Source organism: Lactuca sativa, chromosome 5, assembly GCF_002870075.4.
Source record: "Lactuca sativa cultivar Salinas chromosome 5, Lsat_Salinas_v11, whole genome shotgun sequence".
NCBI classification, from domain to species: domain Eukaryota; kingdom Viridiplantae; phylum Streptophyta; class Magnoliopsida; order Asterales; family Asteraceae; genus Lactuca; species Lactuca sativa.
This window is the reverse complement of record NC_056627.2, coordinates 41,664,302-41,730,691: the sequence shown is the minus strand read 5'-3', so window position 1 is coordinate 41,730,691 and position 66,390 is coordinate 41,664,302. Positions and strand designations below refer to the sequence as shown.

At 37.2% G+C, this 66,390-nt stretch overlaps 3 protein-coding genes and 1 long non-coding RNA gene across 18 annotated transcripts; 2 read left to right on the top strand and 2 right to left on the bottom strand.

The window, feature by feature from the left end:
* The first annotated feature begins 8,023 nt into the window (after positions 1-8,023).
* Positions 8,024-17,495, top strand: LOC111894352 (uncharacterized). 14 transcript variants are annotated; one of them, XR_006192178.2, is made up of 23 exons: positions 8,024-8,482; positions 9,155-9,231; positions 9,327-9,365; positions 9,540-9,767; positions 9,856-9,941; positions 10,026-10,235; positions 10,308-10,364; positions 10,447-11,101; positions 11,217-11,265; positions 11,363-11,408; positions 11,978-12,037; positions 12,131-12,220; positions 12,815-12,877; positions 13,174-13,368; positions 13,479-13,902; positions 13,983-14,152; positions 14,300-14,369; positions 14,457-14,598; positions 14,691-14,759; positions 16,499-16,643; positions 16,750-16,956; positions 17,130-17,210; positions 17,312-17,495. It is a non-coding gene; the product is annotated as an uncharacterized LOC111894352 (long non-coding RNA). The 14 variants fall into 14 exon arrangements; XR_008224237.1 differs by having other exon boundaries at positions 10,447-10,527; positions 10,718-11,265; positions 11,363-12,037; XR_008224230.1 differs by having other exon boundaries at positions 10,447-10,603; positions 10,718-11,265; positions 11,363-12,037.
* A 7,795-nt stretch (positions 17,496-25,290) lies between these two features.
* Positions 25,291-30,768, top strand: LOC111894350 (DDT domain-containing protein DDR4). The gene is made up of 11 exons (XM_023890425.3): positions 25,291-26,184; positions 26,299-26,409; positions 28,193-28,279; positions 28,369-28,406; positions 28,490-28,571; positions 28,667-28,924; positions 28,999-29,091; positions 29,176-29,296; positions 29,382-29,424; positions 29,521-29,718; positions 29,787-30,768. The coding sequence occupies exons 1-11, from the start codon at positions 25,804-25,806 to the stop codon at positions 30,592-30,594; spliced, it is 2,220 nt and encodes a 739-aa protein (XP_023746193.1). The 5' UTR covers positions 25,291-25,803; the 3' UTR covers positions 30,595-30,768.
* A 67-nt stretch (positions 30,769-30,835) lies between these two features.
* Positions 30,836-34,914, bottom strand: LOC111894351 (hydroxyproline O-galactosyltransferase GALT6). Of its 2 annotated transcripts, XM_023890427.3 has the most exons (8): positions 34,484-34,914; positions 33,565-34,370; positions 32,300-32,529; positions 31,766-32,056; positions 31,564-31,692; positions 31,317-31,490; positions 31,135-31,242; positions 30,836-31,045 (listed from the first exon to the last, which is right to left on the bottom strand). In XM_023890427.3, exons 2-8 carry the CDS (start codon positions 34,313-34,315, stop codon positions 30,836-30,838), a joined length of 1,893 nt encoding a protein of 630 aa, XP_023746195.1. In that variant the 5' UTR covers positions 34,316-34,370; positions 34,484-34,914. The 2 variants fall into 2 exon arrangements, with proteins under 2 accessions (XP_023746195.1, XP_023746194.1); XM_023890426.3 differs by having other exon boundaries at positions 33,565-34,914.
* Positions 34,915-35,331: 417 nt separating this feature from the next.
* LOC111894348 (uncharacterized) lies at positions 35,332-36,728 on the bottom strand. The gene is made up of 3 exons (XM_023890423.1): positions 36,042-36,728; positions 35,666-35,936; positions 35,332-35,579 (listed from the first exon to the last, which is right to left on the bottom strand). Exons 1-3 carry the CDS (start codon positions 36,726-36,728, stop codon positions 35,332-35,334), a joined length of 1,206 nt encoding a protein of 401 aa, XP_023746191.1.
* Between the last annotated feature and the right edge of the window lie 29,662 nt (positions 36,729-66,390).

Genomic DNA, 66,390 nt, shown 5'->3' with positions numbered 1-66,390 from the left:
ATGTCACACCCCCAAACCAAGTGTCACACCCCAAAACCGGAACGGCGGAAATGTTCTGGGGTGGATGACGTCATGTCAAGTATCACAACATATGCAGTATAGTAAACAAAGTACAACAACCATTGCATTAATAGTAATAATTTTTACATAGGTTACATTTCATAGTAATATCGAAGTAATTACAGAATATAACATAGATGCAGCTCGGTACTAGGCTGTCTCCGCAAACGCTCCCGGGATGTACCTGTCTATCGATGACCTGAGAATACAAGTTATTTTGAAAGCGAGTATCAACATTTTTATAATGCTGGTGAGTTCATAAGTATTTAGTGTCATTTGTATAAATACACATTTTTATTCAAAATAACTTTATAAAAGATAGTAGTTTAGAATATACGGTGTATTAGCGTCCTTTCCAGAAAATCCTATATTTTCTAAATAAAAGCAGTCTTCTACTAAGACCCGACAGATTTATGTTTTAAGGAGTAGTTTTCCCCAAATCACTATCATTACCAAAATATAGAATTGATTTTAAAAGAATAATGAGAAAATCACAAGTGAAAATACTAGGGGAAAATAATATATACCTCAGCAGTAACATTGCTGACTAAAACAAAAGAAAACATAGACTCCAGGAGAGTATCGAATAAATGATACGCATGGCTCAGTCTAACAAAAGGAAGCACAGACTCCAGACAGTATTGAATGAACGATACAACTAGCAAAGTCTAAAACAAGAAAACACAAACTCCATAAAGTATCGAGTGAACGATACTGCTAGCAAAGTCTAAAACAAAGGGTGAATGTGAACTCATATGTAACCATGCTGATCGACGATAGAGTATCCGATGACCCTCCAGGTCATGCGTAGAGGTAGTGGCATTATGTCACCAATGGGTTTTACCGGCGCGGACTGTAGCTAGTAGTCTGGGTGTGGGAGTGTCAGTTCCATATAGGTCTATCCACATGATGTTAGCTCTCCTTCCCGGAGACTCTGGTTACATGGCGTTGGCGCAATGAAGCGTCGTAGAGGGAAATAATGTGTCACATTCTAAAGTAAGAGAGAGAGAGAGAGAGAGAGAGAGGGAGAGATAGAGTAAGAGGTAGAGGGAGAGGGAGAGATAGAGGGAGAGATAGAGAGAGAGAGAGATAGAGTCTCCTAACTATTCCTATAATAGTTACTAGGGTTCCAGAAACATGAATAATAGAGGGATGCATGTACTACTCAAGGCGATGAATTGGCTGAGAGAGAGAGAGAGAGAGAGAGAGATTTGATGTCCATACATGTAGACATGATATATAATTAATGTTTAAACGACCTTCGAACGGATAACCGATACCCACCAGACCACATCCCAACGAGGAAAAGGAAATAAGGCGAACTAGCCTTCCTAAGTCCTTTTAAAATTATTTATGTAACTATACAAATATAGGCATGCATTTAACGAAATAAAAGCATAGAAGAGAACTTGGGTAAAACCTTTGGAAAAACCTTTACAAATAAGAATTTACGACTAGATGTCATTTTGTAAAACCAACTTTGAAAAAAAACCTTTGGAAACCTTTTGAAAAACCTTTCATAAACAGCTTTGAAAATGATTTTTATAAAACCGTTTAAGCGAAGAAAACCTTTGTTTAAAACACTGCTGTAATAGGTTTTGAAGGGAAACATATAGCACGAAGGATAGTTTGAGAAAGATCTAAATAAGTAATAACGTTTTGGAAAAACCATTTGAATTAATATACTTGGTAAAACAGCTGAAAGTATAATAAATCCTTTTACATGCGGGTTATTAATCACCTATGATTGATATGATAACTATCATGTTTCAACTTGTATCCCCCCCCCCCATAAAAGCATTTAAAAACATTTAAAAGGTTAATTCAGGGGTATGAACTCACCTGTTGCGAGTGGATCGAATGGAGGTGTCGGTTGAGTGCTCGGTGTCAAGTAAAGACTTGAACACACTTAATGACCTAATAACATATGAAGACATATGTTTACATATAATTAGTGATTATAACACTAATTAAACACATATAAGCATCCTAATGTGCGGAAAAACACTTTGGTCAAGTGCTAGGAGGCTATTGGGTTGCAATAAGGGGGTGTATGGCCTAGTTAGGGAGTTTACTCTTCAAGAGTAAACTCTTAGAGGAGATTTCGGCCCAATGACCATATCCCCATGAGTTTACGGCCGTAAACTCATGGGTGGTGTGTTCTTCGTTGCTCAAAGGTCTTATAACACTTGTGGAATTAGGCTAGGTTCAATTCTAGGGCATAGGAAGTGGTTAAGTCCTCAAATGGACCATTTATGGGAGTTTACGGCTATAAACATAGAGTTTATAGCCGTAAACTCTTACTTGTCCCCTTACTTCATGATTTAAGGTCTTAAATGAAAGAATACAAGGTTCTATGCATTATTCCAAGCCATATGGGGGAGTTAGGGCATCATTTGACCTCCTTAAGGGAGTTTACGGCCCAGGGACCAATTCTAGGGCATAGGAAGTGGTTAAGTCCTCAAATGGACCATTTATGGGAGTTTACGGCTATAAACATAGAGTTTATAGCCGTAAACTCTTACTTGTCCCCTTACTTCATGATTTAAGGTCTTAAATGAAAGAATACAAGGTTCTATGCATTATTCCAAGCCATATGGGGGGGGGGGGGGGTTAGGGCATCATTTGACCTCCTTAAGGGAGTTTACGGCCCAGGGACCAATCCTTGGGGGTTTTACGACCGTAATCTCCTAAGGTCATGGTTTCCTTGGTGTTTAAGGTTCCTACTTCGATGGTGGTTGATTCTAGACATTACCTCAAGCCATAGGAGGTGTTTAAGGGGCAATTTAACACCTTAAATGGTGTTCACGGCCTATGAAGAGGGGTTTATGGTCCAAGAATGCTCTTGGGTCGTAAACTCATGTTTACTCCTCAAATGACAAGATTTTGGTGTTCTAAGCTCATACATGCAAGTCCCTAAGTCATAGCTAAGCACTAGGAGTGATTTGGAAGGGTTTTGGGGCTTCAAAACCCCATTTATGGGTGTTTGCGGTCCAAGAGTGTTCTTGGGACGTAAACACAAGATTTTTCTACTTTTGGATGTTTTAAACACGAATTTTCATGTTAAACAAGCTAAACAACAAGTTAGGATAGATCACTTACTAGTTTGGAGCTACAAAGGGGCGTTTTGGATCAAAATCGGCTTTGTAGAGAGAGAGAGGGTAGAGAGAGAGTGGAAAGGGTGTAAATGAGGTTGACTCACCCTTATATAGGGGTTGAGTTTGCGGCCCGGAGGAAATCTACCCGATACCGACGTTAAACAGGGCTTATGGTCGTACCCGATTAAGTGGTCGTAACTCGGCATGGTCGTGAATTAGAAAGTTTTTAAAAAGAATATCGAGGGCTTTTCACGTGTTTCTAATTCGTTTGGACACTCATAAAGTTATAATAAAAGTCCCAATTTAATTAACCTAATCCAAAAGGTTAACGGAACAATTTAATAAAGCGAGTTTTATTAGCGGAAAAAGGGTTTACTGTGACGGGATAAATTTCAGGTTGTCACACCAAGGATGGTGGAAACGTCCGGGGTGGAGGACTTCATGTGTAGTATCATAACAACAATTACAATAGTGCTCAAAGTATAGACAACCAACATAAATATAATTGAAAAAGTTACATCATAGTATATGTTTACATGTTTCTGATGGGTTTTGAGCAATACATCATTCCTATGGTGTACATGCAAACCCTAATAGCTTTTGGATCTAGTTTGTCTAATGCACATGCAATTGAATATAGAAAGCTATGAACCCTAGATCTAGCATACTATTAATCATATTAACATAAAATAGGGTTATCTTACATTTGATTGTTATATAGCAATAACAATCAATCCTTGGCTTCAGAAAGCTTAGTGCCTCAAATGTTGCACCTCTAATGGAGTCATAAACACCAAAAGCAACTTGGATGAAGAGGAGAAGAGAGGAGGCAGCCAAAAACGTCTACAAACCCTAGAGGGAGTCTTAGGTGCTGTTTGTTTTTGGGAAAAAAACCTTTTCAAACCTCTTACTGCTGCGCGGCGCAGCACACGCACAACACTTTTCATCTCGCAGCTGTTTGTTTTTTTAGAAGTCTTCTGAGTCAAAAACCTCTGTGCGTGCTCTGTTTGGCGCATTACTTGTACTGCCTCTTCCAACCTCTTCTTCTTTTTTTATTGCTGAAATTTTGATTATACGTTGTTAAAATTTTATTTCACATTTTTTTCTTTTTTTCGTTTATTCTTGTTGATTTTTTTTTTGTATTCAATAATGATAATTTCTTGATGAAATATCATTATTTTTTACTAAAATATCTTTATTTTTTGTTGAAATATCATTATTTTTTACTGAAATATCATTAATTTTACCGAAATATTATACATTATTAAATTTTACGTATTAAAAAGCTATTTTCGGTTTATAAAATTAGTTTATTTTAATTTTTTAATATCTGCAGCAGTATGCAGATGTTAAAAAAACAAACACGCTTCTTATTACAATCTGCAGCCGGTTGGTCCACCTCTTCTACTGCAGAGGGTGGCAGAGGTGGTCTGCAGACTTCATGAATTTTTGCTTCAGAAAATGAAACAGCACCTTAGCCACGTTTTTGGGGAAATAGGGTTCCTTTATATAGGTAGGCTATTAGGGTTTTTTCAACTAGGAAACCCTAATCTGACTGCTTAAGCCCTAAGCAGCCCATGGATTCCTTTAACATATCCCTTGCACGATTTCTAATGGGCTTCCCCATAGAATTCATCCAACCTATATATTATTAAGTAATCCATAGCCCAATTGTAATTATCTCATAATTACAAATCCAGTGCCCTAAGTTTAATTAATCTCTTTTAGCCACAAAATTAATTCGTGACTAATATTAATTAAACAATATGATTTCTCATTTAATATATTATTCTTATAATATATTAATAAATCATAATTAAACATTTCTCTCCTTAATTCATCCTACATATTGCTATGGTGAAGGCAACCCAAAAGGACCATGCACCATCGGGTCAAGTACATACCAAAATAGCTATGGACTTAGACACTAATCCAACAGTCTCCCACTTGGATAAGTCTAATAACTATTCTGCATATGAATTCAGATCCTGATCTGCAATCGTAGCTTTCAAAAGCCGTTGTCAACTCTGATCTTATAAGAAGCATGTCCTTTAGATAAGGGATTATATATTCCTCCTTTCTAGATATCGTATAGACGTGAGACATGAATTTTAATCATTCTCTCTATACTATTTCCCGACTTCCGATTTATGACGACTGACAACAGACTACAATTGAACACATCAAATTAGTCTCGGCTTGGCCAAGCGCTTATGTGCCATCACTAAATCATCGAGGGGCCCAAAGATATCACTTTTATCCCACTTTGGGTAAAAGGAATGGATAAACTTCGACTCAATGCTTGGTTGCATTTACTCATCGAATCACACACAACAATAAGTTTTATGACACCAAGTTACTGGTGCGTTTACTTATTATCAATGTGCAACCGACCAGCAAATAACAACTCACACATCTTGGTTTTAAGAATATACAATATAATCAACTCACAATCACTCGTGATAAAATCCATGAAGTGATTCTTGTGAGTGTGGGTTTAATCCAATGCTCAAAGTCATATTCATAAGCACTCATGAACGTTGCAGCAAACCTTTGCTATGTCTAATACACTTTAGACAATCTACAAACCAATTCATGACAGTCTTCATTCATACCTACTTCCAACATATGAACGACTGTGGACCATTCGAATAATTTGATTATTCTGAAATAATTAATTATTCAGGAAGTCAAAACATGCAAAGTGAAACACAAGAATAATACTAATCCTATATGGTCGCAAACCTTTGAGTATAAATAAAACACCTTTTATTCATTACCATATCGATTAATTATTATTTGTTGTTTCTGTTAATTAACTTATTACTTGAATTATTACTACACTTGTCTCATGCTCTTAGCATGCACACAATGTTTACCTACGGTCCTTACTTTGTGAAATAGATCAAATGAACACATTTCTAATTATACTCATTTCACAACTCCCAATCCTTATCATAAGTGTAAGAACACAATGTTCTTGCCATTATTAGAATATGCTAGATTCTAACATTTTATGCAACGATCCTTTCGTAATGTCATAGCACAAAAGTCACAATGACTATTGCCAATGAAATTACAAAGCCCTCTATTGGAGATTGTTACAAGACAATTCCATAGACGTGATGTCTCTCACTCAAAGTACATTCCTTTGAACATCCTTCTTGCATAAAAGTTTCTAATTTAGACATAGACTCTCAATATCCAACTCCATATATGGAAACATTTCCATATTTTCCATATGACAACTCATTCTTAATAGAATATTATCTATTCATAATAATGTCGATATGGTCCATCCAATACCATACTTCCAACTACTCACAAGCGACCAATCCTCAACGAGTTTTGGATCGTCCTTAATTATCTTAGTCAAAACTGATTCTTGTCCTTTTTCCCTCTAAATGCGTTAGACATTTGGAAAATTTTAGAATGGTCAAATATAATAGCACTTGCAATCAATCCTATACCCGAAGCGTATGGGACACGATGCATGATGTCTTACATAAAGATACGATACTTTATTAATCTCTTGCCATAATATTTTATGTGTCACGTTCTTACAATTCGAACTATGAAAAGGGATACCGTAATCATAATCGAAATTTAAGAACACACTATGCATCCTTTGACTAAATTTATTAAAATTTCTCAATCTAAGCTTTATATTTTGAAACGTAGTACAATATTCTCTCCCTTAATTATAGCAAAACAACTTTTCAACCCTTTACGACTTTGCAAAGTATAACTCTTGTTTTCTTTAATTAATATTGCTAACTTGCAATACTTGCCATAATAATCATACAAGCATAACACTTATGCTCCCACTATCATGACGATTATTATCATATAAGCATAAAACTTATGCTCCCACTAGCTTTGACATGTATTCAGAAAACAACTTAACTTCCAGAAAACAATACATATTGAATTTCTTAAGTTCATATTTCTAATACCTAATGCTTTGATAATCCTTTATCAAAGCTTCTTAAATTTATACACCTTTGCTTTGGATAGCTCGTATGTGTGTCTTAAACAATTCAGACTAATTGCCAAATCTCACAATTCGAATTATGGAAAGGGATACCGTAACCATAATCGAATTCGAGAATACAATTTTCACAATCACTATCTTCTTAAGATCTCTCTTAGTGAAAGCATTTACTCACAATCGTTTTCATGAAGTAGGGAATCTTATGACACTTAGATTTTTATGGTGTATGTGTTCCTATCCATGCGAATTTTCCAAAACCAGAGTTTGCGACAAATCCAAACTCATGTGGACCGAACTTTCTCAATCTTGATCTCTTGCCTTATGGTAACACAGGTGCCCACCATGTCTTCCAAGTAGTTAAGCAGCTCACCCTTTCCTATCAATGTACTTTTCATTGATCAAGGTGCTTGCCTTTTATGCGTTCAAATGAGAACTCATAGAACTCACATGCATAATTAACTCAATTGGAATGGCACATAAACAAAATAACGTCAACACGATAAGTTATAAACCTCAAGTTGTGTGCTAGTGATGATCGATAAGGTTTATTCTTGATTTGTTTTGAAACCTTTCAAGACCATTAAGACTCCCACTGACTCCTTGCCATATAAGATCACTACTAGAAAACAGACCTTTAGTGACACACTTTTTACGACACGCACTGATTAATGATACGCAAAAGGGCGTGCCCTAAAAATAATGTCAGATGTTTAGAAATTTGAAGAATTTAGGACGCGCATTTTTGCGTGCCCTAAAATTAGTGTCTGACAAAACAAAAAAAAACACGGAGGGTGCTTATGTTAAACGCGTGTCATCTAGAAATGTCTCTTTATAATTTTACAAATGCGCGTTCCTATTAAGAAATGGGGACTAAAACTAGGGCTTTTTTTTTCAAGAACGTCTAACCTCTTATTCTTCTCCTCCGTCTCCCTCAAAAACCCTAGTTTCCATCTCCATTAATCTTCCCTCACCGGCGATCTCATCTAAAACCTCCTTCTTACGATCCTCATCTTATAATTCTTAAACCTCGCTTCAACGCCCCTTCTCACAAAATCAAAAAAATCGACAAAGAACTAGGGCTCTTTACCCCTGGAATCGGACCTCACAAAATCCTTCATAGATTCGACGATTGGGGCTCTGTGACTACTTATGCTCACAACAACAATGATTTTAAGGTTTTTGTCCCCGAAGGGAACAATGGTGAAGGTATTACATGAGATGGTTGACTTCTCGGGCGTCGTCACCTGTTTCGTGCGTAAGGAGGGTTAGCGGATGAAGAGGTGGAATATTTTTTAAACATGAGGCTGAAGAAAGAGAAGAAGATTAAACGGTACGTATTTATTTTTATATTCATCTTCTTCATTTTTTTACGTATTTGAGCTCGTTTTTCATCCATGTTTGATTCAAACTTCAATCTATCTTACCTGATTTGTTTGCTTATGTTTTATTCTTCAGCACACTTGTTATCCCCATTATTGATTTCATGGTTAGTTAACTGATGGGTTCAAACTTGTCACATTCTAACATTAAAGATTAACCTTTCGTGTAAGATTTGCATTCTTTATGAAATTGAGTATAATGTTGGTATTGAATTTCCAACCTCTATAATAAATCTTTTGGATCACTACTGCAAATAAATAAAAATTTCATTTTTTAACCAAACAATCCGATTCATCATATGGATCTAAAGCTACATCTGCATCATATTGGATTTATAATAAGATCAGGATAAGAAGTTAATTTCAATCTAAAAATCCTATGCTTTGACCAAAAACTAACAAGAACCAGTGATCAAAGGCTAGCTGTTGGTTACTCTTCTTTTACCAAATGAAATTGGGGCATGTTAAGCATACATAGAGGTATACATTCGATTAAACATATATACTTTGAAGGCTTTTTTTAAATGTTGTATAAACCATTTTGCATCATGAAATGTTTGTAGCTGTAAAATCATGTTTTTAGATAATCAGTGGATCTGATACTGATTGTTATGAACTTACAGATGACAACTATTAAAAGGGCACTTCAGGATGACAATGAACCAAATTCTGTTCAAATTATTTATAAGTTATTATCAAGGTTGATGTCAATATAATAGAATTTATTATTAGTCTAGTAATGGAGATATTATTTATGACTCAATAACTAAATAATAATATGTTTTAAAATTTTAGGAAGTGCAAAAAGAAGCTTGAAGAACTGTTACATCAATGGTCAGAATGGCATACTCTAGAATGCTCTTTATCTGAGGCAAAATTTCTTTTTCCAACAACAATTAAGTTTAAGAAATTCTAACAGTTATTTCAGAATTAATCAACTTGTTGAATCTTTTTAGGGTTCTAATGAAGATCCTTTTCGGTAATAATTGTTTTGTGTTTTGTGAGTAGTTAACAGATTTTGGGCTGTCAAAGGTTGGCCTAATTAACAGTACAAATGATGTATCTGGTCCAGCAGTGAGTGGCACATCACTATTGGGTGATAATGGGACTCAGTCATCTCTCTCATCTCCATTTATGTCTGCCACTGAGACTCAGCAAGAAAGACACAAAAACCGCTCTGCTGTTGGACAACTCCACACTATTTGGCACCCGAGATTCTTCTGGGAAATGGACATGGTTTGTTCACAACTAACTTGATATAATAATGACATGAATTGCTTATAAAATCTCATGCATTAAAATGTTTTATTCAAATATCTTTCAGGTACATCAGCGGAATGGTGGTCTGTTGGTGTAATACTATTTGAGCTGATTGTTGGCATTTCTCCATTCAATGTAGAGCACCCTCAGGTGGGGTTGGGGTTGGGATTGGGGTTCTACTTTCACTTCTTTTTTAGTTGCTATAATCTTACCTTTTCTTCACTATTTTTTCAGATGATATTTGACAACATTCTCAGCCGTAACATACCCTGGCCTGCAGTGCCTGATGAAATGAGCCCTGATGCCCAGGATCTCATTGATCAATAAGAGAAACTTTTTAATTATCATCTTTAAAATTTAAATACATTTTTCTGAGTTCAATCATTGTGCAGATTATTGACAGAAGATCCTAACCAGAGACTTGGAGCTAGGGGAGCAACTGAGGTCTGCTTTCTTCTTTTTCTTGATCAACATTAATCATTGTGAACAGGAAGCTGAATAATTTGATAAATGCAGGTGAAACATCATCCGATTTTTAGGGATATTAACTGGGATACCCTTGCCAAGCAAAAGGTGCATGAAATATTAAACTTTGCTTGATGTCTGATCATTTAAAAGAAAGTAGAAAAATAATTATGTTTTGTAATTGTGTCAGGCTGCATTTGTGCCTTCATCAGAGAGTGCACTGGACACAAGTTATTTCACAAGTAGGTACACATGGAATAACTCAGAGCAGGTATATGCAGCAAGTGAAACAGAGGACTCTAGACTGATGATTGATAGCTTTATTTCAGTTTGTATGGCCACAAGTGGTATTAATCTTTCAAAGACTGATGCTGTATTCAACTCTTCCTCCTACCATGTTCCGCCACGACCCTATTATACCTGCACTACTTACCTTCTTCTATGTTTTATTAATCTTTCAGAGACACGACTTTTATACCAGACACCGAAGATGAGAACTCGGTCAAATCAGGACATTGATTTTTGGTTGGGATTTAAAGGCCTGCCAACATCTCCTCCACCTGAAGAGATAATCATAAATTAATAGGGATTCGTGTTGTTTTTTAATTTAACACGTCTATTTTTACAGTTTACGAATTTCCTTGTTGAATTTCTAATTTTAATTATGAATTTTCAACATATTTTTTTTTTATTTTGTACTGGATATCAAGCAGGAGGTTTTTGGTGGTTGAGTACTTTTAAAAATAGCTAAACAAAGGGACCAAAAATCAAGAGGAGGATTTGAAGACCCATAATGACTAAAATGCCCTTTGCTTTCCAATAGAATACCCACCTGCAGTTGATTGGTAACCAATTCGATTTTTGATTTTTCAGTTTTTCATAATTGTGTGCTTATTGATGTGTTTAGGTTAGGGCTTCCAATTCAATTCTGGGCTTTGTCTCTACATTTCTATTTAACAGTTTCAAGCAAACGCACAAGAAACAGAGCATCTTTCCTATCACTTTTAAGGTATCTTAGAACTCCTAATTTTCAAGATTTGTTCTTATTCATTCAGGATTTATGAAATTAGATAATATGTTGTGTCAAATAATTGGAAATTTTACAGGTGTACAATGTTGGAAAGGAGGCAACAATTGTATTGCTACTTAAAGGTGATTGTTCTCTTGGTTACCTCCATATCGTGTAAGCCTTTAACCGTCTTCTACTATTAATCTGTTACCCATCTCCCTTTTCTCTGTATCCTTTTACCATTCTTGAGAAATTGACACCTTGTCTGACTTCAGACCTAGAGCTTAAACAATTATTTCTTCAAGATCAATACTTCAACTCACACCCATTTCAATTAGCAGCCTCCAGTACTCGAGGAAACTTGAAGACATGATCAAATCATAAATGAGTTGCTCAATGAACTGATCCTTATTTGGAGTTTTTTACTTGAATTTTGTTTTACAAAGTTGAGTTTCTTTATTCGTTATTTATGGTTATGTTTTTCAATTTGGATCATCAGTTGAGATTAGTTAATTGCTTTAATTAATTTAATAATTCATCATTGAAATTAGAATCTAGATAATCGTTTGTTGTTTGTTTACTTATGTTTGACTGATGATTAAAGTATGTGTGTGTTTGTACTTATTCAATTAGAGATGAATTATGATAAGTTTCAATTTGGTTTTTATTAATTATGACTTTTTTGGTGGACACCTGCTTTTATGCTCACTAGAGAACCTGATTTTAATTGAAGTTCTACAGAAGATGTGCTAGAATATTTTAGGCAACAAAGGTAACGTTCCAACTTAGAGGAGTTATGTCTTTCTATCAATTATCGATTACCTTAAAATCTTTTTTTAGTACTAATGACCACCTTTGTGTATAGATAGGAAGCTGATCATATCCTAAAAGTGAAGGTTCTTAATTTTATGGAAAGTTAACAGATCATACAAGTAAAAGCACATCATCTGTATAGGTATACTTCATGTCTCCCCACAATTAGATGTCCATTTTTCATAGAGTAATTATAGAAATGGTACCTGTAGCTGTAAATTATTTTTCCCTGATTTTTACTTCACAAAATTTAACAATAAAGACACTTATTTTGCATAATCTCCCTCCATCCTTCCTTCTAATGACGAACAGTTGGCGTTTTAAAAATGTCATGGTGTTGAAATTATGTCTAAGTTGGTTGTCATGCACTAAAATTACTTGCCAAAGTTCCCTGCATGTTATTTTTTATTTTGTTGTTGACAAAATGAAAATAATGTGTTGCGACGGGGAATGCCTTCTAGAGAAGCAATGCATTCAAAAATTTCAATTTTTTGGAGGTTGTTTATTTCTTAATCTCATCTAAATGATTAACAAGGCATTTCACAAATCAAGTCATCAGATGGGGGTGAGCAAGGAGGAGAAACAAAAACCCCATCTTCAGAAATCAAATATGTTTATGATGATTAGGTTTAATATTCTTTTTAATTATTAATTGATGATTACCAATTTTTTTATTTAACTATAAAGTTCAAAACTTTAAGGTGCTTACTTTTCTATATTTCCTTCTAAACCCAAGGTGCAGTTGAAGCATGTGCAACCTAAAATTTATATGCTACAAGATCACAAGGACGAACTGCAGGTAAGTTAACATAACTGATATATGAATTTGTTAATCCAGATCAACAAGCTCGTGTCATGAAGTAATTTAACTCTATTTACATGGTGGTCATAACTCATAAAAGAATGGTAATTGATAGTCCTATATACATTGTTGATTCACCATGATATGCTAAAATCATAACCAGAAGACACATAGGTTGTTGGAGATGAAATTAGTGTGTTCTATAGTTTGTATTTGATTTTAATATTCTTTGTTGAGCTAAGCATATCCATTTGCCACAAATCTTGATATGGAGATTCGCTTTTGTTTTCCAGATGCTGATATGCAGAATTTGAATTAGGAAAAGGAATTCCAATTTCTCCTTTTATAAGGTGGAGAAGAACTAAGAATAATAAAAGCAAGAAAGAAAGATATATATGTTTTCATTGTTTTATGGACTGTGGAAATATCTGGTTAGTAAGACAGAGTTTCAATTACTGATTCTGGGAATTGACAAGGCTGGAAAAATAGTAATCATTTCTCTACTCTTTCATTATTACATACTTTTATGTAATTTGTGCATTTTGTCTGTAGTAAAACAAGCCTATTTAGACATGAGCAATACTTTGTTTATGTCTAGACCTTACTGGAGAAATTGAAGACACAATATTCAAGCTTAGAAGGCCTTCCCCCTGATCAAATTCTTCCTACTGTTGGAGTCAATATTGGTCGAATAGAAACTTCAAATACAAAACTTGTGTTTTGGGATCTTAGAGGTCAAGTATTTACAACCAATCCTTTTATCTCATACCTTCTAAATTTCCCAACTTTTCTTATGATCTTATCTTAAAAAGTAGCATAATAATAGCAAGCACTAGAGATTTTTATAAAAATATGTAGTGTTAGTGTTATTTTTTTTTTCTAATTTGTCATTGGTTCATGAGTATCTATACAGTCTAGTCTTTGTTCAATTTGGGAGAAATATTATGAGGAGGCATATGTTGTTATCTTTGTAGTTGATGCTTCTTGTCCATCACATTTTGAAGATTCCAAATCTGCCCTTGGTAACTAAGCTTTGTTTTATATTAGATGTTGCCCTTTTGTGGTAAATTTATGAAATGAATCTATATAACATATGATGTAGATGATGATAAGATAAAGAAATGGCGGTAGATGATGATAAGGTAAAGAGAACTCGAGATCTGCTATCGAGCTTCTCAGACTTCTGCTCCCACCAACACGACATCAAGATTCGCCACTCTCGACACTATCAACACCACCTCCTTCGATGTTGATCAGTACATGAACCTTCTTGTACACCCTCTCATCTCATCTTGAAATTGTATCCCTTAGATATTTTCTTTCTTCTTCCATCTTTCACTTTCTGGTCTTATTATTATACTCATTAAACATAAATGATAAAAGAATTATATAATATTTCTTCTTCTTCTTCCTGTCTAGGGGTGCATTGGTAATTGCAGACGAAGTTCAGTTTAAATTTGACAGGTGTCTTAGGGCTCTACACGAAACAGTGAGCGTTTTCTTTTATGTTTTATGTATATAAAGTTTGTTTCCATTTTCGTTTGTCTGAATTAAGGTTGGTATACATATAATATAGGTGAGGGATCTTCCATCTTTTATGTCTTATTGCTTGGATACTTCGGGATCACAAATCTCACTTCTCAACATTACCACCATACTACAATCCTGTTGTTGCATCTGGTCATGCCCCTCGCCCTTATATGTGGGGTCCTCAACAGGTATAACATGCAAACAATTATCTTCATTCATTCAGATTTATCGGGTTGACCTTTCTGTTGACTTTTTTGTACTTGCAAAATCACAAAATCAGCATATGATGCCACCATATGTTGCTTTCTATCCACATGGAGGTGTTTATGCACATCCTGTAGTTCATCTTGTAAGTCTTCTTGGCCTTTCTAAGATCATCTTGTAAGTATTTTATGAAGGTGGAAACTGTTGGAACCAAACCAAGATTTACCAAGTGCAGAAAGTTTTCTCTGCAAATATATATGAAGAAAGAACAAAAAAGGCAGTGGACGTTTATAGAAGAATACAAATATATACCCTTTTTATTGATATGTCAACAACGTTTACATCAAGACAAAACACACACATATATACACAGTTTTGGTAACTGTCATATGACAGTTACATTCTAAATGACATAACCGTTGACCCATTTAACATATTAAATTAATTCTAATATTTCTAATACGTCTAGCTTAATATTCAACATACCCCCTTAAGCTAGACTATTTAAACTTACTATATACAGCATATGACACAACATCCATCTTCCTGAAGTATTTATACTTCAAGCATCATTATCATCATCATCAATTTCCTTCAACTTCCCATGGAGTTTACACAGTTTCTTGTTTTCTTTCACAAGATCATCACATACACCATCCTTGCACCATCCATTATCAAAAAAACTCTCAAGTTCTTCAATAGCCATAAACATCGTGTCATCTTTCTTGAATTCATTCCCACAAATGAAATTGACATCCTCACTCTCATCTTCCTTTCGTTTCTTGCAATATTTCATTATATGTCCAAACTTGTGACAGTAGAAGCATTGAATTTCTGCTAAAGGTTTTGCATGCTCCTTACCTTTTAGTTTTGAAGAGACTTGAAAAGCTTTTTCTGTAGAGTCATCATCGAAGTTCCTCATACGAAATTCATGGGATTGAAGTATCCCCAGGAGATTTTCCAATGATAAAACAGATAAATCCTTTGATTCTTCCACTGCTACAACCACATATTCGAATTTGCGGATGAGGCTCCGTAGTATCTTCTGAACAACCCTCTTCTCTTCAATATCTTCCCCATTCAATCTCATTTGATTTATCAAGGAAATCACCCGATTGTAAAATTCTTCTATGGTTTCCGATTCTTTCATTCTTAACCCATCAAACTCACACCGCAAGGTTTGCAAACGGACTACTTTGACCCTATCTTGTCCCCTGTATGTGTTATGCAATGCATCCCAGGCTTCCTTGGAAGATTTTGACCCTGATATCCTTTCAAAGATAGGATCATCAACTGACTGATAAATCAAAAATAATGCCTTCTTGTCCTTCCTTTCTAATTCCTTTAAATCATTTTCTTGTTGTGCAAAGGGATTCACTGGTTGCGAGATTCCTTTATCCACAATACTCCATAGATCCAAAGATTCATACAAAACCTTCATTTGGACACTCCAATGATGATAATTTTTACTGTTCAATCTTGGTAATTGGGTTTGATAAAGATTGTTGTTCGTGGCCATCTTTAAGGAAAGAAACGAGATATCTTTTGATTTTGAATTGCTGGCTCTGATACCACTTTGTTGGAATCAAACCAAGATTTACCAAGTGTAGAAAGTTTTCTCTGCAAATATATATGAATAAAGAACAAAAAAGGCAGTGGACGTATATAGAAGAATACAAATATATACCCTTTTTATTGATATCTCAACAACGTTTACATCAAGACAAGACACATATATATACACAGTTTTGGTAACTGTCATATGACAGTTACATTCTAAATGACATAACTGTTGACCCATTTAACATATTAAATTAATTCTAATATTTCTAATACATATAGCTTAATATTCAACAGAAACAATATTGATGGGAACTCACACAGGTGGAAACAGTAGCTCGTTTATAAAACAGTGGGGAGATTGAAGGAACGAGTGAAGGAATTGATGGGAATACAATTGAGGTAATAAACCTATATGTCATCAGCTGAAGTTGAGAAGGATGAGCCACAAATGATGTCTAAAACTAAGGTAAACTGAGACAGAGCTCTATTTTTAACTTTGTTTTACTAACTTTCTGTTTTTATAACATCCTATATCTTATAAAAGTTTAATCTTTATCTGGTTGATTGATTAGTTAAGCAGCTGGAAAATACCAACATATGTGACTGAGCAAAGAAAAAAAGCAAGAGACGTCTGGTGCAGAAATGGGCTTATGTGTGTATATTTAGTGTTTTAAGACTGTTGGTAACAGTATATGCCCTCCTGTTACCAATCTGCAAGAAGTGAAGTATAAACCAACCTTACATACAAATATTTACAAGCTCATTCTATTTATAAACAAGTGAGTTGGTAATTTTAATTCTAGATAAAATTACAACTGTAGTTGTATATATAAAACAAACTAATGAGTTATTAAAACAGAGACATGTGGGAGACATCAATGAAAGATCCTGAATCTGGCTGAAGAGGTCTATTATTTTTGTTGCTAATAATTTTGATATGTATTATTTGCAGCTTGCTAGGACATGATATAACTTTTATCAGTCCACACCAACAAAGTTGGCTGGAGAAAACTACTTCCTCCATTCAGGGCAGGTTAGTAGTTTCTCATGATGATGTGTTGTTTCTTGTGTAATTAAAAGCTTTTTGGTTTCAGCCTTTTGATTGTGTGATTAATAAAAGTTTTTTGGTTTCAGCTAATGTTCAAGTCATTATTTGTCATCTACACTCGATGGACAACAACCAATTTTTTGACATGGAGGATTTGTTTTTTACATGATATCTGAAACAAGGTGTCCCTTACATGATAGCTAGGGATTGTATTTTATGCAATGGATTGTATTTTTTGTATATGATTATTTGTATGACATTAAATTTTATGCAATGGATTGTATTTTTTGTATATGATATTTTATTTTCTATTATGAGATATTAAATACAAATTTAATTTGAAAATTAGTAAATCTATAAATATATATTTTTTTAAACATTACGCAAAAATGTGTGTCATCTTCATTTATGACATGGTCTTTCTTGACAGGGGATTTCTTGATACGCATTGCATGTCATTAACACACGCGTCGTAAGGTTACGACACGCGAATGTGTGTTGTCTTCCTTTATGACATGGCCTTTCTTGATACGCATTGCGTGTCGTAAACGCGCGTCGTAAATGGGCGTCGTAAATGCGCGTCGTCTATAGACGACGCGTAAAAACGCGTCGTCTCTCTTTATGACAGGGCCTTCCTTGACGCGCATTTGCGCGTCGTCTGAGCCCTTTACGACGCGCAATGAGCGTCGTAAAAGGCTGTTTTTCTAGTAGTGGATTCTCTTGTCAAGAAACATTCCTTGACAAAACAAATATTCAAGAGTTATTGTAGTTCTTATCAAGACAAAACACTTCACATAATTGGTCCTAGTTGGTCTTTGTCTTATCCAAGACAACACAACTTACCAATTTCAAATGTGCAAGAATAAGAAAACTTTTCCAAATTCCACATTTGTTGAGTGTTATAAACCTTCTTGAGACTTGTCACTCAATTTCACAATCTTGGAGTATAACTCTAAGACTTGATATTGGAACGAAGTATGATTGACTTCTTGATTTAACCATTTCTTCAATTCTCGATTCCTCTTCTTAGACATACAATTGCATTAAGACTCACTTAGAGGATCAATTGAGATATGGTTCTTAATCATTAAGACCTATCATAAAACATAATAAAAGGTACTCTCCCTTCTTCTTAGAATAGAGAAACTTTTATCTTTCTGCCTACTTGATTCTTCTTATTCGTTCTACTATTGGTTGAAACTCTTTTAATCAACTTAGAATTACAATTAATATTGTATAATTATATTCACTAAGCTTTAGTAAATCATGACGAACATATATGTCACTCTTGTGGTAGACTTGATCAACGTACGACCTAGTGTACTCGATCTCATAGTCCTTCAATTTACACTTTGTCAAAGAATTAGTCTAAAATTCCCAAATGTGAGTTTTTCATTCATCATACAATACTCGTTGCATGATTCCAAGTTTCTGTCCAATTGAAATTTGGGTGATGAAAAATTCTCCCTATTTGGTAAATTCTCGACATTTCCACAAATAACATAATTAAGAATCAAATCCATTATTGCTATTAATATAAACATTCAAACATCAATTTTTCATACATGCCATTGCAAGGATAAATAAATAATATAAAATCAAAATTTATTTTATTGCGGAAAAATTTGTCCTTACAATGCAATTCAATTGAAAAACTATGTTAATACATATTTCTTAGCAATCTATTCTAACTCCAAGTAGTAGCTCAAGAATCTAATCTTCAAGGAATGCGATCGAAATCCATTTCTTCACGATTAGATTCAGCTCATTTCTTCCCTTAAGCCTCCTCTCTTTTCTTTGATCCTACAAAACATCAAAATGTAATCTTATCACATAATGTATTAAGAATCTAGAATTGGAACTTAAAAGAGTTAGTTAATGGATTTGACCTAAAGTAGAGCCATACATTTTGAATCTCCCATCTCTTAGATCTCTTAAGTAAATAGGGCAGCTTCGTCTCCAATACCCCTTCTCTTGGCAATAGAAGCAAATGGACTCTTTTGGAATGGCACAAGGAACTATCTCATAATTTACCTTTCCTGGATCTCCAATGTCACCATTTTTCAATGTCCATTGAAGTTTGGGAGTTTGATTCTCCAGACAAATTTGTTCGACCAGCTCACCAAATCATTGCTGATTCAGCAGCTATAAGCAAATTGGTCAAATCAATGAGGGTCACGTCATGATCCATCATATAATACTCTCTAACGAACTCACTATATGATTCAGGAAGCGACTGAAGAACCCAGTAAATAGCCAACTTACCTGAAATCTCGACACCCAACATCCTTAACCTATCAAGGTGTGAGTTCATCTCTAAGACATGTACACACAGGTTTCCCATGTTACTTGCCAAAAGGGCTTGAGTGAGCTTGAACTTTTCAAGCCTTCGAACTTGTGGGTTAGGGAGAATAATTGGAGAAGGTGGAGGAAGTGAAGCATGATCTCTTGTTCCCCGATCAAATCGTGGAATATCATCTTCATGTGGAAAGCTTGTTCCACGGGATTTGGGAGGACCATAGTTGTCATAGTTTGACATCTATAAAACGGGAGAAAATTCAAGTTACGTTGATTAGGATCCTCGATGTGACACCCAAATGAAACATCGAGGCTAGGATCCAACACAATACTCTACAACCTAGAAGAGGGATGCCGTAATCTAGTTGCAGAATATTTGAAGGTAGGTAAATGACGATTTACCAATTTCCACCATGAAAAAAAAAGAAATTTTAAGTTTTAAATCTATTGAAAACTCCTAGATCCTTTGAGATTCATTAAACTTTTTAATGGCATGTTTAAATCTCGATATGCCCCTCGATTTGTGAGTGGGATGCCAAGGATCACAAAACAGGGTGTGAATAACCATGCAAACTTACATGGTGCCCCCAAATGTTACAGTCACCTATTTGATGTGCCGGTTAAACACACACGCTCCACCGAACTATGACAAACAATGAGTCACCCTTCGCTACCTTTGCTTAGAACCATTTAGTGTGTCGGTTAACCACACACGCTCCACTAACGTCCTCGCAAGGGCACAAAGTGTAATTTCATGGAATTGCATCAATTCACTTTTGCCTAAAGTAACTAAGATTGAGAATTTTGTATAAGCATTTAGTTACTTTTGTACTTCATTATACTTATAATGGAAGGTTTCTGTCCTATCCTACCCATTCGGCTAACGACCCTCCACTAGTCAAGAGTGCGGTGGGTAAGAGTGGATACCCATTCAATCGTCATTTTATAGGCAATTTCCTTAAACACCCCTTATAGACCAGCTTCGTAAATGAGGCCTACTAACGGTAAGACTAACTGTTTACTCATACATATATAATACCAGACTTTTAATGTTATATATAGTATATGGTGTATTTTACACTTTTAAAATACTAGGTGGTCTAATTTAATAAATTATACTTTTAATTTAATTAATTGTAAACCAAAACTTTATGGGTTTATTAAATCTCCTTTAATTATACACTATAATTAATTAATAAAACCATAAGGGTGTAATTTGAACTTTTCAAAATACTAGGGTTTTAGAATTTAACATTTTTCAAAAATTAAACTTTTAATCAAATTTTAAATTCCAAAACTTGAGAGCAAGTTTTGAAACATTTCAAAACATTAAGGTTTAACTTATTTAAATTTCAAAAACAAAATTTTTAAGTTCAAATTTAAACTATAAAACCTAAAGGGATTAATTTGAAACTTTTCCAAACTTTATCAAGAATATTCTAGATCACAAAATTCAAATAAGGCAATTAACAATTAATTGGTGGTTATCTAATTTGACCTAGTCCAAATTCTTGCAAGATAATTCACCAAATAATCCAAATAATTAAATCTAATCATATAAGGAAATAATTATTTAACTAATATGAAGTTATCTTTAATTTTGGCAAAGATAATCCACCAATATCATAAAAATCTGATTTATATCAATAGAAAACGTTTTGATAACTATCCCACAACCAAAGTAGCACAAAATCCCGATTTTCCCTCTTTCTGACCAGCTGACTCGCCGAGTCAGGCATGGACTCGTCGAGTTCACCATGGACTCGGCGAGTCCAACCACCAGAAACCCTAAATTTCGATCTTTAAGCAAGGATAATCCATAATAGCATCAAATACATCAAACAAACAGCCATGACTCTGATACCACTGATGGGTTTTGAGCAATACATCATTCCTATGGTGTACATGCAAACCCTAATAGCTTTTGGATCTAGTTTGTCTAATGAACATGCAATTGAATATCCAAAGCTATGAACCCTAGATCTAGCATACAATTAATCATATTAACATAAAATAGGGTTTAGATCTTACCTTTGATTGTTATATAGCAATAACAATCAATCCTTGGCTTCAGAAAGCTTAGTGCCTCAAATGTTGAACCTCTAATGGAGTCACAAACACCAAAAGCAACTTGGATGAAGAGGAGAAGAGAGGAGGCAACCAAAAACATCTACAAACCCTAGAGAGAGTCTTAGCCACGTTTTTGGGGCAATAGGGTTCCTTTATATAGGTAGGCTATTAGGGTTTTTTCAACTAGGAAACCCTAATCTGACTGCTTAAGCCCTAAGCAGCCCATGGATTCCTTTAACATATCCCTTGCACGATTTCTAATGGGCTTCCCCATAGAATTCGTCCAACCTATATATTATTAAGTAATCCATAGCCTAATTAATTATCTCACAATTACAAATCCAGTCCCCTAAGTTTAATTAATCTCTTTTAGCCACAAAATTAATTCTTAATTAATTCTTTACTAATATTAATTAAACAATATGATTTCTCCTTTAGTATATTATTCTTATAATATATTAATAAATCATAATTAAACATTTCTCTCCTTAATTCATCCTACATATTGCTATGGTGAAGGCAACCCAAAAAGACCATACACCATCGGGTCAAGTACATACCAAAATAGTTATGGACTTAGACACTAATCCAACAGTTTAATTCCAAATCAATTACATTATGTTGACAAAAAGAAATGAACATTTGACGCCTTAGCGTTCCATCCTCAAAAGCGGCCGATTACCTGTTTTATTTATTCCCTGAGAATACAAGTAGTTTTGAAAAAGTGTCAACAATTAAGTTGGTGAGTTCATAAGCGTTTGAAAGTGATACTTAAAATCCTCTTCATGTAAAAGTGATGTTTGTTCAAGAAAATCCAATATTTTCCTTATGTAATGCATTGTAGTCTTAAAAGTCAAGACTGAAGTGTACAAGTATTTTACCACACTTAAAGAAATTTATGCAAGTTTGAATGGACATAAAACTCGTTAAATTTAGAAGTAGAACCCCTAAATCTTATGTTTTGCTAATACCCCATGTGAGTTATTATAACCATACTGTGACTTAGACGGCCTCGTAATACGACGTTCTTCAGGCGTCGCAAGTTAAATGACACTTGTTACCCCAGACCTGTCGATCTAGCTGTTGCATGCAGCTCAGGTGTGGGTTTTTTAGACCTAATATAAATCTATACACAACTATCACGTTATCCCTACAAGAGACTCTGGTTACAGTTTACAAGACTTTTGATTTCATTACTTTGGATGTAACGTGAATCGAATGTCTCACAAATTTATTCATTAACAGATTTACGTGAACTGAACTGAATACCTTTGGTAATGAGCTTGAAATGTAATTGATACATAAACTATACCTATTATAGTTTATCCAAAACGTTTGTAATGCAAATGAACCCATTTTATGTGAGTCGAATGTATAGCAAAAACATAACCATGTTTATCATGCCTTATCTTGTATTATTTGTAATGACAAAGGACTCTTACCAATCAGTGAGTATTTTATATTATATAATTATACCACAACGAAAATCACAGGTAAAATATGAAATCATCAATGATTAACACTTTGCTCAACATGTTACAAAGTGTGATGAAAGTTGTAAGCTGTTAACTTGTTTTTTAACATTTCTGCATTGTTTTGGAAAAATCACAGAAAAATCGTACGAAGTTGAAAACTAAATCCGTAAACTCTGAGAGTTTAGAAAATGTGTCTAGTTTGTTCATAAAATTTATTATGATTTTTAGATGTCTCTAACTTGTGTGAAAATGTCCATATTCACAGACTGGTCCGAATTCGTAGCTACAATGATAGGCAGTTTTATAAAAATCGCCATAAATTGTAGAAAAATTGTATGGACATGTGCAAGTAGTCATTTTAAAGGTATAAACCTGAAGTATTTGCATCTAATACAATTTTGAATACTAAAATGTTTAAGTTGACCAAAACAGTCTGTGAATGGAGTTAAACTTTTTTGATGAAAGCTGTTAGATGAGTTTAGTTATGTTCTTGGTGTTTTAACTTGTATCCCCCCTTAAAACTTGAAAAAAAAACATGAAAATATAGGGGTATGAACTCACCTTGAGTGTTCTTAATGGATGGATATTGAAGAAAAGAAGTGTTCTACTCAAGAACACTTAGAAGATGCCTTGAAGATTCGAAGATCTACCACAAATGTGATGATGTTTGTGTAAGATATCCATGATTTGAGTAGAAGGAAGTGAAATAATCATATGGAGGATGATAATACTTACCCAAAAGTAGAAGAAAACTTGATGATCAGGCCTTGAATCTCGAGTTTAAGAGAGAGAGAAGTGAGAGAGAAAGGTGTTTGTTCTTTGGTGGGTAAATGAGAGAAATGAGAGAGGAGAGATAAAGATTCTACCTTTTGTTTAAGTGTATGGCTGGAAGAAAGTGATAGGAAGAGGACAATGATTGAATAGGTATGGTGGAATAGTGACTGAGGATGGTCAAGGAGTGGGTATGGGAGGTTGCTTGTGTTACACACTAATGTAAAGTCAACACTCCACCTCAAATATCTCACCCACTAAATTATATTCCTAGATAAAGATTTCCCTAAAATGTGTTTAAATTATGAATATTTAGGGTCTTATATGTTAAAATATGATTTTTGGTGAAAATTCCGCGTTAAAATCGCGAAAAACGAGCTTAAAACGCTGAAAATATTGAAAACCGGGCAAAAATTGCCAATTTCCGAAATTCTGGGCCGGAAGTTCGGTCCCAGCCCTTAGAACCGAGAGTTGATGGGGGAACCGAGAGTAAGGTTCGATCATTGAAGAGGAACCGAGAGAAGGGAAAGGATAACCGAAGGTGCGAAGGAGGGGAGGGAACAGAACGCGAGGCTCGGTCTCGGTACTCCCTGCGAGGTTCGGTCTCAGCTGGTCAGCGAGGTTCGGCTTCGGCTGCTTCTCGGTTCAAGAGGGTTCGGTTCAGGGGAGTTCGGCTCCTTAAAGCTGTTTTTCACGTATACTTCCGTTTTCTAGTGATTTTTGACCAAGTTAAGGGTTGGGATGACCTAGATGACTATAAAAAGTCGAAATAGATTTTGAGGGAGATTTGGGAGAGATTTCTCATACTTGGAGAGATTTGAGAGAGATTTCACATACTTGGAGAGATTTCTCATACTTGGAGAGATTTGGGAGAGATTTTTCATACTTGGAGAGATTTGGGAGAGATAGAGATTTATAAAGAGGGATTGAGAGAGACTTAGTTTGTGACCTTTTTGAGTGCTTAGCTTTGCAACGCAAGGTCTGCAAACCCCGTTTAGCCATGTTTAAGAGTCTTACACACCCCCGAAAGGGTATGTAATAGTGTTTTATCGCTTTGCTACCTCACTTACCCTATTTAGGGTTTAAGAAATCTAAAAATACAAACTCGAAAAAAAAGTTAGCACAGAAAAGAAGAGAAAGCAAAGAAAAACAATTTTTTTTTTTGTGTTTAAGTGTTGAAGAGAAGTGGAAAGAAAATTAATCATTTTGTTCTTTCTTTCAAAATTCTCCCAAATCGGAAGAAAAGTTAGGAGAGAAAGTGATCCTTCCATTTCTCTCAACTTCATTCCTTTAATGAAACTCGAAAACACAAATTTCTTTTATTTTTTTCTTATTTGCAACTCATTTCCTATTTTTTGAACTTTGAAACATTGTGATCGAGACTCTTTGACCTAACAGTAAAAACATTCGTATGAACTTTGAACTTTGAACTTGTTAGCCAACTCTATTCGAGGTCATCAGAGAAAAAGAAAAAACGAAGCAAGATTTCACGCGTAAAACGCTGTCGTTCTCATGTTCAACCCCCTCTCGTTCTCCGTACTCAAAGCCCTCGCCTTTGTCGAACAGAAACTGGTTTTCCCCTACACCCACACCCTTTCTGCCCTAATCTTCTTCTTCCTTTACACTCCACTTCCATTTTTATATTTTTATCAAACCCCTCAACCTCTTCACACAATTTCCCCAATTTATATCTCTTTCCAACTTTTCAATTTCAACAACGCCTACAAATTTCGTCGCCTTACTGGATTTCCTCTCTCTACCCCACAAAAAGAGAGGGAAAAGTAGATACTCGTATGTTATGTGATGATGATTTTTATATTCATGATGTTACCTCATTCAAAATCTGTTTCAGTAAGCAGATTTTCTTTGTAAAAGTTCCTATTCAACGCAGCCAATGATCTCTAATGTGTAGATTCTGTAGATAATCATTATCTTTAGCATTTCCTCTTCAAGATCCCTCCACCATGTCCGACGAGCAACCCTCGTCGCCGATCCATTCCGACGACGAAATCAAGAACAATAACAATGATACAAACGGCAACAACGTTATAGTGAGGAGAGAAAGGCCGTCGCGTGCATGTACTGTTCGCTCGGCTGCTCGAATTTACGAGGCTGCAGTTGCGGAAGCAGCGGTTGTGTCCACTGTTCGGAAACAGAAGCCACGGCGGAGACCTCGGCGAGAAGTGGAGGAGGAGGAAGAAGAAGAGGAAGAGCCACCGCCTTCTCCGCCCAATCCGTACAGCGACATCATTACACCGTTGGTTAGTGAGCCAGAATCTTCACAGTTGCCGCGGTGGGAGATCAGGTCTATGTGGGAGTTGGCCTCGGTTCTTAACTTCTTAAATGTAAAGCTTTAAACAAAAGAAAAAAGAGACAATTTTCAAAGAAATAAGCATCAATTCTATTGATGATGCTGTTATTGCAATGTGAAGTATTATATTCTTGTTTATGATCTGCAGGTTTTCAGGCCTCTTTTGAATATTAAAGTTGAATTCTCGGTGGAGGAGCTGGAAACTGCTCTGATTTCACCGAATAATACATTGGGTGAAGTGCATATTCCTTTATTGAAGGTTGGTATAGCATGCATACAATTGAAAGTTTAAATCTTGCAAACTGTTACTTGTACATTCTTCATAAAATCCTTAATTTGCATTTGAATTTCTTGTTAACTTTGAAAACTATATGTTCTGGGCTTTGGAGAAAGAAAAAGATTACTTCTTTTCACAGATAAATGACATTATACCTTCTTGCTTTTGTGTCTTTGTTTATTCGGTAATTTTTGAGTTGAAGGAGTATATTTACAAAATAATGTGGCAACTGGTTGTAGTTAGAATACAAAAGCATTGCAAACATCATGTGCTACTTAGTATATTGTTAATGTTTCTTGTGTGCATTATGAAGGAAAAAGAAAGATCGTTATATGATGTGGTTCATATCTTGTAAACATATTAGTTTGGCTTCATGTTTCTTCTTTTTCTTTTTCCCCCATTAAGTGCTCCCTTAGGAAAATTTAAGGAAAAAGTAAATGAGGGAAAATTTGTAAAAGTTAGGACTCATTGGAGAAATTCTAATTTCCCAGACTTAACTCTACCAGCTCATTCTTTATGCACAAATTTCAAAAAAATAGAGAATAAACTCATATTTAATTTGTCAGATTAATTCATGTCATCATTAAACCTGTTAAACAACACCTTAGTGAGTTGATCAAAGGTGACATATATGGATTTCTTATATGCAGTCATTTTTGGGAGGTTGGTGATGGATAGATGTAATCAAACTTGATTTGAGTAAATGTTGATTGCATCTGTATTGGTTACAAAGACATTCCATTTAAAAGGATGAAAGAGAAGAGAAGAATAATGTTTTCTCATCATGTGTTTTGTGTTTTTCTTGATAAAGTGGAGGTGACAAGGTGTCAAATAAGTTAGTGTCTTTGGTATATTTCAGGAAGAATACCCTTTTTCTTAATATTTTAATGCATCCCCAATTATCTTTTTTGTAAAGGTATTGCATACCTACTTGAGATATTTTGATCCACCATCATTCAACCCTATGTGCATCCTTTAAAATTGTGTTTCTAGAGAAGTTTTTTAGGTTGCCCTGATAACTTTATTTGACACTGTAGTTTTTCTACTTGTATGTGGTGCAGTTGAATAGAGGATTTTCAAAAGTAGTAGAAAGGTATATATTTTTTAGCTAATATAAGATTTGATTAGGTCATGCTTGACTAGATTTAGCCCTTTAGGTGCTGTTTCTTTTTGACTTAATGTGTAAAGGACTTAATCCAGACAGCTAGCTATATAGGGCTGTTTCTTTTTGAATGGGTCAAGCCAAAAATGTGAGCTTTATCCATTCTGCAATTCTTCTTTACAAAAATACCCCTCCTCTTTCTTTACCTGTTCAACCCTGACAAATACGTTGAATTGATTAATTTGTAATTAGGTTTAGGTTTCTTGCATGTGTATTAGTTATAAACAAAGGGTAAAATGGTGATGGATTTTGTTAATGGTTTAGGGTAAAATATGTGAAGTAGGTTTAGGTTTCTTGAATTTGTGATCCATTTTGTTAATGGTGATGGATTGAAGCTACAAACACTTGCATATGTATTATTTATAAACAAAGGGTAAAATGGTCATTTAGTCTCATTCAGATGGTTTATTCGGTTCAATAAAGAAAAAGACTTCAAAAAACGAAACAACCCTAAACTTGAAAACTTGAAAAGGAATGCAAATCTATGCATCAAGACAGTTTTTTCTTGAAATGAATGATAGTATCATAGTACATACTCATCTCCTTCAATAAATCCTAACTTTATTATTATTATTTTTTAATTTAATGTGTTTTTCCATTTAGGCAATACCTCCAGTTACTCGAATGGCATTAGGACAAAACACTTGGGTTACTGTTCTATGCCGAAAGCTAAGAGATTGGTGGCATTGGGTACTTTTGTAATTTTAGTCCAGACTCTTTTATTTTTCCATGTGGCATTTCTAATAAATGACCACAATTTCTTTAACACTTCATTGCAGGTTTCAGAGGGGGAATTGCCTATAGTTGCATCACATGGGTAAAACTCATACTTATCATCATTCATTTAAGCTGCTTCCACGTGGCCTTTGTTTTCATCATTAATTTTGGATTTTTTTTTAGGGCCGAAATCGATACATACAACACACTTGATCCTCGTGTTCGTGTGGTCATACTAAAAGCCTTATGTGATATTCGTGTCGAGGTAAACATTTGACTTTTCAAACCAACATTGATTGCAAATAAACAAAATGTAGGTTTTTCTTATGAAAACATTGATTGATTTTTTGTTTTTTTCAGCAAGATGATATTCGAAGCTATATAGATGACTCTATAAAACATGGTGTCCCACTTTCTGCATTTCGTAAAGAGCGTACAGGTGGCGATTCTCATGGAGTTTCTTACTGGTATGAAGATGATCCTATCATCGGACAGAGGCTGTATCGTGAAATTAGAAAAGTCGAGGTGAAGAAAGGGAAGGGCAAAAACGTACATTCCATTCCTTCGTACCAATGGGAAACTGTTTCAACTAATTTGGACGAGTTTCAAGACGTTTCTGTAAGTTTTCATTATTTCTTTCTTTTTCCAATATTATCCTCCTTGAAATCATGTTTTTCTTTTGTGGTCAACAGGAGAAACTATTTTCTAGCAAAAACAGAACGGAAGCTTCACTCGGGAAGAAACTAAAGAATGACATGCTTCCGGAGATTGAGAAGGTGCAAAAGGTAATTCACATTCCATTCCATTCCGTTCCTTTGTGATTCCATTCCATTCCAACCAAATTTATTGATTTTTTTCTTCTTGTGAAGAGGAAAGAGAAACTGCTAAAGAAACAACACAGACAAGCGCTTCTCCTGGATGGTATGATTGTGGATGGACTGGGTCCCGGCCGATCCCTTCGTGGTAGAAAACAAGTCTCCTACACCTTTGGTAACCAATTTTATATTTTTATTTTTTATAAGTTTTAAATTAATATTCACCCATTATATATAGTATAATATATATTTTTTTTCAGATGATTATGACCGATCAATCAATGAGGCCATCAAGATAACCAAGTAAGCAATCAATTATTTAACTTATATTTTAAATCATATAGTTAGTTCTCTCTAAAGCCACGTGTCACATTTCTATTGGTTCATTTTTTTTTTCAGAAGGAAGCAACCTTCTCCGGAACATACTGTAAGAAGAGAAGGTTTGAGACACTCACAATCACATGATGCTTCCCAAAACGGTAGATGGGGTCCACCCGCAGCCCCCACACATAATTCCACATTTACCCCTCCATCGCCCGATTCTCTAAACGATGTCGGAAGTGATTCCGATCATAAATCCGAACAACTGGACCGCAGGTAGGTATATTCTTTCGACTTTTCCTTTCGTAAAGTCCACGGCTAAAATCGTCATTTTACATTTTTAGTAATCGGAGGAGAGAGAGGCCTCAGAGGTACTCCGCACATGAGTTTGTTGAAGCGGACATGGATACAGATTATGATGAAGAAGAAGACGACGATGATGATGATATAGTTGGTGAAGCTGTGTACGATGAAGAATATTTAAAGAGAAGAAAAGAAAGAAGGAAGGTGTCGAGTAGTTCAGAAGGAGATGAAGAGTATCGATGGGATGGTGATAACAATGAGGAAGATGAAGAAGATGAAGATGAAGGAGATGATTCTTTAAATGAAAGTGAAGAAGAAGACAGTGATGATGATAGCCCAAAAAGATACAAGAAATTACCGGCCCGGGGCCGGACCCGGCGAGGAACAAAGTTGAGATCCGTCAATGAATCCAAGTCGGGCCCGAGACGCAGCAGACGGGCCACCCGGAACCGTATCGATTACAAACAATACGAGTTTTCCGATACGGAACCGGAACCGGAATCAGCAAAGCCGGAGACTTCGGAGAGCTCCGATAAACACTCGGAATCGAGCGAAGAGAAATCCGGGTTCTCAATGGGAAGCAGTGATGATAACGACACTGAAGGTGAGAACAACGATCGTGATCATGAAGAGATGAAGATAGAGGAACAAGAACCCATGATTCAAGAACATGAAAAAAACATCCAACAGGAAGAGGAAGAACCCATGAAGTTAGATAGTCCGGTTGAAGATGAATTTGAGAATGAAAATGGTGCAAGAAAAAGAAGGTTTCTTGATTTAAATGAGCTTGCACCAGGTTCTGGTTTTGAAGATGGTTCCATTAAGGATGATGATACAGATAACTTCTAGATTTGTGAGTCAATTTTTCGAGTCAAACTCATTTTTCAGTCGGTGTAATGTTTAGTAAGAATCGTCATAACTTATAATATATAGACCATCTCTCAGGATTTCAGTTGTAGAAGCTAAATTGTACCATTTGTTGTGCTTAAAATATCAAACCCCAAAAGCTACCAATTTCTTTTATTTCCTACATTTTGTATGGAAAAAATTTCATTCTGTATGTACGTGTCTATTGTAAGTTACAAAGACCCTATCTCATGTTACAACATTCTGGTCGTCCAAGAAGCTGCAATTTGTTCCACAAGCATACCATTTGTCTTGGAGATTGATAATGTGCTGTATAATAATCTTCTATGCAACCAAACTGGCAATACTTCAAACTATGAACGTAATCAACCGGCTTCTTTTTGTTGAATTGCTCGACCCACATTCCCATGCTCACATCTTCCATCTTAAACAACTGTTTCCAAAACCAAACCATGGTTAATTTAATCTAGTTCAACCCACTTAAAACACATGTCAACAACAAGAACCAAAGTTGGACCTCACCTTCAATTTATGCTTCTCGAATTCCGATGCTATGAACTCGGCAATATCCGATGATATAACATACCCCGGACCGTTTGCGTATGGTGGATAATCTTCTCCCGGCCATTCCTGTATACATAATTATTGACATTAGTATCAGTGTCAGTGTCGGCATCCAAACACAGTACGAGATCAAGATGTACCTCATATGTTACAGCCCATTTCCCATAGCGTAAAGGTTGATGATAGTAATTGATGTTTCCCACATATATGCTTTTGCCATCGCTTACTTTGTTTGCCTCGTTTAAAACAATGTCGACTCTAACAAACGTGTCATCGTCACATTTCATGATATACTTTGCGGAAGCTGTATGAACCTAAATCAAATCATGCTACAAAAAGTTAGTACCCTTTGTATAAAGATTCCATCTTTTGTAATTCAAAACTCACCCCGTATTCGCATATTGCAACGGTTTTCAAAACAACGAGGTCGTAATGATCCATGTAAGGTACAATGACGATATCGCCAAAGAAGTCGGCTTCTTTCTTTAACTCGACATTCACTTCTTTTCTTGCGTGCTGTACATGTTATACAAGGTCAAAATAGTAATTTCACACGTTGTGGCGTAAATTGTTAATGTCATTTACTTACGAGTGCCACAAAGAAACGAGCAACGACATGAGAAGACTTGATGAGATCATGTTGCATCCATGACTTCCTAACCGCCATTCGCTCGGCGAAATGATTTCCTGATGAAAGAATTCCAATAAACAGATCGATGGGCCCACTTGGATGAGGCGGCGCCTTCCATTTTTGGGACATCTCAAGGTGTTTTTGGGGCGTGAAACTTGGATGTGCAGAAGGAAGAGAGGCAGCAAGTATAGTGTGGACATCAATGTCCCCTTTCAAAGCCAAACCCGTAGCATCCTCCAATGCAAATCCCTATGTCAATAGGAGAACTGCATTTGTTACATGGGACAAGACAGTCTTGATAAGACAATACAAAACATGTTTGGGCAAGACCTTATTGAACAAACTTTCTAGGACTATTTTAAATAACTTACGATGAGAACATTCATGTCTTTTGCATGAGCATCGAAACATTTTTCTATATTTTTTTTGTCTCATTACAATCTCGGTCTATGTCTAATACATGCCAAATGCAACATGTGTTGATGCACTTACTGTTCGATAAGGAAATGAAGTGATGTGTCTGCCATCAACATAGACATGATAACCCTCTAAACCCACGCTAAGAGTGAGGACAAATAGCTTCCCTTCTACAAAGGGAAAGGGCCAATCAAAAGGCACCTTGGTTCGGCCTATCACTCTCTTCAACCACCAACTTGATTTTGAATCTTCGAGGTGACCATCATCATCACGAACCCACTTCTCGCATTTCACCTTACCATCAACTAAAAAGAAACATGGAATAATAGGAAACCTTTTTATTTTCAAAATTCGATTATTTTGATCTTAAATTATCATAAATCACAACTTCATGTCATAGTAACAAGTCTAGATTGCATACATCGTAAATAATAGTCAATGTCATGTCACTGGTACCACATAAACAAATGTTCTTTCCAAAGAAGAAAATGACACCAAGGGGTCCATTTTCATTAAATTCACCCATAAATACCATTAAAACACTTGCTACCTTCATCCTAAGTTTCTTTTTTTATGATGCTACGAAATAACTATACCTTTTACTTTTGTGAAGTTTCAATACACGATCAAAAAACATGTTGTAATTTAAGTTTTTCAATGGGATTATCTTATTTCTTAACCTAATATTTCAATCGAACTTTGGGACCAAAGGAGCATTAAGGTTGAAGTCAACATCAAAAAATAAAGTTCATTTGCTAGTGGACCATTAAATTGAAAAGCTAGTTGTGGACCATTGAAATGACACCAGCTTTAGAAATATATTCTATTATTATTACCGGATGGGCAAAAGCATTTTTTAGGTAAAAAGGAAACGAATTGTATGATTTACAAATCATCCACGTGTATATATCTCCTAAAATTGTCTTATTTTAAATTATTATTACATCAATTTTAGTAACAGTTTATACTCATAAGTTGTATATTACTAATGAAATAAAAAAAAAAGGTGAACTTTAGTCGATTCAAATGGACTCTTTTGGCAAATCTCTTATAAATTAAAAAAAGTTATTTTGACATGTCATCAAACATGTTGACACGTGGATACACACGTTGACATGACTAGACAACTTGTAGAAATTTATCAAATGACAATTCATTCATTCATTCATGGGGAACAGAGTTTCTAAGCGTTGTCCTACTTCTAAATAAAAGCTTTATAGTTCATACATTTTGGTGTTGTTTTCTTCTTTTAATATAATTTAACAATCTTAATGAAGACAATATTTAAATATTTAATCCGACATATAAGATTATAACTCATAATTAAATATGTGACTTACCAGTCTCTTCTTCAACCCTAGACTTCCATCCCTCGCATCGATGAGCAATGCCCCATTGCATTCTGTAACAAGTGTTCTGTTCAATCACAGGTTTTCCACTCCAATCACCCTTCAATCGAGGATTAAAATGCAAAATTCTTGGTGGGTCTTCTCCATCAACAGTTTTCAAACCCTGCAACTCCATCATAAACTGTGAAACCTCACCCTGTTTCAACAATGAGATCTTTGGGTCCTGTTCAAAATGAGCCTTTCTAGGTCTCCCGACAAGAGTTATATGTGATCCCAATGTCATCCCACAAGGAAGCACGATAATGTTTCCCTTTTTTTGGAAACCAGAACCTGATAGCGTAATCGAACCAGGGCAACTCTCGATAGTTTGGTTTTTGATACCTTCTGTTATGTTGTTTTTCGATGGTGATTCAACTTCTTCCCAGAAACTCTTCCCTACGAGAAAAGCTTCTTTTGCAGATGTTTGAATTCCCCCAAATCCAGGTTTAGTGTTTACAAAGTCGACGTCAAATTTCAAGTTTGATAAAGCTTTGAATTCGCGGATTTTTCCAACACGCCTAGGATTTGATGGAGCATAATGGGGGACTTTCAGAGGTCGAATTGGGGATTCTTCTTCACTGTCTAAGACTAACGATTCCTTAGACAATCCGTCGGTGAAGAACAAGGTATTTCTAGAACTTTGTTCTGCATCTTTTTCTTGAGTAACTGATTTGAACAGGAAGGGTACTTCGAAATTGACCATGAGCAGCAGATACAAAATCCCTACGCCGATCAGAAATTGAATCCATCTTTTCTGTCTGAAAGACATGAACCCGTCTAATTTAGTCCGTTTCATGGTTAATCTCTTTAATTATCCAACTAAACGAGAACAAGAACAAGAACAGACTCAGAAGTCGGAAAAAAAACCAACCGTGGTGTGAATTATCGTGGATCATGAGAAGGAAACAAGTTCCGATTGATTTTGTATAGCTATTGGCTCTCAGAATTGAACATGAAACATCAGACACGTTTGGAGAGAGTGTTGCAGAGAGAGACGAAGGGTTATGCGGTGGAAGGGGAGGTAGAGTTTTACATGGAGACGTGGAACTTGGAAGTGTGTATTGAAAAAGAAGCTTTCGCAGGCGGTGGCCGGTGGCCTCTACCTGAAACCAAACAGAAATTGAATTGATTATCCAAAAATTCAAATTATGTGTACAAGTTAATCTTCTATATCATAGTTATCTATCCCACTGACAACTCTAATATGATAGATAGAGTCGTTAAAATTAAACTTTTGATTTTAGTACTTATTCTCAATTAAAAGATCATATTTTGTTCTGATGTAGCATATTATATCTATATTAGACTTTAACAAAATAATCTTATATAGTAATCATGAATAAGAATAACCCAATAATATTGTGGGAGTAGCCATCTCTGTGTTGTGTCATGTCAGCTTCACCACCAATCCATTAAATAATGAAAATGGTTACCACTCCAGAAATTCTATTTTTTTATTTTAACATTATATTAAATAAAAAAACATAATTTATAACATAAATTAATTTTGTGAAAACATAAAAAAATAAAACCACTATTTTTTTATTTTAACATTATATTAAATAAAAAAACATAATTTATAACATAAATTAATTTTGTGAAAACATAAAAAAATAAAACCACGTTTCATTAATTTAAAACATAGAAATTTAAAACTTAAATTACTAAAATTGAACATTACGTCTAAATAAAATAAAAATTAAAAAATATAGAAAAATTCTAATCGTCGTCATTGTCGTCACCGATATCATCCGTCTCGTCGTCACCGTCCTCATCCTCCTCGTCGCCACCATCGTCATCCTCTTCATCGTCACCATCATCATCCTCATCGTCTTCACTGTCATTTTGCCCTTGGAATTGTCTTTCCCATATGTATTCGGTCAAATCATGTCGTAGATTGTGATTTGTTTTACGGTTTTGTATTTCCAAAACTCTTGAGAAATATGCCGGACTGCCAACTTGTATTACTGCAGGTGAATTAAATATATCGTTTGTGGTATATGAACAAATAAGCCTACCCTCTTCTTCTATTACATGTTATGTAAAATAACACAAACAGTCAACACCGTCGTCAATTTTTCCCTGTCCCATGTTCGTGCCGGATGTTTGATTATGTGCCACTTTTGTTTGAGGACTCCAAACGCCCGTTCTATATCATTCCTTGCAGATTCTTGTACTAACTTGAACATTTTTCGTTTATTGTTGGCCGGAAATGTGTATGACTTGACAAATGTAGCGTATTCTGGATATATCCCATCACCTATGTGATACTCATATTTATATTCATTTCCATTGACAACATATGACATTTCTGGTGCTTTACCCTGTAAAATATCGTTAAATATCGGAGACGCTTAGAGCACATTCAAGTCATTGTTTGACCCCGCCATACAAAAGAATGCATGCCAAAACCATAAGTCATTTGAAACATCCGCCTCCAAAATAACAGTCGGCACCCCATGATCACCTCGCGTGAACAAACCATGCCACTTGTTGGGACAATTTGCCCACTCCCAATATGTAAAATCAATGCTACCAAGCATCCATGGAAAACCATGTTTAGCTTGATGCACGACATACAGCTGTTCGACATCGCTTTTAGTCGGATGTCGCAAATATATGTCACGGTAAATCTCTATAACATACTCACAAAATAGATATGTACACTCTCGACCCATCCTTTCAGACATTTTCAGATACTCATATGATGCGTCTGCGGCGATGCTGTATGCCAATTGTCTAAGAGCGGACATATATTTTTGTATCGTAGTAATACCGCGTTTACCTCTAGCATCCCATCGTAATTGGAAAAATTCATAATTACGTACCAAATCTCTAGCTATACGTAAAAATAAATTTCTACTAATACGAAAACGTTCTTCGAATTTCAATAGATCATATAAACTATCAACGACAAAATAATCACGTACCAAAAGTTCATGTGCCGCCTCTCGATCCCGGTTGATCCATTTTTTATGCTTCTTCTCAACGTTTGAACTTCCGCCCCTATCAGGTACCATGTCTTGTGCCACGGACAACAACATATACAAAATCAAATCCTCATCAGAATCGTTATCATCACATGACCAAGAAATCAGAGGTGGAAAATTATCCATTTTTTGGTTGAATGTGTGTGTTTGTTTTGAAAAAAATATGGGTGTGTGTTAGTGAAAATTATGTGTAAAATGAATGTATATATAGAGAGAATTTGAAAAAATAATAAAAAGATTTTTTTTAATTGTCAAATGGTAATATAACATTCAAAAAATAAATAGCCAATCAAAACTTCCGTCTTCACCCGTCTTCCGCCTCACGCCACATGCAACCCACCCACCCCTGGGGCGGTGTTCACACGTCTCCAGGGGTGTCCACGTCAGCCCCAAGCGTGTTTTAGACTACCATACCGGACAACCTAATTGTGAATAAGCCTGGGAATTCGCGGTAACATTTTTTCATATACCGACAAACTTAACTTTTGTGAATAATAGCGTTTTTTTTTCCAAAATATATACAAGTACAATACATTTGTAATATATGATTTCAAGCATAATGGAAATCCGATACCTAAACAAGTCTCATGAAACTAGTAAACACTAGTTTTTCCCATCAAACGTACACACTAACGTACCTTGAGGGTAGAACTTTTCACCCCTGAATCTCCCAAGACCGGCACCTTATTTTAAAGCTTGTTCCTAAGAACTATCCATTGACTTTGGAATGTTTTCCATTCAGGAACTAAACAATTATTTGTTGGTGATTTTAGTGTCATCGGGACATTTTGTGTAATTGGAACTTACATATGAGCTAAGGGGTTTCATAATTTGTACTCTAATACTAGATGTTTGGGTATGTGCGGAGTGCATGTATGTATAAGATCAAATTAGAAGCTGGTTCGACAATAAGTCGGGGGTCCAGGGGTAGCGCCCTCAGGTTCGAGGTTTCCAAAGGGGCAGCGCCTCTAGCGGGGTCCAAGGGGCAGAGCCCCTGGCTAGGTAAAACTGACTAAGATTGTCAGTTTTGGAAACCATTGATTTCCTCATTAATTCTGGATTCCCTTGACTTGTTTCCAAAGGAACCCATGACGACCAACCCTAAGACGAAACCCTATCGATTGTTTTCTATATAAAAATAGCTCTCATTTTAAAGAGAATATATCACTTTTTAGCTCTTGTTTATACGAAATCAAAATTCTCTAGCAATTTGGCTTACGTTTTCTGTGCCTAGATTCGGAAATGTCCCCTTAGGATTACCCTATGCTGAATTTCTTGTAACATGGGCATATGGTAGAAATATTAGTTCGAAAAGTGTTTACACGATCCAAGGGGTATGCAGATCTCTACTATAAACCCTACCCAATTTCTAACACTATTTTGTGAAGGAAGATACCATCCCGATAGTTTCTTAAAAGGAGTCTAGAGAGTAATATAATCCTTAGCCATGCAATTTATACTTTATGATGCACAATCCAAGTAAACTCTTCTTTTTCCAACGACATTCATTCACACACAAGTGTCTTATGCAATATATGTAAAGCAACGGTGTAAAGTCATAATATTTCATAATCTTTACCATTAACAAATCAAACATATTTCATTTTACAAACATAACTAATAACTCACAAAATACTCTAACATGTGTCTCACGTTGATTAAAACATCACCAATTTATTGTAAAAACATTTGAATTCACTAAGGGGAAGCTACAACACATACAAATCACACACTTGGTTCAGGCACATAAGTACTAAAATTTTGGATAGGGAAATGGGTCAAATTGTCACTTTAAAGCTCAAAGTCAACACCTTCTTAATGATAGACCAACTCGGAGCTCAAGAGATCTTGGGTAGATCGGAATTGCGAATATTTGGTTAGTAGGATGTAATTGTGCATTGGTTGGTCACTAATGATTGAAACTTGTGTTGCAGGTTGCCTTTGTTTTCGAGTGCAAGGTTATAGGCGTTGGCAAATGCTCAAGGTTGTTTCTTTGGTATAAACAGGATAATTCAGGGTCGTAAGGATTTTGTCTGGGTTAGGTTACAAAGTGGAGCCATATTGGCTGTGTTTCAGAATGGTTTATCTTTCGGGGAGTCAGACAAGGTATTGGGTTTTCGGATTCCGAGCAGAGTAGTGATGGTTTCTCCGCATCAGTTAATGTTAGTGGGTCAATGATTCATTATTCGTCAAGGTATGTGAGTTTCTATAAGAATGGGTTTTGATTGTAGTATGGGGAGGCAGCCGTCTGTATAAGTCGACTTCTTAATTTGGACCGAGATTGTGGAAGGATGGTCCGAATAGTTTGGGGAGCAGTAGGAGTGATTTTGAGGACGGAATCTAATTTAAGTGGGAGAGAGTTGTAACACCCGTTTTCCAGGATGGATCGATTTAGGGTTTCAAGGAGTCAAAAGGTCGAATTTTGGAAGAAATGGAGTCTGACGACGTGACCTTTGAGTGGTCACGACGTGAGATGGGCTAATATGAAAAGTTTTGTAAGGGGTTAGTCTCACAATGTGAGACATAGAGGCTCACGGCGTGATACATAGAGGCTCACAATGTGAGATCTGATGCAGCCCAAGCCCATGATCATTTAGGGTTTCATTTGTATTTAAGTCCCTCTAAACTCATTTTAGGGTTCATTATCAACTTCCAAACCCTCTTTCACCTCAGAAAACCCTAGCCTTCATCCCTTGCTTGATTCTTGGCCATTTTGGAGCATTGATTGGTTTGGAGAATAAGAGAAGAAGAAGAAGAAGGAGGAGGTGATATTTTAAAGAGGCTTGCAAAGAATAATCATCATGATTATTACCTCACATTGTTTATGGAACCTTGTAAGTGTCAAAGCTTCCACCTTTATTGTTGTTTGTGGCTAGATCTAAGTTTTGTCCCACTCTTCTCCTTGGTTAAGCAAGTTTGAATGAATGGAAACCATAAAGTTGGAAACTTTATGGGTTAAAGGGTGTTTAGAGTGTCATGAAGTTTAGATATAGTGAATGGTTGGCTTTTGGGACCTTGCATGAAAGTTGGATGATCTTTTCTTCAATATTGGTCCAAAATGAGATTTAAACATGTATTGGACATACATGACCATAAAGAATCGATTTTTAAGTGTATTATGGAGTTATAAGACCTTTTAGAAAGTTAGAGTAAAAGGATTAATGTATTAAGGACTTAAATGGTTGGATTTTGACTTCAGAATGTGCTTACAAAGTGAGACATAGGGTCTCACTACGTGAGGGTTGAATGGCCCCGTTTTTTTTGTTAAGCTTCTTGGAGCTCATGATGTGAGAGAAGGATGCTCACGTCGTGAGGTCATCTCCAGTGACTTTTCATGTGTAATTTGGTTGATTTGAGTCGAAATAAGTTGGAATCAGACCGAGTGATCTCTCACGACGTGACAAAGGTTGGTCACGACGTGAAGTTGAATAATTGACTTTGACTGTTGACTTTTGGCTTGGGTTGACTTTTGGTCAAATTTTATTTTTATTAGGTAGACTTAGGGTTTACCTTGTGTGGATTGATAAGAGGTGTTAAGCACCCATCATTTGGCAAAAAAGAAGTTAGTTGTGGTGGGTGTGGTATTTAACTGAGTGTTAGCCGACTTTGTGATTCATGTGAGTGTAACACCTCAAATTTCAAACCAAAATATTCATTTTTAAATTACCCAAAATATTGTTCATAAACCAAATCATCTGAAAAACATAAGTGTCAAATACAAATCATCATAAAAAAATATCAGAGTGCCACAAAATACCCAGTAACAAATCTCCCAACGAGTGTGTACAATCAGACATTCGCCTTCCCGCGATCCTCAGTAGTACATGAAATACATATAATCAACATCTGTAAGCACGAAGCTTAGTGAGTTCCCTAAGATACCACATACAACACAACATAAATAAACAACTTTGGGTTATAGCAACCCTCGGGACTATCAGCAGTCCCAGTGGGCAAACAACACGCCTTGTGGGTTATCAGCAACCTTGGAGACTACCTGCAGTCTCAGTCACACATAAACCTCAAAACAAAATAATCATTGGTAGACCCAACTGGTCATCACAAATACAACTATTCTAATAAGTGAGGTGACTTACCTGATACTGATAACAAATAAATCCCGCAACCGAACTACCAGAACTAGACTCCGCCTAATAACAAAATAATTAACCCTAATTAATAATTAAGGTCTATAACTCAACTCATAAGTTCAAATCCCACAACTATGCTCCTTAAGGGAAAAAAGACCATTTCCCCTTCCATGGTCCAAAACCCTAGATCTTGACCAAAAGTCAATAGTCAGCAAAAGTCAACTGCCTAACACGTACACTGGGCGTACACTCCCCCTACACACGATGTACTCGAAGGACCCGGTGAGTTGGGTCAGGCCTTGCTACACTGGGCGTAGCCAGTAGTACAATGGGCGTGCATTTTCTGGTCCCAAAAGTCGCTCCAAAATGTCTTAATCATTAATACATGCAATCCAAACATAGATTGGACCTCCATAGAATGTATTAATCCATAAAGCCCATAACTTTAAGCCTTTGAATGGCTGAAAAGAGCTTAAGCCTTAAAACCCTAACTTAATACATACTCAAAACCACCAAACTCTTGCATGGCTGGAAAGGGACCATCAAGCAACCATTTTTATGAATCTAAGCACTCAATACATCTAAAAGGAAAACCAAAATACTCTGGAGTAAGCCATACTCACAAAGGTCCAAGGTTTGGGATAAAAAGATCATAAAAACTCATATATGGAGATCTAGAAAGAAACACATCAAGGTATAAAATTTATACCTTCAAAAGATTCATAAAACAAGGTAGTTTCTGGATCTACAAGCTTGCAAGAAACACCACCTTCTTCAATAGTCTTATTCTTTAACAAGAGAGCACCAAAAATCACTAACAAGCTCTAAAATCTTCACACGCCATGCTTAGGCTCGAGATTAGAGTTTGAAAGGAGTGGAGGATGATAAGAAATGTCTAAGGGAGGAATAAGGTGGATTAAATAGGGGAAAACCCTTAAATTTAGGGTTTAGGAGCTGAGCTAGTACGCCCTGCGTACTAGCGTGCATCCCACATTCCATGGCTCGCTCATGTACGCTGTGCGTACCTCACGTTCGCCCAACGTATGGGTTGAAATGTAAGATTCTTGACATAAGGGGGAAAATATGAAAACTTTAATTAGGCCAAGGGCTAGAAGGAAAATATCTAAAAATCATATGTTATAATTCTCCCCCACTAGAATCAGAGTTCGCCCTCGAAGTCAGCCTCGGGAAATAGATGAGGGTAGTGCTCGTGCATCTCAGTCTCGGGCTCCCACGTCCACTCCAATCCTTTTCGGTGTTGCCATTGAACTTTGACCAAGTTAACTACTTTATTACTCAACGTATTCACTCTCCAATCCAAAATCGTCCCTGGCCTCTCGATGTAATTCATGCGATCATCAACTTGAGTGTCCTCTAAAGGAACCACAGATGTCATGTCAGCTATACACTTCCTCAAATGGGAAACATGGAAGGTATCATGAATCTACCTCAACTCCTCCGGTAGCTTTAACCGGTAAGCCACCTTGACCACACGGGCCAACACTCTGAAAGGGCCAATAAACATGGGGCCCAACTTGCCCTGCTTCCTGAAGCAGATAACACCATTAGATGTTCATACCTTCAGAAGCACCAAATCTCCCACCCGAAACTCTAGCTCAGAGCTTCGCCAATCCACATAACTCTTCTTGTGGCTCTAGGCCGTCAACAATCTCTGTCTAACATGGGGCCCAACTCCCCATGACTCTCTGGCAGACCTCGCACCATCAAATAGGATTCCAACACCTCTAACCATACAGAAGCTTAAAGGCTAGCATGCAAATGCTGGCATGATGGTTGTTGTTATAAGAAAACTCAACCAACGAAAGGTAGGAGTCCCAGCTCTACCTGTCCATCTATGGATGATATGCGGTACTGAAATGTAACTGGGTACCCAACTCCACGTGAAACCTCTTCCAAAACCTGGAAGCAATAAAACATCCCGGTACGACACAATCGAAGTCGGCACCCCATGCCGAGCCACCACCTCTAGGACATAAATCTCCACCAAACTTCTTTATAGAACAGTTGTAATGCCTACGTTTCCTGCTTAGCATAATTATAAAATCTCTATTTACGTCGGTTGATGATTATAACCTTTTATGAATAAGTGAAAGGGAACTATTCAAGTATCTGTGTTTGGGTCCCTAAGATGGGAGGAATAAGTGGTCTTCTCACGGAAGAGTCCCACAAGACCAAGTACTCCATTCATCCTGACAGTACCAAGATGTATAGGGATTTGAAACCTTACTACTGGTGGCCGACGATGAAGCTTGATGTTGCACAATATGTGGTTGTATGAGTGACATGCGTAGGAGTTAAAGCGCAACATTAGAAACAATATGAGAATTTGGAACCTTTACTAGTACCCATGGGTAAGTGGGAAGACATCACCATGAATTTTGTGACTAAATTACCCAAAACAAAGGGAGGTCATGATATGATTTGGATAATTGTAGACCGATTCACGAAGAGCACACATTTCATAGTAGCCAATGAGAAGTGGTCTATGGAAAAGCTTGCAAAGGCTTACATGAAATAGATAATGAAATCTCATGTTGTTCCCCTAATGATTGTGCCAGATCGTGACAGTCGTTTTACGTCAAGATTTTGGAAGAGCTTACACGAAGAGATGGATACAAAAACTGTGTTTGAGTACAACCTACCATCCCTAGACTCATGGTCAAAGTGAAAGGACAATTCAAACAATGGAAGATATGTCACGAGCATGCACCTTTGAATTTATAGGTAACTAGGATGAGCACTTACCGCTAGTGGAATTCTCCTACAACAACAGTTACTATTCGATCATTAAGATGACACCTTATCATGCGTTGTACAAATAGAAGTGTTGTACGACATCTAGTTGGCTTGAAGCTATAGAAAAGTAGTTTATGGGTCATGAGATTGTCCATCAAACTGCCGAAAAATTGAAGGTGATTAGCGCTAGAATGTTAACAACTCAAAATCGTCAAAAGAGCTATGCAGATAAGAAGCGACGACCAATAACCTTTGAAGTTGGAGATTCGGTATTGCTGAAAGTCTCTCCATGGAAGGGACTTATTAGATTTGGAAAGCGAGGAAGCTGAGTCCAAGGTTAATTGGACCATTTAAAGTGCTTTAAAGAGTTGGAAATCAAGCTTAGAAGCTGGAGTTGCCAGATGAATGGGAAGGTATCCACAACACATTTCATGTTTGTTATTTGAGAAAGTTCTTGGGAGAAGAACCGGACATGATCCCTCTTTCGGAGTTAAGAATCTAAGAGAAAAAGAGGTTGGTTGAAGAGCCTGAAGCAATTGTTGACCGTAAGACAAAAACGTTGCGACGTAAAACGGTCAAATTAGTGCCGGTGCGATGGAAACATATGAATGGGCCAAACCTTACTTTGGACACAGAAAGTGATATGAGAAGTCGCTATCCACATTTGTTAGCAGATGCATGATTCCGGGACGAAATCATCCTAAGGGGGAGGTAGCTGTAACGTCCACATTTTCTGCTTGGCATAATTATAAAATCTATATTTACATCGGTTGACGATTGTAAGCTTTTATGAATAAGTGAAAGGGAAGTATTCGACTATATGTGTTTATATAGTCTATGTATGAAAATTGGACAAATACTGTGTGTATATAATATTTGTGTAAAAAATATATTTTAAAATTTTAATAAATAGGGCTAAATAAAAGTTAAAAAATAAAAAAAAAATTATTAAGAATAAATAATCTAAACGAAATCGTAGAAATTTTAATTAGTAGCCCGTCTATATAAAGAATAGAAATAAATATATATTTTATATATTTTTGAGATATAACTACCGAAAATATTTGTCTAAATATATTTTATGACATTGGTTATTGATTATTTAAATTTAGATACATATTAGAATAGTATGTATGAGGTAATATTTTGTTCTCTCAATATTTATAGTTATGACATCTATTTAAACAATATATATGTTTAATATTAATAAATTAAAAAAATAGTAAAAAAAAACGTGTGTGTGCGTGTGTGTGTGTGTATATATATATATATATATATATATATATATATATATATATATATATATATATATCTACTATAATAAATAAATGTTTTTTGTCACATGTCCTTTTCTCCTTCATTTGGACACATGACATTTTATAACATTTTTAAATTTTCTATTTTCCACTTGTCATTTTATTGTATTTTTCATTTTATTAAATTAAAATTCCACATTTAATATGTAAGGTATTTATTAGAAAGGGTTTATATATGTAATGTATTCAATATATTAAAGACTCATTAATTTTAATAATTCAAAAAATTTCTCATTTTTCTTATAAATTCAAAATTTTCAAATTGTTAAAATTTTAAATTTAATTTTTTTTAAATAAACCCATGTAATACATGAGTCTCACACCTAGTATATATATATATATATATATATATATATATATATATATATATATATATATATATATATATATATATATATATATATATATATATATATATATATATATAAAATTCATTTATGAAAGAAGTAAAGATAGGAAAGAATTTAATTCATAAAAGATTGCGTTGAATACGTAGCCTATACATGACCTAAAATGGGAAGTTCCTAATATGTGTAATATTGTGAAAATTTTGAATTGATACGTGTTAGAGTAATATTCATACCTTTAAATGTGTGTTTCCTTTTCAAAAGACTAAACTATTCAAAATAATACTATAAATAAGAATGTTGATTGTGAATTCAAAGCGTACCACTTAAACATAATTTTAGAAAAAAAAATATAAAATATTTTAAAAAAGAAAAAAAAGAAAAAAAGGGGAAATTTCGGATCGAAGAGTTATTATCGAAATTATTATGATCTGAGGCTTACACTCGTCATATTAAGTGAGTGCTTTGTTACTTTCAGCTTACGCATAGTGTAACATTCGAATTTTGGTAAGTTTACCTTGTTGCCCTTTATGCAAAAAGTTTACATTTTGGTCATTTATCTAGTACGCGAGGCGTACTAGCCTAATTCGGATCGCGAGACTCATCCACGTATGTGGGGTGTACGTGGATTACGCTTGGCATACGCAAGACTGGGACAAACCCTAGTTTTTAGGGTTTGTACCCTATTAAAACGCTTAAACCCCTTCTTGGACCTTTATTGATCATCCTCCATCTCCCTCTACTCGGGTATCTTAACCCTAAGAGCATTTGGTGAGTTTTTGAGCTTGAGAGTGTTTTTTTTTGTGTTTTGTGGTGAAGAAGAAGAAGATGAACACTTGGAGGAGTAACTTGAGCTTGTAGATCCAGGACCACCTTCTCATTTGCAAGCTTTTTGAGGTAAAAAGCTCTCACCTTGATGATCATTTGTGATAGATCTACTTTATGGTGTTTCTTGGGCATTTTTGGGTGTTTTGAAGAAAAGATGAGCTTTTGATCTGCTCCAGAAGCAATAGATGCTAGATCTAAGCTCCATTCATGCCCTATGTTCATAAAAATGCAAACTTTATGAATTTTTTGGTTCATGCAAGTATTAATACCTTTATTAAGCTCTTTTTGTGCTTTTAAGTCCCATTAAGCCTTGCATGAGTGTAAAGTTGCCAACTTTACGTGATAAGTCACCCTTTAGGACCAGATATGAGAGTTTGGCTTGAGGTCTTAATCGATTAAGTGCTTAATGGAGTAGGTTGGCAATTTGGGGAGTACGATGGGCGTACCCAACTGGTATGCTGTGGGTATTGGCCCCGGATGGAGTACGCTAAGCGTACGAGCTGAGTATGCCCCACGTACTTAGCAGGTGGGCTTTTGGGCTTGGCAATCCTCAGTATTGGGCCATTAGACTTCTGTTTTGGACTTTAGACTAGTATGTTAGGTTTCTTTGGATTTAGGCCCATGATGGGTTTTGGGCCTAATTTGGAAGATTGGGCCATAAATTGGTCTTTAGGTTGCCATTTAGGATTTGGGCCATGTGAGTAGTTTAGTTGGGCCTTGGCTTTGGGCCAAGTTAGATAAAGGGTAAAATGGTCTTTTACCCTAGTTATGGGCTAAGTAATTTAGATTCTTGGTTATGAGTCGAAATCCAATTAATAGTTGGATATTATTTGATGTTGATAGCGTGGGGATTTTTCGGACTAACAGACAGAGATTCGTTCGAGTGATTCAACAGCTAGAGCTGAGTTTCCTCATTGTGTTTAGCTGGTCGAAGGCACCAATTCCGGTCCATGATTTGTTATGTTAAAATGCTAGATGTCTGCGTGACTCTTGCATGTGTTATGTGCTTGTATGCTTACCGGGCAGGGACCGATGCCGGGCGGCACCTGATGACCATTTTGTATGCTATTTGTCTTTGTGATTATTGCATTTGTTATGTGCATATCTATTATATGATTACATGTATACCAGGCGGGGCCCGATGAATGACAAATATGTATACCGAGCGGGGCCTGATGCCGGGTGGGGCCCATTATGTGTTTATTATGTATGGTATGTAGTATTTTGGGGAACTTACTAAGCTTTGTGCTTACGGTTTTCAGTTTATGTTTCAGGTACTTCTGGCTCGAAGGGGAAGAGACCGGGATGATTGGAGTGCACACACGATCTCATTCTGCGTTTTATGATTACTCTGATGTTTTATGATGTATTTAATACATTTTGTTCTACCATGGTTTTATGATGATGTTTTGGATTACAATTTTATTAATTTTATTATCAGAGCCTTAGTTTGATGGATTTGGATGTAATCTCGGGTATGTATGAACTCAAACTGAAGGTTTGGTAGATTTTTTCAAAAAGAAATGTTTTATAAAAAGGGCTTCTAATAAAAGAAAAGGGTATGGTGGATGCAATCGACCGATCTCAAGTAAGTTTTCCAAAAATACCCATACATGATTTATGATATGTTTTGATTTATGAATCTGTGAATTGCATGCTAGGAGAGATGAATTTATATGCCTACTGTATGAGTTTGTAGACTTGCATGTTAGTACTGATCAATCAGTGATATGATGGTATCATTAGGTTATGCTTAATTCCGGTTACTCAATGCTCGAATGCTACTTGCTTTGTGCTTTTTAGGAGTTCTCACTAACTTCAGCTAACTAGTAAGCGAATATGCTAAGTAACATATTAGAGAAGCTAAATAATTTTAGAAGGTTAGGTTTTAACTCTATTGTGTAGCTATTGTTTGAGTCCAACCGTTGTAGTGTGAGACCTTTCATTCGAAGATTATCTGGTGTAAGCGATATGTAATTTAATTCATGAGCTAGTTAGAGGGTGGTGGTAGGAGTTCCTTCTGCAGCTGATGGCGGAAAGTGGTGTGGTGATTGCCTTAGGAAAACCTAGGAAGAGATTTAGTGTTGGGAGCCTTGTCTTATGGAGGATTATTTGTGTGGTTATGGAGTGACTTGGAGGATTCAAAGCGATCCTTGAGGAAAGTACATATAGATATGGAAGGTAGTATGGGCCCGTAGTACTGGAAGCAACGGATCCATACTTGAGTCAAGTCGAACTACGAGGAAACCAGGATGCTTGTAGAGCATGAGACTTCTTGATGTATACATATATATATATATATATATATATATATATATATATATATATATATATGTGTGTGTGTGTGTGTGTGTATGTGTGTAACATCCGAATTTCTAGGTATGAGATTTATTCTTTAAAAAGCAAGTTTCCCTTGGAACTCGGTGAGTTGATGGCCTCAACTTGACGTGTTGAAAGGCTTTTGGGTTGCACATCTTTTTGGACCAACTCGACGAGTTGGTGAGGAAAACTCAACGAGTTGGCGGGTGGGTGAGAAACCCTAAATTTTATGGTTTGCACCCTATATAACCTCCTTAAGTCCTTGAGGCCGATCTTTTATCAGGCTCCAAACTCTCATGTCGGCCTTGTAAACCCTAATCATCATTACATCTCATATTATGAGCTAGTGTGGCATTTTGGAGCAAAAGAAGGAGAACATTGAGAGAAGGAAGCAAGGATCTAGCAAGCAAAGCTCTTATCTTCACTTTGGCACTCTTTTGGACCGTTGTTAGTGTTCAAGATCCGATTTTTATCTATCTATCTATGTAGCTAGATCTTGAGTTTTGCCCCCTTTTCACCTTATTCTTAGATGTTGCATTGGATAGGCTTCATAAAGTTTGCAACTTTATGAATCTCTAGATCAAGGTTACCTTATAGTGGGCTAGATCTGGTCTTTAGCCAATCTTTGATGCCGTGCATGGAGTTTAGGTCATATTTTCCCTTTTGACCCAATTTGGTTTTAAGACATGCATTGGACATGCATGTCTATAAAGCACCAACCTTTGGGACGTTTTGATGCTAGAATCTCTTTCGGAAAAGTTGGATTCTAGATCTCAAGGATTTTGTGCTTAATGGTTAAGCCTTTGAGTTTTCAAGCCTTGTGGAGGGGTTTTTGAGCATTTGGAGTAGCCCCAAAGGATAAAGTTGGAAACTTTAATCTTATAGACACACTTGGAGTTTAGATCTGAGCCTTAGAGTCCCTGGAATTGAAGAATCATCTGAATGTGTTAAGCTGGGAAAACTCGACTAGTTTTCCAGCTAACTCGACGAGTTGGCTGGGGTTTTTCTCGACTTTATGAGTACTGAAGAAACTCAACGAGTTCATAGGTGCACGCAGACGAGTTGGGTCAACATGGACTGTTGACCTTGAGCATTGACTTTAACTTTGACCATGGTTGACCAAGTTGGACTTTTGAGGGAATTTTGGGTATTTCGGGATATTGATGGGTTTGGTCATGATGGTTGTAGGCATTGAGTCAGGAACTGAGATTCAGAGTCATTCCTTATCAGTTATGCACTACTTGTGAGGCGAGTCTCCTCACTGTACTTGTGGGTCGAAGGCACTAATGCCGAACCTTTGGATTTAAGCTGGTATTCTAGTATTTAGGATGTTGCTATGATTAATGATCTGTGAGATCTGTCTGTCTGTTTGTTGACTGGTTAGTAGTATGTTATCTGTATTATGTGCACATGATTTGTTGGTGGATGAGGCTTCACTACTTTGTGCGTAAGACAACAGGCCGATGCATTCCAACCCGATGGTTGAGGGCCTATGGTATTCCATCCCGATGATGATTGGACCCATAGTATGTTGGCATTCCAACCCGATGGTTAAGGGCCTGGGGTATTCCATCCTGAGGATGATTGGACCCATAGTATGTTGGCATTCCAACCCGATGGTTGAGGGGACTAGGGTATTAAAACCCGATGGTTGATTGGGCCAAAAGTATGTTGTTATTATAATTGTGCTATTTGTTATGTATTGGTATTTTGGGGGAACTCACTAAGCTTTGGGCTTATAGTTTGGATGTTTCAGGTACCTCAGTGGATCGCGGGAAGGCGAAGGCGTAATCATGCACCTCCTCATGTTTTGATTTCACGATTTTGGGATTTATCTGTTGTGAAATTTATTTTGAAAACAAATTGTAATAAATGGTGGTTTTGTGGTTGTTTAAAAAGTTTAAAATTTTCAAAAATTTTGCGAATGTTACAAGTTAGTATCAGAGCCTTGGTTTGAGTGAATTGGCGGAACACCCGTGTGAATCCAGTCTCAAACAAAGGAACATATTTTCAAAAATGATTTTTTCAAATGGTTTTCAAAATACTCAATTAGGATGCGATGTGTACGATCAGACGAAGCTAGTAAGTAGACCCCAAATTACCATACTGCTATGTATAACTAAGATCTTATAGCCTGAGAATGTTTGGTTTGGCCTTATTTTTTTGATAGCCTTGGACCTTTCTTTTATGGAATTGACATCATTACTATAGTTGCTTAGTGTATGCATCATGGCTATATATAACTAAGATCTTATAGCCTGAGAATGTTTGGTTTGGCCTTATTTCCTTTTATTGTTTGATGAAGGGCTTAGGATACGATCATATATTTGAATCTCTATAGGGTCCAACGTTATGTATGGCTAGCATACACGAGTGCTGCAGGGTTGGTAGAAGTTTCATGTATGAGTCGTGAGGGGTTAGCCGGCCAGTTGTGAGATATTTAGCCTTTCCTCTAGGGAGTGAGGATTGAGTGTACGACTATTCTTATGAGTATTGTTAGGGCATTGTGATGATCCTTTAAACAAATACGGATAGGTGTGGAAGGTAGTATGGGCCCGTACTACTGAAAGAAATGACCTGTACGCGTAGCAAGGAAGTCACCACCCTTAGGGTTTCTTTGGGAGTTGGTTCCCCATTATGATATGTGGATTATCTGATATCTTCCAGGTATATTTTCAGTATGGTGACTACGAGACGAGTTGAGATAGGATCCGGGTTGGGATCAGGAGCTGGCAGACAGGGTGAGCCAGTATTGGTAGAGGACCGCGTCAGGGAGATCATTCACGAGGAGGTCGTTGCTATTGTTCAGGGTCAGATTCCGGAGATGATCGGGTCTATGAAGACCGTGATGATGGAGTACTTTGATGATCGCTATGCAACCATTGCTGAGACGGTTGCTACTGCGGTCTCCGCAGTCGTGACGGCTACAGGTGTTGGGACAGGGCGAATCTTCCAGTATCGGGACTTCGATAATATGAAGCCCTCGACTTTCGATGGAGTTCAGGACCCGATCATAGCCATGAGGTGGCTACCTGAGGTCTGGAGCGAAGGATTGGTGGAGGCTCGTTACTAATTCTTATTCTGTTGAGCAGAGAGATGCTGTGTCATGGGAGAAGTTTTCTAAGATGTTCTACTCCCGATATGTCCCACTGGTGGAGCGTGAGAAGTTAGCACAAGAGTATCTGGATTTGAGATAGGGTTCTGAGATGGTGACAAAGATCACCAAGATATTCCCGGAGAGAGCTATGTTTTATCCTAAGTTTGCTGCATTTGAGTAGGCTCAGATGACCCGTTACTTGAGCATGATCAAGACGGAGATCAAGTAGTTTGTTTCTATACAATGCTATGGTTCATTGTTGGAGATGCAGGAGGCCTTCAGGCGGCGTGAGATTGAGATTGAGTTGCAGACTCGGGAGTCTAGACTGGCCTCGGCGCAGTCGTAGCCTGCGCTGAAAAGGTTTAGGGCCGTTGAATCCAGGTCTGGGAGGCAGAGCGGTCGCACTTCTGGGAAGTGCGGCAAAGTACATGATGGTGTTTGTCGGTCTTCTTTAGGTTGCCACAAATGTGGCAAGCAGGGCCACATTGCAAAGGATCGTCGACAACAGACTCCAACTTCTGGCATCATACTTTGTTACCATTGTGATCAGGTGGGCCATATGAAGGCCCAGTGTCCCTTGTTAGCTGCCAAGCCGATGTAGGCTTCAACACCGACTACTTTGAGTATCATTGACGGGAGTCAGGGCAGGGCGGAGCCCCTAAGGGCTCGAGGTCATGCTTTCCAACTCACTACGGAGGAGGCCAGGGCAGCACCTGATGTTGTGATTGATATGTGTCTAGCCCTTATCTTATTGATTGTGGTTGTTTTATGATCATATGCTTGTACCTTTGGTAGGTACTTTTCTAGTGAACTCCTTACTTGCTTTAGTGTTGTTTGACTCAGGTGCAAGTTGGTCCTTTGTTGCTCGGTCTTTCAGTAGGGAGTTTGCTTTGCCCATATAGGAGTTGGAGTGTTCGTTGCGAGTTTCTATCGGGAACGAACACAAGGTTTCTGCTTCTTCGGTTTATCAGGGTTACATTCTGGAGATCTTCAAAGTATCCTTCTCGATTGATTTGAATCCTATTCCCATGGGGGATGTTTGCATGATAGTGGGTATGGATTGGCTGAGCCATTTTGGTGCCATGATCGATTGCGAGGGTTAGCGTGTGGTACTTCGAACCCTAAGTGGGGGTGAACTGGTTATTTATGGAGAGGGCACCAGGTTGGGTTCAGGGTTTTGTTCGGCAGCCAGGGCTCGACAGTATATTCAGGTGTGCAGGTTACTTGGATTATGTGGTGGACACACGAGTTGGGGATCGAGTGTCAGTTGCTGATGTTCCAGTTTTCAGGGAGTTCACTAATGTATTCCCGGAGGAGTTACTCGGTGTGCCTCCTAAGAGGCAGGTTGAGTTTAGGAGCGTCCGTGTGCCATGTGCGGCCCCTATTGTCAAGACGCCGTACCGATTGGCACCACTTGAGATGCAAGAGCTGTCATCTTAGCTACAGGAGCTGCTAGGCAAGAAGTTCATCCGTTCGAGCAGTTCTCTGTGGGGAGCGCCAATTCTATTCATTATGAAAAAGGATGGTTCACACCAGATGTGCATTGATTACTGGGAGTTGAACACGTTAACAGTGAAGAACCATTATCCCCTTCCGTGGATTGATGATCTCTTTTATCAGTTGCATGGAGAATCTTGGTTCTCCAAGATTGACCTGAGGTCTGGATACCATCAGGTCAGAGTGAGGGAGGAGGACATGGAGAAGACCACGTTCCAAACTCGTTATGGGCATTACGAGTTCGTGGTGATGCCATTCGGGCTCACCAATGCACGGACGATATTCATGGATTTGATGAATTGGGTATGCAGGCCGCTGCTTGATCGTTCGGTTATCGTATTTATTGATGATATCTTGGTGTATTCCTAGACCAGAGAGAAGCATGAGGAGCATCTTTGTGAGATTCTGGGTGTTTTGAGGCGAGAACGACTTTATGCTAAGTTCTCAAAATGCGAGTTTTGGTTATGAGAGGTTCAGTTCCTTGGATATCTCGTTAATCAGGATGAAATTTTGGTCGACCCGGCCAAAATCGAGGCATTAATGTAGTGGAAGGTTCCGAAATCTCCCTCGGATATAAGGAGTTTTCTGGGTTTGGCAGGGTACCACCAGAGATTTATTCAGGATTTCTCCAAGATTGCAGTACCCCTCACTTATCTGATGAGGAAGGGGGTGGATTTCTGATGGGGCCCTGAGCAACAGCTAACATTTGAGACCCTTCGACAGAGACTTTACGAGGCCCCGGTTTTGACCCTCTCTAAGGGAATCGAGGATTTTGTGGTTTTCTATGATGCGTCCATCACCGGGTTGGGGGGAGTCCTCATGCAGATAAGGAGAAGGGTAGCTTATGCTTCGCGGTAGCTGAAGCCGCATGAGATGAGATATCCCACACATGATCTTGAGTTAGGGGTGGTGGTTTTCTCCTTCAGGATTTAGAGGCATTACCTTTATGGGGTCCATTGTACCATCTACATGGATCACAAGAGTTCGAGGCATATTATGGATCAGCTGAACCTGCACATGAGGCAGAGCAGGTGGCTGGACGTAGTTAAGGATTATGACTACGAGATCCTTTACCACACGGGTAAAGCGAATGTGGTGGCGGATGCTCTTAGCTGCAAGTCGGCTGGATCTTCTGTGCCGGTGTCATGTATGAGGATATCTCTGGATTCTTCACTTGTGAATTTGATTATGGAGGCTCAGTCTGAGGGTGTTCGAGAGGAGAATTGGAAGATTTAAAGGATCAGGGTGAGGTTACCAGATTTGTTTTGGACAACCGTGGTTTGTTGACCCGTTGTGGTCGGGTGTGGGTTCCTATGTCTGGTTGGGTTAGACAGATTATGCTAGAGGAGGCTCATAAGTCTCGCTTTTCTATCCATCCGGGGGCCACCAAGATGTATCAAGATCTGAGGTTGAGTTATTGGTGGTCGTGCATGAAGAGGGAGATCGCCTGGTACGTCGAGAGGTGCTTGACCTATAGGATGGTCAAGGCCGAGAATCAGAGGCTGTATGGGAAGCTGCAGCCTCTGGAGGTTCCCATGTGGAAATGGGAGCATATTTCAATGGACTTCGTCACCAAGTTGCCGAACACGACAAAGGGCTTTGATGCTATTTGGGTCATCGGGGACCGATTGACCAAGAGTGCCCACTTTTTGGCAATTTGGGAGAGCTCGTCGGCCGAGAAGTTAGCCAATGTGTTATCGTTGCTTGTCATGGGGTTCCGGTCTCAATTGTTTCAGACCGTGATGTTTGGTTCACTTCCCGATTTTGGCAAAAGTTCCATGAGGAACTAGGCACTAGGCTACACTTCAGCACAACTTATAATCCGCAGACCGACGGCCAGATTGAGCGGACCATTCAGAATCTTGAGGATAGGTTGCGAGCTTGGTTTACTGATTTTGGTGGGACCTAGGACTCCTACCTACCTCTTGCAGAGTTCTCCTACAACAACAATTTTCACTCTAGCATTGGTGCTCTGCCTTTTGAGCTTTTGTATGGATGGAGATGTCCCACCCCAACTGGTCGGGGCGAGGTTGGTCACAGGGTCATGGGTCGGACTGAGGTGGTTCTACAGACTACAGAGATGATTTAGCAGATCATGCGGAGATCATAGACTGTTTAAAGTTGGCATAAGAGCAATGCCGACCAACGCCGATCTGAGTTTGGAGTTTCAGGTTGGTGACATGGTGTTGCTGAAGGTCTTACCTTGAAAAGGTGTGATTCGCTTCAGGAAGAGGGGGAAGTTGGGCCACCAATATATTGGACCATTCCGAATTGTTGTTAGGGTTGGCAAGGTTGCCTATAAACTGGATCTTCCGGAGGAACTCAGTCACATTCATAGCACCTTCCACGTTTCGCAGCTACGAAAGTGTGTACTGGACGAGAATGCAGTGGTATCATTCGATGATATTCAGGTTAATGAGCACCTGAACTATGCGGAGAGGGCAGTAGCTATTCTGGAGAGGAAGGTGAAGATTTTGCGTAAAAAGGAAATACCTTTGGTAAAGGTATGATGACAGCACCAGAGGGGATCTAAGTGGACTTAGGAGCCGGAGGCTGAGATGCAGGAGCGTTATCCGGATTTGTTCTCTGCAGCAGGCTTCGATGACAAAGCCTAATCCAAGTGGGGGAGAGTTGTCACATCCCGATTTCTAGGTATGATATTTTATTCTTTAAAAAGCAAGTTTCCCTTAGAACTCGACGAGTTGATGGACTCAACTCGACGTGTTGAAAGGCTTTTGGATCGCACATCTTTTTGGACCAATTCGACAAGTTGGTAAGGAAAACTCTCCGAGTTGGCGGATGGGTGAGAAACCTTACACTTTAGTTTTTTCACCCTATATAACCTCCTTAATTCCTTGAGGCTGACCTTTTGTCAGCCTCCAAACTCTCATTTCGGCCTTGTGAACCCTAATCATCATTCCATCTCATATTGTGAGCTAGTGTGGCATTTTGGAGCAAAAGAAGGAGAAGATTGAGAGAAAGAAGCAAGGATGTAGCAAGAAAAGCTCTTATCTTCAGTTTGGCACTCTTTTGAACCGTTGTAAGTGTTCAAGATCCGATTTTTATCTATCTATGTAGCTAGATCTTATGTTTTGTCCCTGTTTCTCTTTATTCTTGGATGTTCGAATGGATGGGATTCATAAAGTTTGCAACTTTATGAATCTCCAGGTCAAGGTGACCTTACAGTGGGCTAGATCTAGTCTTTAGCGAAGATTTGATGTCATGCATAAAGTTTAGGTCATATTTTCCCTTTTGACCCATTTTGGGTTCAAGACATGCATGTCTAAAAAACATCAACCTTTGGGAAGTTTTTGAGGCTAGAATCTCTTTTGGAAAATTTGGATTCCAAATCTCAAGGATTTTGTGCTTAATGGTTAAGCCTTTGAGTTTTCAAGCCTTGTGGAGGGGTTTTTGAGCATTTGGAATAGCCCCAAAGGATAAAGTTGGAAACTTTATCCTTTTAGACACATTTGGAGTTTTGATCTGAGCCTTAGAGTCCCTGGAATCGAAGAATCATCTGAATGTGTTAAGCTGGGAAACTCTACGAGTTTTCCAGCCAACTTGGCAAGTTGGCTAGGGTTTTTCCTGAGTTTCTGAGTACTGAAGAAACTCGACGAGTTCATAGGTGCATTCGACGAGTTGGGTCAACATGGACTGTTGACCTTGTCCGTTGACTTTGACTTTGACCATGGTTGACCAAGTTGGACTTTTGAGGGCATTTTGGGTAGTTCGGGATATTGATGGGTTTGGTCATGATGGTTGTATGCATTGAGTCGGGAGCTGAGATTCCAAGTCAGACCTTTTTAGTTAGGCACTACTTGTGAGGTGAGTATCCTCATTATACTTGTGGGTCGAAGGCACCAATGTTAGCCTTTTGGATTTGATATCCTGTTGTGCATTCTATAGTGTTGTGGTAATATGTTAAGTTGATATTATGGTATTTAGGATGTTGCTATGATTAATTATATGTGAGATCTGTCTGTCTGTTTGTTGACTGGTTAGTAGTATGTTATCTGTATTATGTGCACATGATTTGTTGGTGGCTGAGGCTTCACTGCTTTGTGCGTAAGCCAACAGGATGAGGCATTCCAACCCGATGGTTGAGGGCCTAGGGTATTCCATCCCAAGGATGATTGGACCCATAGTAAGTTGGCATTCCAACCTGATGGTTGCGGGTCTGGGGTATTCCATCCCGAGGATGATTGGACCCATAGTATGTTGGTATTCTAACCGGATGGTTGAGGGGTCTGGGGTGTTCCATCCCGATGGTTGATTGGGCCCAAAGTATGTTGTTATTGTTGGGTTTTGAGCATTCTAACACTCCTAAGTGTACATGCAACCCTAAATACCTTGGATCTATGTTTTCTCTATTACACATGCAAATAAGAACTTCCAAGGTATTATCCTAATCTAGCATACAAAACAATGACTATAGCAAGATAGAATACATACCTCTTTGGAGAAGAAAGTCTTCATGAAGCTAGAGTGCCTAGTGCCCCAAGTGTGACACCTCAAATGGAATCACAATCATCAAAACACTTGGAATGACTTGAGAGAAAACCCACACTTCATGAAATCGGCTAGCCCTTCTAGTACACCCACTAGTAACCGATTTTGGTGAATAATATGATGCTTATATAGTGTTACAATTAGGGCAAACCCTAATTGTCATGACTTTCCATTTCCTTGGATCCATGGGTACAAATACACCATGGAGCATCCATGGACCATCCTATGGGTTTTAGCCCAACTTGATTATCCATGGAGCATTAGCCCACTATACAAGTATGGATGATTTACACAATCAACCCATATATTTAATTAGTCTTCTTTTGATCACTTAATTAATCCTAGATTAATTCTTGATCAATACTAATTAAATAATCTTATCATTCTTATTATTAATATACTAGAACTTATAATATATTAATAACCATAAGTGTCTTATTTCTCTCATCCAAGTGCATGATGGTATGCAACCCAAATGGACCATGCCGGGTCGGGTCAAGTCTTACCAATTATAGTTATGGACTTAGACATTAATCCAACAGTCTCCCACTTGGATAAGTCTAAAACTACTATTGCGTATGACTTCAGGAACCAACTGGCAATCGTAGCTCTCAAAAGCTTCTGTCGAACTCTGACCTTGTAGATGAACTCTGACCTTTGTCAGTGACTTGTCCATTAGATAAGGGATCATATATTCCTCCATTCTAGATATCATATGGACTGAGACATGGATTATAATCATTCTCTCTGTCCATTTGTTGTTTCCCGATTTCCGATTTATGACAACTGACTAATTGAACAAATCAAATCAGTCCTGGCCCGGCCGAGCACTTCCATTTGTCATCATCAAATCATCGAGGGGCCCACAGATATCGCTTTTATCCCGAAGGTAAAAGGAACGGATAAACTTCGACTCATATGGCTTGTTCTACTACTTGTTGAATCATACACAAAGGCACGTTTTATAGCACAGAGTTACCAAATGCGGTTTCGCGCAATCAATGTACTATCAACTCATAGTAACAACTCATATCTCTAGGTTTAAAGAATATAAGATATTATCGTCTCATGATCACTCGTGATAAAATCCATGAAGTGATTCCAATGAGCGCGGGTTGAATCCAATACTCAGAACTTATGAGCACTCATGATTGTTGTAGCCTTGTCCAACACCTTAGACCTCTACAACCCATCATGACAGTCTTAATTCATATCTACTTCCAAAATATGACCGACTGTGGACGGTTTGAATAACTTAGTCATTCCGGAAGAATAACCCAGTTTATTCGGGAAGTCAAAACATGCAAAGTGAAACACAATAATAATTGAATCCAATATGGTATCAACTCTTTGAACATAAATAAAACACCTTTTATTTATCACCATATGATTACACATTATTCATTGTATACTGTTTCAGCTATCAACTTTATTCTTGAATTTAAAACAATAGTTGTCCCATGCTCCAAGCATGTACACTATGTTTTTCTAAACACTAGTCATGCCACACACCAAGTATGCATACTATGTTTGTCTATGATCTTTACTTTGTGAACTAGACCCATTGAACATAACTTCAATGATTCTCTTTTCACACTCCCAAATCCTTACTGCAAATGCAAGAATTCCAAATTCATGCCATTTACTGGAATCTGTCAGATTCTAAACTTATATGCATTGATCCTCTTGTAATGATTATGCACAAAGTCATAAAGACTTGACAACAAACATTACAGATCATTCCAAAGGAGATCAACTCCTTGGAACCATCCTTCTTGCATTAAGTTTCCTTAATCTTACACAGATTGAAAATTCTAACTTTGAAACATTTCCAGATTCCATTTTGACTATCACTTCTGAGCAAGAGTTGCCTCCTTACAGATTATGTCAATATGGTCCTTCCAGAATTATCACTAGACTTCCAATTGTCCTTGAGCACCCAATCTTTGGTAAACCTTAGATTGTCCTCGACAATTGTTTAATCCTTTTAGTCATATCCAGTTCTAAACCTTTTCCCTTCTTAATGCCCCAGGCATTTGGAAAATTTTAGAACGGATGATTATAGCACATGTAATCGATCCTATATCCGAAGCATATGGGACACGATTCATGATGTCTCACATAAAGACTAAACCAGTCTTTTGCTATAACATTTCCATTTCAATTTGCCAAGTTCTCATAATTCAGATTATGAAAAGGGATGCCGTAATCATAATCGAATTTTAGAACGCAAATAATGGACTCATATACAGAATTTCCTTATGTTGAGTCATTCCAACATGAAATTCATATATATCCTTGACTAAATGATTAAAACCTCACGATCTAAGCTTATAGATTTGAGATGAAGCATAATTTCCTCTCCCTTAATTATAGCAAAACAACTTTTTCCCAATTGAAACTTTTGTTTTCTATAATTAACATTGCTAGCTTGCAATACTTAACATAATTATCATGCTCCCACTAACATGATGATTATTAGCATAACACTTATGCTCCCACTAGCTTTGACATGTACTCAGAAATCAGCTGGACTTCTAGAAATCAATACTTCATTGACTTTCTTACCAAAGTTCAGATTTCTGATGCTAGATTGTTTTGATAAGTCTTTATCAAAATCATACACCTTCCCTTAGATAGCACACTTGTGTATCTAAACAATTATGAAGAGGGATGCCGTAATCATAATGTTTAGACCTTTTTGCCACTTCTCACAAGTCCAAATTAGTGTGCCGGTTAACCACACGCGCTCCACTAACGACTTTGAGAATGCAAATATCACAATTGCTATCTAGCTAAAATCTACTTAGTGAAAGTGTTTCCTCACCATCATTTTCATGAATCGGAGAGAAACCTTATGACACTTAGATTTACTGGTGTATGTGTTCTTATCCATGTGAATTGTCAAAAACCATAGTCACAAGACAAGGATAATGACAAATCCAAACTCATATGGATTGAACTCAGTCTTAACTTCTTGCCACCTGGCAGCTCAAGGGCCTGCCATTGCTTCCAAGTTGTTGTGCAACAAATTGAGAACTCTAAGAACTCATATGCAAAACCAACTTTAACTGGAATGGGCACAGACTATGTCAACACTCAAGTCGTGTGCTAGTGAAGAACTTCAGGTTTTACTCTTGATTAGTTCTTGAGACTTTCAAGACCTTTAAGACTCCCACTGTCTTCTTGACCTATAAGACTCCCTTGTCAAATATCCAAGAGATAGTGCGGATTCTAATCAAGACAAACACTTCACACAATTGGCCTAAGTTGGTCTTTGTTTTATCCAAAACATCACAACTTACCAATTTCAAATGTACAAGAGTAGAAAACTTTTACTCTTACATTTGACAAGTGTTTTAAACCTTCTTTAAGACATGTCACTCAAGTTACAATCTTGGAGTATGACTCTAAGACTTGTATTGGAACGAAGTATGACTCATCTTCTTGATTTAACCACTTCAACAATTCAAGTTCCTCTTCTTAGTCATAAGAATGCACCAAGATTTTCTTAGAGAACTAATTGTGCTATGGTTTCTTAATCATTAAGATGATCACAAAACGGATACTAAAGTACTCTCCCATCTTTTCAGATTTGAGAAACTTTTATCCTTCTGCCTAATTTGATTCTTCTTATCGATCTTTTGTGGTGGACTTAATCAGTGCACAAGAATGTGTACTCGATCCCTTAGTCCTTTACTTGACTCACACATCCATGTGGCCGAGTAATTAGTCTTAATTTTCCAAAACTTGAAAGTTCTCATTCATCATGCTATACAACTTGCATGATTCCAAGTTCCGGTCTACTTGAAACTTGGGTGATGAGAATCTTTCCTTATTTGGTAAATTTAGACATTACCACAAATGAAAGAATCAATTTCATGTTTCCACTCTTGCTGTTAATGGAATCTTATAAGCAACAATTTTTCTTTCCAAATGCCATTGTAAGGATATTTTAAAATAAATAAAATCAAAAATTTTCTTTTTATTTTAAAACTTTGCGGAAAAACTTATCCTTACAATCCATATGAAAACTTGTTGTTATCTATTCCTAAGCAATATCTCATAACTCCTGAGAAGTAGCTCACGAATCCGATTTTTCAAGCTACGCGATAGAAATCCATCTACGCGATCAGATTCAACATATTCTTTCTTTAAGTTTCTTCACTTTTCTTTGATTCTTAAACATCACCATGTGACCCAGTCACATCATGTATCAAGAATCTCAGAATAGAAACTTAACAGAGTTAGATAGTGGACTTTACCTGAAGTAGAGTCAAACTTATTGACTTTAACATCCTTAGGTAAATTTGGCAGCTTCGCAACCAATGCCCCTTCCTTTGGCAATATAAACATATGGACCCTTTGATAATGGTACACGGGACTATCACAGACTTAGCTTTTCTCTTTACCATTTGGTCAACCGAGTTGACTATGGCCAATCCCTTTCCATTGGGAAGAGAATGCTTTCCGAGATTTCCTGTGTCACTATTGTCAATGTCCATCAAGTTTTAAGAAAGTTGATCTTAGATAAGATCATTAAGGGTCTTGTCATAGTCTATTTCATAGGTGTCCCAAAGGAACTCACTATGTGACTTAGAAAGTGATTGAACCACCAACTTTCTCAAGACTTTGACACCCAACTCTCCCGGCTTGTCAATATGTGACTACATCTCCAAGATGTGATCACACCTAGACCCTGCCTTGCCAATAGGGCTTGAGTGACCTTAAACTTTTCAAGAACTTGTGGGTTAGGGAGAATAATTGGAGGAGGAGAAAGAAGTATGATATCCATGGGACATCATCTTCATTAGGAAACCTTGTTTCAAGAGATTTGGGAAGATCATAGGTGTCTAAACCAGACATCTTTTGGGAGATATTCAAGATAGTTGATTTAAAGTCCTTAATATGACACCCAATATGAAATATTAAGGCTAGGACCCAACAAACTATTTTATAACTTAGAAGAGGTATGCCGTAATCCAAGCTATAAAATATTTGAAGGTAGGTGAATGACGATTCACCAATTTCCACCAAGATAAACGAAATGAATTATTAGGTTTTAATTGGTTTTGAAACTCCTAGATCTTTGAGATTCATTGAACTGTTCAATGGCATGTTTCAATCTCGAGTGTGCCCTTCAGGTTTTGTGACTGGGATGCCGAGGATCACAAAACAAGGTGTGAAGTAACCATGCAAATCACTTGGTACCCTTAATAAATTACCCCTCAATCGATGTGCCGGTTAACCACACATGCTCCATCGATACTATGATAAATATTAAGTCACCCTTTACCTACCTTGTTAAGTCCAAGTTAGTGTGCCGGTTAACCACACACGCTCCACTAACGACTTTGACAAAGTGTAAAGTGTAATTTCATGGGTTAGCACCTTATTCACATTTTTCCTAAGTAACTAGGATTGGGTATTATTAAGAGTTTAGTTACTTAGTATTTTTCATTAATACTTTTAATGAAGGGAGAATTCTAGTCCTGTCAAACCCGTTCGGCTAACGACCCTCCACCAGTCAAGCAAGCGGTGGGTGAGAGTGGACACCCATTAAGTTGCCATTTTATAGGCAACAACCTTATACCCACCTTATAGACCGGCTTCGTGAATGAGGCGTACTAGCGGTAAGACTGACTTTACTCTTATACATATATATATATATTATTAACTTATAATATTATAAAGTATAAGGGTTGAATTTTAACTTTTAAAATTCTAAGGGCTAACTTGGAATTAAAGTATTCATACTTGAAAACTTTTCAAATTCCAAAACTTGAGGGCAAGTTTTGAAACTATTCAAAACTAATTAATTCCATAACTTATGTGTTTAAAGTAGTTTTAATCCAAAAACTCTTCAAGTTCCATAACTTGAGGACAAGTTATGGAAGACTTTAAACTAATAAAAGAACTAACTTTTTCTTTATTTTATAACTTATGGATTTAATTATGGTTACATATTTTTCTTTAATGAAGTGACTCTTGAACTTCCATAACTTGAGGACAAGTTATGGAGTCATAAAAAAAAACATTCAATGACACAAGACTCTTCATTTTGTAACCATTGCCAACTCTTATGAGTTTTATGAGTCTTTAATGTGACTCTTCATGTAACTTGAGGACAAGTTACACAAACACATTTTATACTCAACTCTTAGATTAAAAGGGATTGAAAACAACTATTTCACTCAACATTTCTATTAATCTAAGCAACTCATAAGAACAAGATAATTCAAATCAAACTTTTTCATGTAATTAGTCTAAACCTTAAACTAATACAAAACATGAATCTATTGACAATTATCTTTGAAAATGGATTAGCATGAACATTACCATATCAAAAACAAGTTTATAACATCAAAAACAACTTAGGGTAATGTTCCTAGTCCATTTCTAGCCAAAAAACTCGAAAATATGCTGTCTGGGGGTCCAACTCGTCGAGTGCATGAACAAACTCGGCGAGTTGGATCGAATTCATCACTTTTTAGGCATGGACTCGTCGAGTCTCCTGATGGACTCGCCGAGTCTGATGGCCAGACAGCACCAGATTCGTTTTTTCAGCTTCTATTGCAGGTATAACAAGAAAACAAACCTGGCTCTGATACCACTGTTGGGTTTTGAGCATTCTAACACTCCTAAGTGTACATGCAACCCTAAATACCTTGGATCTATGTTTTCTCTATTACACATGCAAATAAGAACTTCCAAGGTATTATCCTAATCTAGCATACAAAACAATGACTATAGCAAGATAGAATACATACCTCTTTGGAGAAGAAAGTCTTCATGAAGCTAGAGTGCCTAGTGCCCCAAGTGTGACACCTCAAATGGAATCACAATCATCAAAACACTTGGAATGACTTGAGAGAAAACCCACACTTCATGAAATCGGCTAGCCCTTCTAGTACACCCACTAGTAACCGATTTTGGTGAATAATATGATGCTTATATAGTGTTACAATTAGGGCAAACCCTAATTGTCATGACTTTCCATTTCCTTGGATCCATGGGTACAAATACACCATGGAGCATCCATGGACCATCCTATGGGTTTTAGCCCAACTTGATTATCCATGGAGCATTAGCCCACTATACAAGTATGGATGATTTACACAATCAACCCATATATTTAATTAGTCTTCTTTTGATCACTTAATTAATCCTAGATTAATTCTTGATCAATACTAATTAAATAATCTTATCATTCTTATTATTAATATACTAGAACTTATAATATATTAATAACCATAAGTGTCTTATTTCTCTCATCCAAGTGCATGATGGTATGCAACCCAAATGGACCATGCCGGGTCGGGTCAAGTCTTACCAATTATAGTTATGGACTTAGACATTAATCCAACAGTTATTATAATTATGGTATTTGTTATGTATTGGTATTTTGGGGGAACTCACTAAGCTTTGGGCTTACAGTTTGTATTATGTTTCAGGTACCTCAGTGGATCGCAGGAAGGCGAAGGCGTGATCGTGCACCTCCTCATGTTTTGATTTCATGATTTTGGGATTTCTCTGATGTGAAACTTATTTTGAAAACAAATTGTAATACATGACGGTTTTGTGGTTGTTTAAAAAGTTTAAAATTTTCAAAAATTTTGCGAATGTTACAATATGTGCGTATTCTGATGGTATATATGGTCTATTTTCAGTTTTGTGACTCTTTGAGGCAGACTGGGTGGTGGTTCTGGTGCTGGTGAGGGGCCAGACTCAGGTTCTGGAGCCGGGCAGTTGGATGACCAGACGCGGGAGTTCATTTCCATTCTGAGATGGTGGCTTTGATTGGGGCACGTTCACTGACCTTCAGGGAGTTCCGGGCATGTGGGGCTCCAGATTACTTCGGGGAGAAGGACCCGATCATGAGCAGGCGTTGGTTAGCGGATATCGCTAACTCCTTCTGCACTAGCAGTTATCCCGATGGGGGCAAAGGTTAGACTTGTTTCCTGTCTTCTGAAAGACAGAGCTCAAGACTGGTGGGAAGAGGTTAGGCTCTCCCTTGCTAATGAGGTTGTTGATTCGATGACATTGGATGATTTAACGACCATATTTAGAGCTGAGTTCGCACCAGTGATTGAGGTGCAGTAGTTGGCGAGGGAGTTCCAGGACCTTGACCAGACTACTAAGATGGTGGCGGAGATCACCCCGATATTTTGTGAGAGGGCGTTGTTGGATCTGCAGTATGTGGCGGACGAGGAGATAAAGAAGGCGAGATACCATGAGATGTTGAGGAGTGATATTCGGCAGTTTGTGAGTCGATCCAGTTGCAGGAAACTGGAGGATATGATTAAGAGAGACAGAGACGGAGATTGATCTTGAGATGGAGAGGAAGAGGAAGCCAAATCAGGCTCAGGTTTCAGGAGGTTCGGGAAAGAGGCCCAAGGTATTTGATTCCACGTTGAGATGCCAGTAGGGCCAAAGCAGTTGTGGCAAGTGTGGCAAGACGCACGATGGGGCGTGTAGGGTGGGTGGTTCTGGCTGCTTCAAGTGCGACCGGACGGGTCATATTAGCATGGATTGTACTGCTACCACCACCACCACCACCCTGGTATCTGATCTGATTTGCTTCCATTGGAATCAGAAGGGCCACATGAAGGCCCATTGTTTGAGTTTGGCAGCAGTGGGACCAGTGGTATCACCCACTACAGCGACACTTAGGATCACCGATGGCCGCCAGGGCAAGGCGGATGCGCATGTGTTGAAGAGCAGGGCTTTTCAGCTGACGGCCGAGGAGGCTCGCGTAACACCTGATGTGGTGATGGGTATGTATCTTCTCATTTTCTCTTTATTTATATTGAATTGACTTCTTATATTTATGTGTTTTATTTTAGGATCGTTCCCCGTGAACGATATCTATGCCTTGGTATTGTTTGATTCGGGGGGCTACCCCATCTTTTGTATCGCTTGCGCTTAGCAAGAGGTTTGCTGGAGCTCCTGCGGAGTTGGATTGTCCTTTAGATGTTGAGATTGAAGATGATCGATCTATCCGGATCTCGATGGTTCATTAGGGTT

What these genes read in the sequence shown, in the direction of transcription:
- LOC111894350 (XM_023890425.3), top strand. Translation starts at nt 25,804, where the DNA reads ATGTCCGACGAGCAACCCTCGTCGCCGATCCATTCCGACGACGAAATC. An exon ending in TGCATATTCCTTTATTGAAG is followed by an intron (nt 26,410 to 28,192) that starts GTTGGTATAGCA and finishes TTTTCCATTTAG; the next exon opens with GCAATACCTCCAGTTACTCG. An exon ending in AGATTGAGAAGGTGCAAAAG is followed by an intron (nt 29,092 to 29,175) that starts GTAATTCACATT and finishes CTTCTTGTGAAG; the next exon opens with AGGAAAGAGAAACTGCTAAA.
- LOC111894351 (XM_023890426.3), bottom strand. Translation starts at nt 34,408, where the DNA reads ATGAAACGGACTAAATTAGACGGGTTCATGTCTTTCAGACAGAAAAGA. An exon ending in TAGGGTTGAAGAAGAGACTG is followed by an intron (nt 32,530 to 33,564) that starts GTAAGTCACATA and finishes GTTTCTTTTTAG; the next exon opens with TTGATGGTAAGGTGAAATGC. An exon ending in AATGGGCTGTAACATATGAG is followed by an intron (nt 31,243 to 31,316) that starts GTACATCTTGAT and finishes TTATGTATACAG; the next exon opens with GAATGGCCGGGAGAAGATTA.
- LOC111894348 (XM_023890423.1), bottom strand. Translation starts at nt 36,728, where the DNA reads ATGGATAATTTTCCACCTCTGATTTCTTGGTCATGTGATGATAACGAT. An exon ending in CTGTTATTTTGGAGGCGGAT is followed by an intron (nt 35,937 to 36,041) that starts GTTTCAAATGAC and finishes GATATTTTACAG; the next exon opens with GGTAAAGCACCAGAAATGTC. An exon ending in GACGACGGTGTTGACTGTTT is followed by an intron (nt 35,580 to 35,665) that starts GTGTTATTTTAC and finishes ATTCACCTGCAG; the next exon opens with TAATACAAGTTGGCAGTCCG.